Raw genomic sequence first — 71854 nt, 5'->3', positions numbered from 1 at the left:
GTGTCAGCGAGGAGGACGAGCACGTCCGTCGCTACATGGTTGCGTTGGAGGGCAGGTTCTCCAATACCTGGCAGGTTCTTCAGAGATCTCACTGGAGCTATGATCCTGTGATGGTTCCTTCTCTTTGGGTGTCCACCGCCCGCGTCGATACCCGTCATTCGCTAGGGTTTTAGCTGTATTAGTGATGTTATATGTATGATACTATTCGAGATGTATTAGTGATAATATTCGACGATGTACGGACACATGAGATGATTTAGTTTTTCTTATTGAATGCATGCTAATTTGAATACTAAAATTGGAGATAATTGAATGCTCAAATTTGAGATAATTGAACGACATTTCGGGTTGACTTTAAGTCTGTCGGGACTCCACCATACATGAGAGAAGAAGAATGTCTACTGTTGTCGTGGGGGTCGTTCCTCCTCTTCTTTCTCATGATAGACCTTTTGGTAATGCACGGGAAGGAAGGGAGGAATGACAATCACCGACGGTCACAAATTTCAGAGAGGAATCAGTGAGGGAGAGTCTCCACCATATATGAGAGGACGAAGGATCCTGACTGTTGTCGTGGGGGTCGCTTCTCCTTCGTTCCCCTGTGCTAGACATTTTAGCGTAATGCACTTGGGGACGGAAGGAGGAGCGACCATCACCAACGGTCGAATGTATACACCACGTGAGCTAAGAGTTTTCAAGAAAAGATTCGACAAACCGATAGTCAACCCGTGATGAATAATAATGATCTAATTTAGTTTTTGTAGTACATATATTTAATTGTAGAAGTTTAATCTTTGAATTATGAACATAGGAAATGTCGTCATCGGACGACGAAAGTCTCCCGGGGGAGTGCGACTGGTGCAATGACAACCGAGGTCTGTGCGACAGGCCTCACCTGGACGAAGGTCGGCGCTTCAGCATTAAGCTCTAGGAGACCTTGGATGTTGAAACGGTATGCAACGACGACAAGTGTTTTTTTCGTAATTAAGCAAGACTTCTACTACTTCAACTTGTAATTTTCATCTTTTACAATTCGACTAGCTTATCCCATGCCATGCAAGACGATATGTCTTGGGGAGGATGGATTTTGAACATCATGAGAGTATGGAAACAAAGAAAATTCACCTAAGGACCCATCATGGTATGGATTTTGATGTAAATCTACACAATTCTGAGAGCGTATCCCGTTTTGGTTGCCCGAATTGGGAAGAACTTTGCAAGATGTATGATTTTCATGAGGGTATGCATGTTACCATGGATCTTGGTGATCTTGACATCACCCAAGACAATATGGACATTTGGGTCGTTGTTGATACGCTTCCAATTCTACCGCTATGTGAGTTTCTCAAACACAGTTATTAAGTAATTTATATTGTTTATTTCAAAATAGTTGACAACTTATTTCCATTGATAGCTTATTTTCATTCTTCAAAAAATGTGCGGAAGACGGCAGACAGAACCTACTACACTGAGGCTCAGAATTAACTTATCAGGAGAAAAATCATCTGATCTCATTTATTACTGATCTTGAGAATTACAATATCTATTATCAAACTCCTCCACATTATGGTCAATACGTGCCACTAGCGCACGTGTTGAATTACGGTAACATCCATGGAGATGTCATGGTAAGATTTTTTACCATTACGACATCAGTGCATCTTTTGCATAAATTCTTCTGAAACTCAACTACATTGCTAACTACGAAGTTATTACTATGTTTTTCAAGGAAAATCCCGAAGGATTGTGTGCCTCATCTGATGTTTTCGAAAGGTCGCCTTGATGTTTTGAACTTACGGCCATGTCATCCTACGAATCACTCCTGTTCATACCGGATTTCTAAAACCGATGAAGACATGACAATCAAAGATTGAAAAAATGTATGGTCAACCGTAGGGAGCTACTTGGATGCAACATTGTGCGAAGCGCAAGAATTGGAGACAAGATAATCTCCATTCTCCATAATGGAGAATCAGGGCCTATCTTGTTTTATGTTATTTTACCTAAGAGAGGGTAGTAGGTCTTATGAGAGAAAAGTAGGTCCTAGGTACAACATGTTATTATGTGCTACAATGTACGTGTTAGAGTTGATGATGATGAGGAGGAGTTGTGATTATGACTAGTGACCAACTTGCTATATGATGTCTCATTGATGAAAATGATGATCATGAGGAGGTGTTATATGACAATGATGTATTATGATGATAAGTTGTTAATGATATGATGATGATGATGATATTTATTATATCATTGGGTGAAAGAACCACAGATTAGTTTCATGTGGATGTCCATCCACTTGAAACTAGTCCACGGTTCTTTCACCCAGTGATGTAATAACTCATTATGATGTAAAAACAATCTTTAAATTGCTATTGTATGAAAACTTGTATAAAGGTGTATGAATACGACATGAAATAAAAAAGAAATAGAATACGGAATAATAGTAGTAGCGCGGGCAATGAGACACGCTACTAGTAATTACCAGTAGCGCCTTCTTCAGGAAGCGCTGCTACTAAGTGGATATAGCAGTAGCGCGGGTAAACCAGCGCTACTGCTAACCTTTAGCTATAGCACCGTATCAGTAGCGCGGTCTCCCGCGCTACTGATAACCTTTAGCTATAGCTCCGTATCAGTAGTGCGGTCTCCCGCACTACTAGTAGGCCAAAAACCCACGCTACTGCTAGGCTTTTCCCTAGTAGTGACTGGGCACTGGATCAATATGTTAGTCCAAGAAATCATACAAATTGTTGCCAAAATTATGTGAAAGTTGTATAATATTGACATGGAACAATCAAAAGTTATAGATACGACGGAGACGTATCATGGTGGGTGGTGATTTAATCTGATTAGAAATAGCTCTAAAAACAAACCCTCTGGCTGTGACCATTGGAGTTTTGTGTTTAATGCCATTATAAAACATGCTGGGCTGAGAGAGCATCCGTTGAATGTGAGGAATTTACTTGGGCTAACAGTTTAGCCGACCCAACCTATGAGAAACTTGATAGAATTTTAATTTGTCCTATTTGGGAAGAAAAGTATCCACTTGCTATGGTGCAAGCTTTGGTGACAGAAATGGCTGACAACACTCCTCTTATTTTGAAGACTAGGTCACATAGTGTGACTAAACCCATCTTTAGATTTGAAAATTATTGGATGTTAAGAGATGGCTTTAAAGAATTTGTTACTAATACTTGGATCACCGAGAGCCCCAATATAGAAAGATGGCAGAAGAAAATGAGAATTATGAGACAGAAAATTAAAGGATGGAACTTAAATGCCTATGCTTTATATATATAACATAAAAAAGAGATTGTGGATAAACTAGATGCCATTGATAAAAATGCCGAGGTTAATGGTTTATCTGCTTATGATAGAAATGAGCATATTACACTCAGAGAACAAGTGAATAAATTGCTAAAACGGGATGAGTTAAAATGGCTGCACATATATAAAGATAAAGAAATCGGGGAGGGTGATTGTAATAAAAGGAATTACCATGCTAAAGCAAATGGGAGAAGGAGTAAAAACAGAATCTTATCTTTGGAACAAGATGAAGGAGTAATTGAGGGAGGAGAAATTTGATGCGGTACATTACTGACTTCTATAAAAAAACTATTTGGACATGCTGATGTTTCCTCTATTGCTTTGAACATTCAGGAAGTAGTGGAAATTGATCAACAAAAGGTTGTAGGGTTGGTGGAACCTTTTTCCATGGAAGAGATACACTCTATTGTTTTTTCCATGAAAAAAATAAAATCCATGGTCCTGGTGGTGTTCCTACTTAATTTTCTTAGCATTTTTGGTATGCGATCAAAAGGGTTCTCAGGGGATTGCTTGATTATTTCCATGGGGGTAGGTTGTATATCTCCAGACTTAATTATGAGATTATTACTTTGGTGGTGCCCGGGACAAAAGATGCAAACCAGATACATAAATTTAGACTTATTTGTTTGCTTAATGTCAGCTTCAAAATTATAACAAAAAATTCTGATGAACATACTAATTAGGCTGATGGATCCTGTTATCTCTCATATTCAAACTGCCTTCATAAAAGGTAGGTACATTATGGAGGGTGTTGTGGTTTTACATGAAGCCCTGAATGCCATACATCACAAAAGACAAAGTGCCATGCTTTTCAAAATTGGTTTTGAGAAAGCATATGACAAAATTAAGTTGCCTTTTGTGTATAAAATGTTGAAGCTTAAAAAAATTCTTGATCAGTGGTGTGACTGGGTCATGCACACTATGATAGGATGGCATGTGGGAATAAATGAGAATGATGCCATTTGACCTTTTTTCAAAACACACAAAGGTTTAACACATGGAGATGCCTTATCTCCTTTGTTGTTCGATCTACATGTGGATTCTTTGGCCATTGTTTTAGAAAAGGCTAAGCAGTGGGGGATTTGCTAAAGGGGTTTTAACTAAAAATCTTAATAATGGTATTAATATGTTGCAATATGCAGAAGACATGACTTTCTTGCTTCAGGATGATGAGGAGAGTGCTAGAAATCTTAAGTTCATTCTTAGTGTTTTTGAGCAAAAGTCTGGACTCACCATTAACTTTCATAAGAGTGAGATTTTTTTTATTTGGTGTGGTTGTTAAGAGAGCTGCATTATACCAAGAAATCTTTACTTCGTGTTGAGTTATGTCCCTCCGAAGAACTCACGTCGCCCTGATGCTGACAAGAATACATTTTGGAAGGTGGTAACAGAGAAAATTGAAAAGAAGTGTGCTTGTTGGCAAGGGAGATTATTAAATGAGCATAGCTGGAAGAATTACTCTTGTGCAATCCTCCTTACTAGCATCCCCCTCTTTATGGTATCTTTCTACCACATTCCTGTTGGAATTACGAAGAAGACTGACTTTTTTAGAGCTGGGTTGGTTTGGCAGGCTGATGAAGATAAGAAAAAACAATATCATTTAGTAAATTAGAAAACCTACTGTATGCCAAAGCAACATGGGGTTTGTGGATTTTAAATCTACAACTGCTTAACAAAGCTTTACTTGCTAAATGGTACTGGAAACTAGAAACCGAGTCTGGGTTGTGGTAAGAGGTTCTTTTGAGTAAATATGTGAACGGTAAGTGTATCTCTGGCATTAAACCAAAAGTGGGGGATTCACATTTTTTATCAAAATGTGGAAAAGAAGATTGGGGATGGCAAGAATACTAAGTTTTGGGAAGATTGGCGGGTTGGAAGTTAGCTACTCAAAGAAGCCTATCTAAGCATGTATTTTACTTGCTTTGATCGTAATATTTCAGTCACTGGGGCAATTAAAAAGGATGGCACAATTTCTCTTTTAGGAAAACTAGTATGTAATAGGATCACTGATTGGAATTACAAAGAAGACTGACTTTTTTAGAGCTGGGTTGGTGTGGCAGGCTGATGAAGATAAGAAAAAACAATATCATTTAGTAAATTAGAAAACCTACTGTATGCCAAAGCAACAGGGGGTTTGTGGATTTTAAATCTACAACTGCTTAACAAAGCTTTACTTGCTAAATGGTACTGGAAACTAGAAACCGAGTCTGGGTTGTGGTAAGAGGTTCTTTTGAGTAAATATGTGAACGGTAAGTGTATCTCTGGCATTAAACCAAAAGTGGGGATTCACATTTTTTATCAAAATGTGAAAAAGAAGATTGGGGATGGCAAGAATACTAAGTTTTGGGAAGATTGGCGGGTTGGAAGTTAGCTACTCAAAGAAGCCTATCTAAACCTGTATTTTACTTGCTTTGATCGTAATATTTCAATCACTGGGGCAATTAAAAAGGATGGCACAATTTCTCTTTTAGGAAAACTAGTATGTAATAGGATCACTGATTGGAATTACAAAGAAGACTGACTTTTTTAGACCTGGGTTGGTGTGGCAGGCTGATGAAGATAAGAAAAAACAATATCATTTAGTAAATTAGAAAACCTACTGTATGCCAAAGCAACAGGGGGTTTGTGGATTTTAAATCTACAACTGCTTAACAAAGCTTTACTTGCTAAATGGTACTGGAAACTAGAAACCGAGTCTGGGTTGTGGTAAGAGGTTCTTTTGAGTAAATATGTGAATGATAAGTGTATCTCTGGCATTAAACCAAAAGTGGGGGATTCACATTTTTTATCAAAATGTGAAAAAGAAGATTGGGGATGGCAAGAATACTAAGTTTTGGGAAGATTGGCGGGTTGGAAGTTAGCTACTCAAAGAAGCCTATCTAAACCTGTATTTTACTTGCTTTGATCGTAATATTTCAGTCACTGGGGCAATTAAAAAGGATGGCACAATTTCTCTTTTAGGAAAACTAGTATGTAATAGGATCATTGATTGGTCCATTCTGCGGATAAAGGACCGAGAGGCAACAATGTTGACACCGGGAGCAAAACTTCTCGAGCAGCTTGCAAATGAGGTGTTTCGTGCTTCACAAGTATGGAGGCCTGGAGTTCTTTAACTCGGTGGCTGATTTCAGGGTCGGAGGCGGGAGGGGAACTTTTGGTCTATGGGTGTACATACACCATATATGAAAAAAAAATAGTAATTAAATAAAAAGTCAACAAATTCTGAAAATATTTTTGAAATAAACTTGACCTTTCATTGTACTGGTAAAAAAAATCCATAAAAGAAAAAATCTCGTTGACTTCATTTTAAAAAGACAAAAAATCCGATCAAAATAGTGTGAATAGTGACCTATAATAGCAAATAATTTTTTTGCCCTGATGTCAACGATGGTTTTCTATTCGTGAAAATTTATATACTAGTGCAAAAGAAAGTCAAGTTTTTTGTCAAAAAAAACAAAACTTTTTGAGTTTTTTTAATAGTCATTATTATTTTCTATATGGAGTGTATACCCAGAAACCAAAGGGTATTTCCCTTCGACATTGCTAGTCCTGGAAGTTAGGTTATTACCCCGCAAAAAAGGAAGTTAGGTTATTGGGTTTAGCTCCCAGGTGGTTCTATTCCGTTGATTTGTTGATCCTTTTGCGTTGTGCTGGTTGGTGAAACTGTTATTCAGGTTGCTGTCCAGCAGTCGTTTTTGTCGCTCTGTTTTGGCCCCTGCAGTGTTGTGTCTATAATAGCACCATGTCTCTGAACCAGCCTGTGGTTGGATGGTTAGAGGGACTGTGGTATCCCCAGCCCACCAGGGCTCAAATCCTGGTGCTCGTATTTATTTCAGGATTTTCGGCGATGCGCATTCAGTGGGAGAAAACGTTCCCGTTGATGACGAGGTGCCTACGGTGAATTCGTAAATCTCAAGATGATATGCCGGCTCAGTCTTTCGAAGGTGCTCATAGAGGTAGGGTGTGCGTGTGTGCGTTCATATGGGTAAGTGTATGCGCATGTATATGAGTTCTTGTGTTGTACTGATGTTAAAAAAAATAGCACCTTGTCTAGCTGGGAGTTTCGTTGCTTGGGTTGGAGTGTGTAGCGTTTGTAGTTCGCTTAAGACAAATGGTTTCCTAATATGAAATCGGAGGGAAAGCCTCTCTTTTGCTCGAGAAACAAAAACAAAAGCTTGATGCAGACTGTATCGATTGGGTTGCACCAAATCGCATCAGACATTCTTGCTGGTTGTTCTTGACAAATGGTACCAGCAATACCAAAATATTTCGGCCATTGTTTGCCTCGGGGTCGGCTTTACTTTCGTCGAGCCAACTCGTCGAGGACGACCATGAGAAATCACGCCGAGACGCAGGCTCACATCAAGCTGACAGATCTTGCCTGATCGATTTCCTCCACAATAAGCTGACGGTGTAGATGCGTAAGCTAGCTAGAGATACACGTACACGAGGTTACATTCTTTTTGACAGTGTCGTACTCGTACACGGGGTCATGGGAGGCGATGAGAGCAAATCTAGCAGACCCCGCAAAACGCCCCGACCCGCAAAATAACCGCCAAATTGCGGATCGGGGCCGAAAAATCTGCACGAGCAGACCCCGCAAAACGCCCCGGCCCGCAAAAAGTTTTGCGGGGCCCGGCAAATCTTCTCTCCCAACCTCTATCTTCACGGGCTGGGAGGCCGACCCGAGCTCAACCCCCATCCGGCGCGAGATTTGGCGGGAGGGACATTTTCGCGCCCCCTTTTCCGCTTCCCGCACCCTCCGTCACCATTGCCCCCTCTCCGAAAGCTCCGGCTGCTCCTCCCCGGCCGTCCCTCGCCACCATGGACGACCCCATGCTGCCCCCCGTCGCCGTCGAGGTCGCGCACGCCCCTTCCCCTCGGGCGGATCTTGTCGCCGGCCATCTAGGCCCCGCCGGCGTCGCCCAAGCACACGCCACGCCTGCCCGCAAGCGGCAGGGCAACGTGCTTGTGCAGGGCGGGAATCCGGCTGCCCCCGCCGCGATGGCCCGCGCTCCGGGCGGCAATGCTGCCGTGCGATCCCGGCCGGCGGCGGAGAAGGCCGGCAAGGCCGCGGGCGCAAAGCGGAGGAAGGTTCCGACTTTAAGGAACAAATCTTCTTCAACCTCTCACTCCATCCCCCCGCAAGGAGGTGCTCCGGCGATGCCGTCCAACGGTGCTGCTCCCCCCGCGAGCGAGGTGTTCGACGAAATGGCCGGAAGGTATATCTCTTCGGACTTTGGTGATTCTCTTTCATTTTCGCCATTGTTTTTCGATAGCTCATGACTTGTTATCGTTCGGTATAGCGGTGATTCGAACAATGCAACAACCGAGTTCGTGAACTTGTTGGACACAAACGCGATTGACATTGATCAAGCCCCCTTCGAACCTTTCGTTTACAATGAAACAGAGTGCGGCGTGGACGATCATGGTTGTGCGGACGACTTGGCGGAGATCGAAGCGGAAGCGTTTGAGAATTCACAAGCAAAAGCTGGGAAAAGCCAAAGATCGAAGAACTACACCATCTTGGAAGATCAAGCTGTCATTGTTGCTCTGAAAACAAATCGCTGTCATTGTTGCTCGCCGAAGAGAACAAGATCATGTCAATGAGCCACAATGACATGGACGACGTTACCAAAACATGGCATGATATGGCAAGGAGAGAGATCTTGAAGAGGAGAATGGTCGCCTCGGCCGGTCCGTCTGCCAGTTCCGGTGATGTTTTCTCTGCTCCATACGGTGGCAATGTGGATGATTTCGGTGCGGGAGTTGGAACAAGCGACGGAGGTGGCTACGGTGGCGCCGATGAACTTCAAGATGGACTCCATGACGCCGAGTGAAGATCGACCCCCAAGATGATGCCGGACATGGGTGCATACCTTTGCATGCCCTCTTTTGCGTAATGAACTTCGTTTTTATTCGCGCGCAAACTGTTTATGTCATTTGAATTTGAACTTGTTTGTGAAACCCTATGACAAATTTCAGATTTGCAGTTTTTTTGTTTGCGGGTCGTTGCGCTGTTGCCCGAGCAAAACCCGCATATTCGACCCGTAAAAAAGCATATTCCGCAAATATACTTTTATATGGGTCCGTTTGGGGTCTGCATCTGTGCTAGTCCTCGCCAGCCCGAAAAACGATTTTGCGCGAACTGCAAACGCGTTTTGTGGGTCAACATTTTGCTGGATCTCCTAGAGTTGCTTTGACCAAAGGCCCTTGGAGCCACACCCAGTACATAGCACCCCCTTCTGACCTCAGGACCTGCCCTGCACTGCACTAGGTTCCTTCTAGATATCAATCTAGCTAGCACACAGGAACCCCTCAAAATAAAAAATAAAAAAGCTAGCACACAGGAGGGCGTGATGTGATTCCCTTCTTCTCCTCTTTACAAGCAAACAAAAGTGGTAGTAGCTACCGCGTCGGCATCTCAGACCTTTTCTATTGGCATTTGCACAACAGCTCAATTAGCTATTGCAATCTACTCCAGCTAGCAGTTTTGTTGGTCGATCTCGTCTCCTTCCTCAACGTGGCGAACGCCACGAGCACATGACTCCGGACAGGACAAACGTGCCGGCCGCCTTTCACCTGCAACTGCAAGATAAATCGATCACTGACGAGGTGAGCAGCGAGCAAGCACAATAGTCTATCTACCTGATCCGATGGAGGAGACCAAGCCGCGGAACCTCGGCGGCTCGCTGCCCGTGCCCAACGTGCAGGACCTCGCCGGCCGGCCCGACGAGCTCGCGGTCACGCCCACCCTCCTCCGCCGCTATGTGCGGCCTCAGCCCAACACGGCCGACCTGCGCCCCGACGCCCCTGCCGGCGAAGAACAGGAGCACGTCCCCATCATCGACCTCGGCCGGCTCCTCAATCCGGATGGCCTCGCCGGCGGGCGGGACGAGGAGGCCGCCAGGCTGCGCTCGGCCTGCGAGGACTGGGGGTTCTTTCAGGTGGTGAACCACGGGATACCCGAGGAGACCGTGGAGGAGATGAAGAAGAACGTCATGGGATTCTTCGCGCTCCCGCTGGCCGAGAAGACGGCCTTTGCGCAGCAGCCCGGAGAGATCGAGGGGTACGGCCAGGCATTCGTCGTCTCGGAGGAGCAGACGCTCGACTGGGCGGACATGTTCTTCCTCCTCACGCAGCCGCCCACCTACCGCGATCTCCGCCTCTGGCCGTCCAACCCTTCCACATTCAAGTAAGTGGATAATCAACTGACAGAAGAAAATCATATCATCGTCAAGCTCCCGTTGATTTGTTTGCTGTGGCAGGACTTGCTTGGAGAACTACTCTACGGAGGTGCAAAGGGTGGCAGGTGAGCTGCTGGGAGCCATGGCGGAGAACCTGGGCGTGAGAGACCACTCGGACATGACGAGGCTCGCCGCGTCGCAGTCAGTGAGGATGAACTACTACCCGCCTTGCCCGGAGGCGCATGTGGACAGCGTGTTGGGCCTGTCGCCGCACTCGGACGCCGTCGGGCTGACGCTGCTGCTGCAGGTCAGCAAGGTCCCCGGGCTGCAGATCAGGAGGAAAGGCGGCTGGGTCCCGGTCACGCCGCTCCCCGGCGCCCTCGTCGTCAACGTCGGCGACGTGATTGAGGTGTTCACCAACGGGAAGTACAGGAGCGTCGAGCACAGGGCGGTGGTTAACGCACGCCATGAGCGGATGTCCATCGCGACGTTCCACAGTGGGAGGTTCGGCACCATGTACGGGCCGCTGGAGGAGGTCGTCGGAGACGGGGAGCCGCGGTACAGGAGTGTCAGCGTCCAGGAATATGTGAAGCTCGTGGTCTCCAGCAAGCTCGACGGCAAGAACATCATGGACGCCATGAAGATCGATTGATACTTTGATAGCAATACATGGTCATCGTTGTGGTGTGACTGGTGTCCACTAAAGTCTGTTAATGTCTTAAGAGCATCTCCACCAGCCGCAAAACGCTAAAAATCAGAATACAGCGCCGGGTGAGTCAGGTTTTGCGCGCGGCAGTGCGCTAGCTCCAGCGGCCGCCGCAAAATAAAGCGTGCCCGAGCCGCTTCAGCAGGCGCGCTATATTTCATTTTTTTTTCCTTAAGATTCGATACATATTTCGTTCTGATAGTACAAATATGGAGATAGTTCGGCACATAGCCTGCTTCTACAATACAAAATGCGTAGATAGTTCATAGTCTTCTCCTACAATAGATAATTCATAGTTCGTCACATAGCCTGCTTCTACGATACAAAATAAAACGAAAAACTACTACTACTCGTCATTCTCTGACTCGGACTCTGCCTCGGTGATGTCCTCTTCCGACGTCTGAGCGTAGGCGTTAAGGAACCGCTCGTCGCGGGAGTCCCAGGACGACGCATCTCCTAGCGCGATGTTGTATTTAGCAACCGCCTTCCGCGTTTGCTTGTCCTCACGATAGGCGGCTCGCTCCTTCCTCCTCTCCTCCCTCTCCGCCCTCCTCTCGGCGAAGAACTGTTCCTCGTTCATGATGTCTTGCGGGAAGCGTTGCCTCCACAGCGCCATGGCTTCCTCGTCCATCTCGGCCAGGCTGAGACGGCGCTCCCGCCTCCAGTTTTTGCGACGATCCTCGTCGGTGATAAGCCGCGGGAAAGGTGCCAACTCCTATGCACGCTCCCGCGTCGCCACATCGGTGAAGTTCATGTCCTAACGGGACAGCCGGAGGCGCCACGCCGCAGTGTCGTACGCGCGGGCGCCATCCTGGGCGGTGTCGAAGGTTCCGAGGCCGAGGCGCACGCCGCCGCCCGACCGAATCGAGGCGGAGTAGGTGCCGGACGGACGCACGCAGACGCCGCGGTAGCCGAACCTCCCCGGCGGCGAGGCGGCATGGTGACACGGTGGTGTCGTGTCGGCGGCGAGGAGAGAAAGCGGTAGAGGGAGGAGAGAGAGAGCGGCAGAGGGCACTGCAATTTATAGGTGTGCCGGACGCGGTGCGCCAAATCTAGCGCGCGAGCTGCCGCCTTTTTCCCCGCGCGTGCAATCGTTTTCCGCGCGCGCTAGTTTCCCGCCACCGTTGGAGCGCGCGAAAATGTCCCGTGCGCGCTAAAAAGCCAGTTTACCGTGCGCGTGCGTTTTTTAGCGCGGCTGTTGGAGATGCTCTAATGATGATTGATTTGAGGCTTGATTGACAGTATAGCCTTGTTCAATGCGTGCAGTATTGTGGTTTTGGCTACAGCCGCAAAAGACTATTCCGGAACAACTCCTAAGAGATAAAATGAGGGACGCCGTTATGTAAAGGGATGGCAAGGGCATCTCCAACGATGACCCGCAAATTTACTTTCGTATTCATCTATAGACGGAGGACCAGTTGATAGACACGGATGCGGAGACCGTCATTCAATGTTGTCCGCATATATTTCAACAACTTTATGAATCAACCGGACGAAATTCATGCAAACTTAGTGTACTTCATATAAACACGGCAGATCTTCATTACATCTCAAACATTTAGCAAAAAAAAAAGCTACGACGGCCACCGGCGTCCAAGCCCTTATTGTTTCCTTCCTGGGACCACCTCCTCCATCCTCGTCTCCATGAGCATCATTGGTAAGACCGATGAAGTGAAGTTGCGGTCTCCGGCGAGGAAGAGTAGAACATGGAAGACAAACCGACCACATGGGACACAAGGCCCTGCCACCACCCGTGCTCTATTCATCCTCAGATGAGTCCATTGCCGATGGACGTGACGTCCATGATGGAAATGGTGGCGCCCGTGCTGTCGTCATCCCACCGGGCCGCCTGATAGTTCGTCGGCGGCACGCAGGAGGCGCAGCTAGGCGTTGTTCTCCTTCGCGATCACCTGCCACTGCGCCTCTGCGGCGGCTGCTTCATGGCGAGCGATGGCTTGAGCGCAAACGACCTCGTAGATCGCACGCTGCTTCGCGACGAAGTTGGGGTTCGCTGCGGCCATGGCCGCCATGGCCTCCTCGCTCGCGCGCTCGCCGTAGATCTAGCCCTCCGCCGACCAGAGCTACTCCCGGAGGAACTGGTTGTACCATTGTTCCTCTTGCGCCTGCTGAAACGCTGACATAGGCACCGGTGCAGGCTACACCTCCGCCATGGCGGCGTTGTAGTGCGCTTGCGCCTGCCCTATGGTGAAGCCGGCGTGTACATGCGTGAGCCCCGGTACGGTATCGTCGGCCTTGATCCGCCTGGCAAGGCGACTCTGCCAGGCGGCCGCAAGGGCAGCCACCTCTACGTTCACCTATGTGGAAAGGCTCTCTCACAGAGCTTCGTCGCCTGCAGCCATGGTGGATGTGATGCAAGGGAGGAGGATGTGGAGTGGTTTGTGTTGTGGCGTGGAGTTAGCCGGGTGTGGCCGCCTTTAAATACGAGATTCCAGTGAGCCAGGCGTCCGGGTTCATCAATGCACGGCGCCGGAGTGGGTTTCTCGGCCGGCGAGTCTGCTTAATTGCGGCATACGGACGGACGTGGCATTGGGCGGGCGTGGTAGATATCTGTCCCGTCCTCCAGTAACCCGTCTCTGGCATTGAACAGGCGTGGACACCAAGGACGTGTCGCGGGCGGCGCCCTCAGTCGGCACGCCGCTTCAATGGCGGAGGCATTGAGAGGTCGCGTCCGCTCTGGAGCCAGCTTAAATGTGAAGCGGCTGCTCTACATTCGCATGAATGCGGACAGGTGGCGCCAGGAGGGAACACACGCGGGCGAGGAAGCATGGTTTAGGGTGGTCCATGGTGGTCAGAAGCGGGCGTGGTTGATGCCCGCAACCCCCCCCCCCCCCCTGTTTGTCTCCGGTTTGCGGGAGAAAGTGCGTCCGAACCGTCTTGCGGACCGATGCAGGACCGCACTGGATGATGCACACGTCCAAACCACGCGGTCCGAATGTGTAAAGACGGTTTAAGAGTCATTGTTGGAGATGCCCTAAGTACACATCATTTGTAACGATGATTTTCTGGCTGAAGAAGTTGAACATTGTATTGTATGTAAGCTTCCTCTTCTAGTTACAGAAAGAATTCAGACCTAAAGGTGCCTTCAGGGCGCATATGACAACTTCCAGGCCTAAACTCGTAAATGCATGTTTGAAGTTTCCTTGGCTATACCCCGCAAAAAGGAAGAAGTTTCCTTGGCTATAGCTTACATGTCAAATTTATATGACTGGCAATGAACTGATAGACTGATACATGTATAATTGTTTCACTGCACTTGTCGGCCACCATATATCTAGAGTTCTTGAAGCATCTCAAACCAATCCCTTAAGAGACGTGGGAGGAGTAGAAATTCGGTTTTATTCCTTCAAACTGTACCTAAGCGATCTCTTATATGCATTAGAGTAAAATAATTACCCTGTGGCTGCCAGACTCTTAAATATACTCGTCTGCCCACCTCTGGAGCAAAAAAATTTGCTTCTACCAGCGCAGGCATTGTCCCCATCGCATGCTGCATCGTCGCCGGCGTTGCTTCCGGCCACCTTTTGCCTTCCTCGACACCCCACTGCCTCCTCCGCCAGCCTGCCGCACTCAGAGACAATCATTGATTGTTATCGCCACCGAAATCAAGCTCTATCGCCGCTGTCGTGTCGATCTCGTCGCCGAAAGCACAACTCCCCCCCCCCCCCCTCCCCCCCCCTCCTGAGCCCATCCATCGACTGCCGGCCATCTTAAAGAATTGAAAGTACGTTTATTTCCCTTATCTTTAACCGGCACCATATTTTCATAGCTTGTTGTTTTACCAGATGGATCTATTCTCTTATGATCGCAATTAGAGTAGAAAGTTTATCACTTTGATAGCGGCGATAATAAGCTTAAGTTGTCACATCTTACATCGGTTAAGCAAAAGCAACCCCTAGTGATGTTCAACATGTATTTGCATATATTTTAAAAAAATCAACCTGTGTTTGTAGCATCTTCAAGGTATACTGGAAAATGATTAACGTGTATTCCAAAAAGGTTTAATGTGAATATTATTTTTTATTCAATGTGCATTTAAGAAAAATATTCAGCATGTATTTGAAAAAATTTCAATGCGTGTTTGAAATTGTTTAATTTGAATATGAAAAAGGTTCAATGTGTACTAAAAACTGTTGAACATGCATATAACAATTGTTTAAAAATATTCTCGCTCATTTTAAAAAATGGTCGACCTATATTTGAAAAAATGTTCAGCATCTATTTGAAAAATGATCAATATTTAACTAAAAAATAGTTATCATCTACACAAAAAGTTCAACATGAATTTGCAAAATGTGAAGAATGGTATATAAAAAACAAAATGAAAACAAAAAATAAAAATGAAGAAAACTAGAAAAAAGAAAAAAAAGGAAAAAACCCAACGAAACCTTCCCAAAACTGCCTGGAAGGTTTATAAAATCACTGTCACCTAATTAAGCACAAGCGCACAAATAACATAGGTGTAAGCTCGGCTCGGCTGCTTATTCACGTGAGGTGTGGTGAGGCGGACAGCGGAACTATGCCCAGGAACCACTTCTCTTATCAAGTTCTATGACATGTGAAAAAAATTCTCTTATAAAGAGGTTCAACTTTTCGTCCACTAATGAGGTGATGCTAGTTTTTCCATCACATCCCTTATCATGAAACCTACATGGGCCCTTGAGATTTTTCTAAAATTGTCGATTGGGCCTAAAGCCTGCCTCATATTTCAACATTAATTTCTCAACAATGATTCCAAAATCTGATCACACACACACAAAACCTGATCAAACAGATTGATTTGCTGGTTAACTCGATATTAACTCCGTCAGTTTTTAGTGAGCAGTAATATGAGGTATGTGTTGTAGTAAGGTTCGTCCGGGAAGAAGGATCGGGCGCCGCCCGAGCGAGGGTGACACGGGGCTCGTTGTGATTCTGCTTCGCAGCCTCAATCCCCTCTAATTTCTCAGCTTAGTAAATACTGTGGCTTTCTTCTAATAAGATCAGTTCAGGCCATCCCTCAAAAAAGAAAAAAGATCAGTTCAGGCCAAGCTTTGGCTAGCCGCAGGGACGTAGCCCCGTCACACACACACAAAAGAAGAAGAAAAATTCCTGACGGGCACATTGCACAAGCAAGGCTCACATGTTCTCCAGAGAACTCATTTGTTAATGTCCTTCGGCAAACACAAGTACAGACACACAGGGCTTCCACAGCACCCTGGGTTCCACTTCAGTTTCGCTGATACAACACGATACAAAGTCCGCCATACCCGGGATCTCATGACCCTGCCATGATCCACACAGGCAGTGACCTCAGTAGGCATGGTTAGACAGGATGGCTCTCCCGGCCCCGGCGCGGTGCCGGTGGTGGGCGCACGCGCAGTGCACGGCGGTGAGGCTCAGGCAGCCGCTGATGATGAGGGAGTGCCTCTCCGGGCACGTGTGGAGCGCCGGGAAGGAGTCGCACACCGCCTGCACGGCCGGGGGCGTCAGCGCGGTGCACTGGCTGATGTTCAGGCTGGCGAGGCCGTCCTTGTCGTCGCGGCCGCGGCTGCTCTTAGCCGCGTCCCAGCTCATGCCCTTGCTCCTGATGCGGCTGTTCTCCGCCAGCGAGTACATGGCCCGGTCGGTGATGTTCTGGCAGTAGTACAGCCCCAGGGAACGCAGGTGAGGGCAGCCGTTTGCAAGAGCAACCACACTCTCATCTGCAGAAGGAGAAACGGACAGGAGTCAGATTTCAGGCAATGAGCATGGCTCTGCATGCGACTGACAAGCAACTACAGCACTGTAAACGATGCTGAACTTAGATAACAATGCCGTATATGGTGAAGATCATTACCAACCGAAATAAACTTGGGTGAGCACACTTGATCTTGGAGAAGTATGAAGGTTGCACCTCAGAGAACAGTGTATAAGGGTAAAAAGGATGCAGAAGCAACTTAACAAAATTTTGGATGCACTAAGTAATTGGATGCATGTAATGTAATGTTAGAGATGTTGCATTCCAATAAATAATGCAAGTTGCAAATGCCTTTGTCCTAAATACAATATGATTGCAAAGCATAGACCTGGCAGAAAGCCAGGACTAGTTCTGATATCATCGTTTGTGTCAGTCAGCGTCTTCGATATTGACTAAACTGTTAAACTACCTAGCAGAGAAACAAAGTGCTAGTATCCTTGTATGTTTTGTTTTAGCAATCAACCAACTACCAGGTTGTACAGACTGAGGGAACATAAGATCAATTAAACAAATTACCTGTTATAAGAACACAGCCACACAAGTCGACGGCCCTAAGTTCAGGACATCCTGATGCCAGGCTAGTGACTCCCCCGTCAGTGACAGTATCGCACCAACCAAGGTTCAAAGATTGCAGCTGACTACAGTTGCAGGCTATGGCCTGCATCAAGATAATAGAGATTAAATAAAGGTTCACGCAAAGTATGTTGTCGCAGCTTTAGTACCTGCAACGCTCTGTCGGATGCTGCCCGCACACACCCGCACAGATTCAAGCATTTCAGGTTCTTGCACTGACTAGTGAGGTAGATCAAAGCAGCATCACTGAAATTGGAACATCCACTGATGTTCAGCCTTGTAAGGTGAGGGCACCCATGTGCCAGAGCATACAAGGACCGATCGCTAAGCCTGAAGCTTCTGCTCAGATCCAACTCGCGCAAATCATGACAAGAATTTGCTACAGCCTCCACTGCAGTGTCTTCAAGCTGAGGCTTGATTTGCCTTAGAGAAAGGACTTGAAGCTTTGTAAATTTGTGGGCCAGTGATATCACCAACTCATTCATGTGGTCCTGGCACCTGAAAATGACACTTTGATCAATCAATAACCTTTCATCTGCGATGCACATCAAACATTGCTAATAAGACAAGATTTTGTAGTTGTCACATAAGGCCCTGAACAAACCATTTATTTATTTCGAACTAAGAAATTAAAGTTTCTTGGGGAAAATATATCATCTGATTGAGCAGTTTTAATGGTTGTATAACTACAACATTTTACTTACGTTATTGGACAGCTGAAGAACCAAATTGATTGACCAAGAAAATTTCACATTTGCAGTGGACTTCCAACATAAATCATACGATTGAATAATATAATATATAACATGATCTAAACTACAAACCCAGTGATAAGCTGTGCTTACAGCCTACAAGTGGCATTTCATAATTATAACCAAAATTCTGAACCATCTTGTAAACTGAAGAATCAAATATTGGTCATCTTCGCATACAAGAGAAATGCAGAATTGAAGACCACTCACCACGAGAAGGAGAGACTTGTGGCTCCCCATCCTAGTGCATCACGCCACCCGGTGCAAACACCGGAGGCTACAATGGCCATCCTGTCATCTCCAGCGACTGATATGATCCTCAGCAGAAGCTCCATGGGAAGGTCCTTCCAACCTGACAAGGTGGTGTCTGTGCCACCATTCTGTGGCTGTCCACTCTCACCGCCACCAGAAACCATGAGTGCATTGAACGAATTGTCCAAGTACCCACTCAACATCTGTGCATTGACCATTTTCACAGCGAAACCTGCATTCAGTAGTGCAGCTATTAGCAAACTTATATAAACAGAGTCAATAGGTTAGATTAGTAATAAGTATCCGCAACGAAAACGTAAATGCATCCAAGTAACCTCCCAGGAATGCGCTAAACCATACTGGAATGTCGCTGTCAGAGGCCCTCACCGAGATCTAGCAATTACTTGATCATGGTAGGGTTCTTACTACTTTTACTTAAGCACGTCACATCTAGTGAACTGAAGATAAATACCCGCAAGATTAGGTAGGGAACACAAACAGAGGAATGGAGCAATAATACAATCGAGAACCTAGACGCTATTGCCTAGATAAGTAGTGCTGTCCTTGTCTCTTTGCTTTGTTTCGTTTCTTGCCCTGTACTTATATTCTCTTTTCTGCTTTTGCTTTGTTTTGGTTTTCTTGCCCTGCGCTTTAATATTTTTGGTTGGCTTATGCTAATGAGCCGTTGTTAACCATGGAGTTCTCTTCCGAGGTAGAGTGTCTTCTGATGCAGAATGTCACGCATTTAGATGCGTGTTCGAGAAAAGAATTCTTCAAGAAGCAAAGACTACTGCACTGATCTGTCAAGTCAATCAGAGCGTTCAGAAGGAACCAAAAGTCAGATAGAAGTGGCGTAAGAAAAACTGCTATGGATGGCCTTAGGATCAGTACCTCCGTATTAACAATCCAATCTCTCCTTACGAGAGCACCTAAAAGAAATATATCTGCGGCAACTAGCAACTTCCAGACGAGGAACTTGCACGCAAATTCGCCCGAGGCTGAACTTTGCATGACCCGGACCCCATCAAAAGGGGGTCAGCAACCGTGGAACGCACTAAGCCAAATTAAATGGAAACGGCAAGCAAGCGCGGGGCACGGCCCCTTCCTCTGGAAGGTGTCAGAGCTTCCGGCCCCTTCTACTTGGATCTTCTCTACTTCTATAAACCGCCAGAGGCGTGCTCAGCGACGCAAACATTTAATAAAAAGAAAACCAAAACTTAAGCATAAGATGCTCCGCCGCTACCAGAAGCGAATCGGCTAATCCAGAAAAAATCTCCATTAATCAGCTAATCCAGAGAATTCAATGGAGAGATTAGCTCGAATCTTCGGGGACTAAATGCTAACCGGGCCAGCCTCCACTGCGGATAAGCGTCCGCCGGAGACAGGGACCCGGTGCAAATATCAGGATCCGAGGAATATTATCCAAGAAAACAACCACGAGCTTTGCCCAGGATCGAAGTAGCTTTCGCGCACAGGCAGCCACAGAAAAAACCTACGGAAACGGCTTCCGATTCGAAGCAGAACCACGGAAAGATCCAGTTTCCGCAGGCGATCCCGCTCCCCGGCACCGAACAGGACTAGAACAAATCCTAAAAAGGAACAGTAAGGATAGATTACACGGGAGAAGAGGACGCGAGCTCTACTCACCCAGCCAAGAGAGCCGAGAAGCGAAGCGGCGGCGGCGCCGCTACCCAGAGGCGATCGATCTATTCGGGGAAAAAGAATCAAGTTTTAGCTGCCGCAGTTGAGCACTGGCGGCTGCCCGTGGAGGCAGCGAGGCCGGGTTCTAATAGGCAGCAGGGGAGGAAGGAGGGGATGAGGACGGGGGGCTCACGAGGGCGGCGCGTGGCGGGCGGGGGGCTGCGCACGTGAGCAGGGCGTGGGGATGGCGACGGCCTGGGGACTGCGTTTCCTTCTCTTTTTTTCTCTCCGTTGTATACGGCGGCGGACTCTTTTTTCTCAGCCTCCCGTTTTGTTTTTGCGTTTTCCCAGACGCGGTGACGGGAAAACGGGAGGGGTGTCTGTGGGCTGTTGCTGTCTGTCTGTCAACACGCCTAGGCGCCACCGCGAAACTTCTGGAAACGCCCCGGCCCGGGGACGCGCAGGAACGGCCGTTGGCGTGGGGCACAGTGGCTTTTCTGTGTGGGGTAGATTTTGTGCTGGGGGCAGAACTGTCAGATCCCGTGCTGGATTGATATGTTTGGAAACAAAACTAATTCGGTGGGGAAGTGGGGGACCTTTTGTGGTGGGGCAAAACTACGGGAAAAACAAATTCAGCAATAAACAAAAAAAAAGTGAGTTGTTCATTGCTGAATTTGTTTTTACATACATACTGTACCTTGTAAATGAAGGCATGTTTCAATTCTTTTAGAATTCTTGGAAACTTTCAATTGTTGCTTTCACTGTATAAGTTTGTTTCCACCGGATAATCCCTTGTGTAGGGCTATGAGGTTTTTCAATAGCTCATTTTTAAATTAAAATAAAATATGTTCGCCATATAAACATTGTGTTTGTGTGTGGCCATCGAGAGGTCTCCATGAGAGGTTCTCTCTAGATCCGATGGTTCACTTCGACGGTGAGATACAAACTATGAACGATGATTTGACACTGAGGAATGGTGGCGCGGCGACGGCGGATACATCGCATGTAACTACTGAGATCGCGGAAAATAGGTGGCGACAACACATAAGTGACTTCGATGACAATGCTACTCGAGCATCCGGCCTCGAGCTCCAGGGTGAAATCCTAGATCAGACCAGAGTTGGTACCTGGCAATGATGATGTTTTGACATCATTACCTTGTTGAAGGCATTCGGATATGTTCAGAGTGGTTTTTTCAGGGTAAAAACCTATACTCTAGCCTTACATGGTTGGATCCGGTGACTGTGACACTTAAGCGTCGCTCCCATCTTAAAGGTGTTGTTGTTTGAAGAACCGCGTCGTCCATGTATGTCATGAGTTGGTTAGTGCGAATATAGTCATTGTTGAAGTTTGCCGATCGCAAATCTGATTGCTTTGGGTTTTTTCCTCGCCTACGCATAACTTTGGTCTTATATGACTTTGGTATTGCCGACGTGTTTTTTGTGTGTGCATTGGTGTTGGTTGTGTGCATCCTAACAATGCAAAGGTCGGGTGTGTGCTCGTTGTGTTTGTATTTTCTTGATGCTTCATTTTGAGTCAATAAAATTCATCATTTGTCGGAAAAAAACACCCCCTCCAAGGTGCAAACATGTTCTACTCCTGTGTGAAACATTACAAAAACATGAAGGACCTTAGAATTTACGCTTCCGAATTCTTTCAGAGTATCTGTTAGCATGCATTTTACAAATTTGATGTTAACCTTGGAAATATGTGCTCTCGATCAGACAGAGCATCTGAAAAAATTGGAAGAACAACATTGTTGAATGTTTTGCCAACACGCAAATTTTTGTGGTGAAAAAACATTCGTGGAGCCTTGGGCAAAAAAGAAACACTGATCCAAAAAAGGGCAAAATTTTAAAGCACTTTGGAACATTGATTTTTTTCAAACTCTGGCAAATGTTTTCCAGTCATGTAACTTTGCATGTTAGTAAAACATTTAACAATGTTTATAAAAAAAATAGTTTTTTCACTATTTTTTAAAATTGTATTCTTCATCCTGGGTGCATATATATGCACCCCGGAGTAGAAAACAACACTTCCACTCTCGACCCCCCCCCCCCCCCCCCCCCCCCCTCCTTAGGGATCATCGGTCTTAGATCATTTTAGAATATTATGCATCCGGTTTCTGTACTCTTAGGATTGTTTAAAACAACAAGTTACTTCTTTGTTATGTATAATATTGTATGTTCTGTGGGTGAAATATTTTATACGTCATTTGTCTATTCATCTATAATGCAAAGTCCAATTTATAGTTTTTTACTCCTTAAACTGGTTATGATATAGATTTCCATGTGCATATGTGTATCTTACCCCATGTACACTTAGAACATATTCCACACACACCTCCAATGTCTCTCTAACATTTATTTCTACATAAAACATATTGTTCAGATTGTCAATTCACACAAATACAGAAATTTGCAAGAAATAAATTGAGAAATGTAGGTTTTGTTGTTATGTTGTCCAAGCTCAATGAACTATAAATTTATGTCATGCTAAAAAAACAATAAGAAAGATCATGTTTTTTCACCTTTATTCCTGGAAGAGTGAAGTTATCGACAAATAGTACTCAATGAAAGGATCATAATAATTCCTCCGGCTCCTCCTCCCGCTCCTCCTCTTCCGACTTGGGGCTCGACAAGGACAGCGGCGCGGGCGCAGCCATGGCCAACTCAGCCCTCTGTTGCCACAAGAGCATTGCCGGGACAGTGGCCTTGCTTCAGACCATGGCGGGTGCCAACAACGAGAGCTCAATTTGGGGTCAGGAAGCGGCGGCAGGAGGCCAATTTTGGCCGAGCTTGGTCCCGATACATCCTTAATAATCCAGGTAACCCTGCAAGATGGAATGTGCCGAGGTTGAACGACTCAATCCTCAATTCGGTGGCAGTCGGTTGTGGTGTCCTTTGGAGGCATCACCTACTGTTGCACTATTACTTTATTTATTTCTCACGTACATTATGATCCCAAGCACATGTACGTAGTTGCATGTCAAACCTCCTCTGGACTATTTAATTTTATTAGTTTGTTACGGCTTCCACTTCTTATTGTATCTATGTGCCAAGCTAACATTGCATTATAGTAGTTCGGAAATAGAGAATATTTACGAGAGTAGGTACTTTAGGGGGTGTTTGTTTCTAGGGACTTTTTTGTGTAGGGACTAGAAAAAGTCCCTCTTAGAGACTTTTTTACCAAACGGAAGGGACTTTTTAGGGACTAAACTAGGCATTTGGGACTAAATGAAGAAGACTCTCAAGGAGAGTCTTTTTGGGACTTTTTGGGACTTTTCCAATAATGCCCCTCCATGCACCCATTGGCCCGCCACCCCATGGTATTGTTTGATTGTTATTTTTCTATATACTAGGGGCAACATGGCCATTTAATAACCTCTAGAAAGGGACTAGGGACTTTTTAGTCTCTGGAAACAAACAGGGAGGAACTTTTTAGGGACTAGGGACTTTTTAGTTGGGACTAGAAAAAGTCCTAGGACTAGAGACCCAAACACCACCTTAGACGTTCCCTTCACCAAGCACCATACTTTCATTGGTTTGATAAACGGTGTCTCTAGGGAAGAACACCTACTACTACATTCTAAACCGGATCGAGGTAATCAAACCTCTTCACCAACTAAGAGCCTCTCCACCCCTTCTACAAAATTTGAACTCCCGAAGCCATGTGCCCAATCATGAATTTGCACAACTACCCATTTAAAACACAAATTAGAACATGACTAAGATAACATAGTGCCTGATTATACATAACATTGCCCAACTGAACTAAAAATTGCCGAAAAAAACTAAACTACAATAAATAACCTAAACTACCATGTTACTCCTTGTCTGAGGAGATCTCAATCGGCTCCTTGCCCTTGTTGGAGCCTAATACCTTGGGGTCGTGGGTGCCCCTTGTCCGGGGGGGGGGGGGGGGGGGGGTGGGAGGGTGGGTGGGGAGCCAAGCTTGTCGAGGTAGGCAAACAGCTCCACTAACACCTTCTCTTTCACAACATAAGTGGCGTGGTTGCTGGTGTCATCGTGCGAGGCATCAACGAACGCCTCGATGGCGAAGTGCTCCTCGACCGCCAACGTGCGTATGCGGATGGCGGCGAGCGCGGCTTGGTCGACACATTTTGTGGCGAGTTGGTTCTTCACGAGGTGGTGCTCCTCATCCTCCACCTCCTCCTTCATCTCGAGCTCACGCTCAACCAACTCCAACGGCATAATCTCTGGCTCCTCCTCCCGCTCCTCCATCTCCTCCCGCTCCGATTTGGGGCTCGATGAAGACAACGGCGTGGGCGCGACCATGGCCATCTCAGCCCTCCGCTGCCACAAGAGCATCGCCGAGATGGTGGCCTTGATTTGGACCATGGCAAGTGGGCAATGAGAGCTCTATTCAGGGGCGGGGAGCGGGCGGCAGGAGGTCAATTTCTACAACGGTGGACTAGGTTTTGGAAAGGGATCGGTGTGGAGGGAGCCAACGACAAGTTTTCATAGGAGGAGGGCAGTGCGGCGGCCGAGGTTAGCGAGTTGGTTCCGGCGGTTGCAGTGGCGGACCCAGGAAAAAAATGGAGGGTGTGCACAATTAGGGAAAGCCTTCCTCCCCTTGATCTTCACCGGCGAGTCCGTGGATTCACCTTCTCTCCACCAGCTGCTCCGGCGGCCGGTGGCGGGGAGGGGATTTCTGGTGTGTCGAATCCGGCTAGTAGATAGGTAGGATTTTAGTCCTCGCAGGGACGGCATTTGGATGGATGGCGGCGCTTCTTCTTCGAGCAGTCTTTTGGGCTTCGATCCTCCTCAAGTTCGTTCGTTGGGACGGATTAGATAGAGCTCCGGCGTAGATTCCTGCCAGCTCCTCGGGGCGGCGAGGTTAGGGTTTCTCGTCGTGCGCACGCAACGGCGATATTTGATGTCAAGTTCTTCAGATCTATTCAAAGGATTCAACGGCACGACTGCGGCTCCGGGGTGCTGGTCCTTACGAGAGACTTCCCGGCACGTGCACGAAGACTTCCCGGCTGTAATCGACAAGGTCAGGCCGGCTCCGATAGGGGAGCGATGACGGCGGCGCGTCGGCGGCTCGTTCTGGCGGTGGCAATGGTCACTCGATGGTCCATGGACCTCAATGTAATTTTTATTATGCTTGAGATGTTTTGTACTTCTGGGAATCTTTATAATTGATTTGATTCTTTTCGCAAAAAATAAGTTAAAAATATCACGTGGTAGGTCGAAGTTGTCTCAAAAATTAACGTGGTAGACTGAAGAGTCCTATTTTTTTTTCATTTTTTCTGTTTGCAATCTACACGAGTCGCCGCTAGAGTTTCCGTCGAGTTGATCGATGGAATTGATCGAGCTAGCTTCTACTGGGCTCGTGTATGTACACAGGAGTCTTTGGCTGGACATACATGTAGTGTTGCTAGTAGAAAAAACAGTCGAGCTGCTTCTATAGTTTGCTAGGTTTGCATGTACATGTACAGCTTCAGGTGAATTAGTTCTAGTACTGTAAAACCAATAAAATCAGAAAATGACAACATATAGTGAAAAAAATCTGCAAAATGCTGGGTGTGCACCCGGCACACCCTCTAGGTCCGCCAATGGGCGGTTGGGGCATGAATGCTATTGGCGCTATTTTTCAGTCGAACAGGAAAGGCTTAGGAAGAAGAAGTTTGCTCAAATTTGAGTAGGTGGGGTTAAGTTTGAGTGGTAAACCCTCGGAATTTTTAGGAGTTGGAATATTGAGAGGAATGACTTGACGTCTTTAATTTTTAAAAAGTATATTTTGAGAGTTAAAGAAATTTAACCAAAAGACTAGATTTTTCTTTGCAAGAAGTGAACCACTAGAGATACAGAATTTACATGGTTAGTGTTCATCAACATCATTGTTTTCGTGTTCTTTTCAAACACGCACCTCTATAATGGCACACCTTCATCACCAGAAACTAAAAGGAGAGAACGAGAAAGAGCCGTCCAAGTTCAATGAACTATAAACCTACGTGAGCAATCATGCCTCGATCCATCGATTGATTGATCGCAAAAATCCAAATGGGAGACACTTTCCATTGGTATATCCTGCTGCTCCCCAGTGGTAGTGGGCTGTGTCACTCGCCATTCAGTCACTGCTCACCGCCTACTGCCTACGGCTATTCGGCTAAGATGTACTACTACAGTCTGTTTTACAACATCCAGGTAGTACGTGGTCGGGCAAGCCTACACCTTAAATTCAAACTCTTAAATTCATGCAAGTTCATTCACGTCCACCATACATGTTAATGTCACATGTATATTATATTTGTTGGTAGCGAAAATACATTGAACATAAAATTTATTTTAAGTGCACAAGTCAAATATTAGCTCTTTGGTTTTCATTGTGGGTCTACATATGCTTCACAAGATCACCGAGTAGCTGTGCATGCAACTGATGATCTTAAAGATTCTGATGCATCTGTAGTACGTTAATTTACATCTTGATCTTCCGGGATATGGACTTGTTCTACAGACGCTTCAAAATTATTGATTCGGGCTACCCCCATCATCCTCCTCTTTGACAATCATACTGTGCAAAATGACACAACATGTCATCAGCTACCACAAAGTCTCCGATTCTCACATGGTTGCAGCTCCACAAACAATTCCCACATGAATGCTCACTGCACATCCTTCCTTGCTGTTTCCGGCATTGTTGTCTTTGTTTGTTATCTTGGAGATCAGATATGGTCTTTACAAACGCCGCCAATTTCAGAGAAATCATTCAAATCCATAAAGTAATGGATGCCAAATCCATAGGAGACAACCGACGCAGAAGAGGGAGAAGAGACGAGAGAAACAAATGGAGCCGGGTAGGTCGGAGGGAAGGGATTTGATGCAATTTGTGATAGGGTCGGACTGTCTGATCCGACATGACGGACGCATGCACCCGGGTCTTTCCATATGCGCCCCAGATTTAGACTGAATACAAAGGGTGCCGGTCGGCCGGACATTCATGACCGATATGAGGGGTCCATCTAAATCGGTATATTTAACCGATCGATGCTCCGAGCCGTCCTTGCTATTCTTCGTCCAACTCAAAAAATAAATAAATAACTCCAACTCGAAAAACGGAAAAACTCTCTTTCGTGTCGTTCGCAGCCGCAATGAACCTAGCCACGAATGCAGCTCACGTTGGCCCTCACCCGTAGCTCGATCTTTTCTCAGCAGGGAGACAAAAAGGCAGTGTGATGATAAGATCACCAGCGTCGCATTGCTGAAAGTTAACAATGATTATACATGCAGATTAGTACGTGGAGTAGCAATTGACAAAAGAGATTGCGTGGCATCCATATGAATGCGCTGGAGGCAGACATTGGACGGTCCGTTAAGCAAAGAAAGTCGTAGACCGCGAAGTCCTGTACTACCACCACCACAAGAATTTAGTTAGTGTAGTTATCTAGTCATACACTGCACGAGAAAACATGGACATGCAAGTTTCCTTGTAAAATACAGTCCTACGTAGTATAAAATATTGTGCTGGTGTGATTTTAATAACGAACGCTGCTAGAACTAACTTAATCTTCAGGAACAAAAACAGTTGGATTACCCTGGCCTATGTCTCCCCCCTCTCTCTCAATATTGCACTATCCGGTGCTTCCTACGTCTGAAATTAGTTATCGCTTAAACGGCTTTATCTAGCTTAAAATATGTTTAGACACTACATCCGTATGAGCGACAAGCGAGGGATGAAGTATATAATGACCCAAACATGATACAAATTTGTTTCTCCCTCCGTCAAATAAGTTGATAATGTAGTAATTTATAGACTGTAGCTGATGTGCACACGAGCTCCTTAGAGCATCTCTACCCCCCCCCCCCCCCCAATAGGCCCCCCAGGGCGTCTTTTTTTAGCGCCGGCGCCCAAAAAACGGCCCAGCCGCGCCCCCAGATCCTCGTTTTTCGCCGGTTTGGATCGAAATTATAACCGGCGGACCCAAACCGAACCCAACGCACCGGGGGTCGCCCGGGGGCACCGACTGAAGCGAAAAGGCGCGTGGGCCCGCGCTGTCGGTGACACCGGCCATTTTCCCCTTTCCCTCCATTTTCCCATTGCCAACCCCCTTCTCCCCCGCCGCTCCCGCCATTCTCCCCCGGATCCGCCCGCCATGCCGCCGAAGAAGTATGCGCCCCCTCGCCTAGCCACCGATGCCGTCCAGCCAAAGCAGAGGAAGCCGAGGGCGCTGATGCCAAGGCCCCCGGGCTTGACGAACGCCGAGTGGAAGGCCGACGTTGATCGCCGGGCGACGGTCACCACCGATCGGCGGAACAGGCTCAACATGAAGAAGGCCAGGGACGCGGCGGCGGAGCAGGTGGAGGCATCTCGTGCGGGGATGGCGAACCATCCGCCCCAACAGGCCGACCAGTGCCTGCAAGGCGCGTGGGGAAGTCAGCAGAGCGTCGCATCACCGGCCAACCTCTCGCCGTCACTGTGGGGGTACGCGCCCTCGCCTGGCTACGTCGACGGAGAAGCGCATGGCGGCTTCAACCCCAACATCACCTTCCCGCATTGCGCAGCACCGCGCGCGTCCCACCTGTTGGGGAACGTAGCAGAAATTCAAAAATTTCTACGCATCACCAAGATCAATCTATGGAGTAATCTAGCAACGAGGGGAAGGGGAGTGCATCTACATACCCTTGTAGATCGCGAGCGGAAGCGTTCAAGAAAACGGGGTTGATGGAGTCGTACTCGTCGTGATCCAAATCACCGATGATCCTAGCGCCGAACGGACGGCACCTCCGCGTTCAACACACGTACGGAGCAGCGACGTCTCCTCCTTCTTGATCCAGCAAGGGGGGAGGAGAGGTTGATGGAGATCCAGCAGCACGACGGCGTGGTGGTGGAAGTAGCGGGGATCCCGGTAGGGCTTCGCCAAGCACTAACGGGAGGGAGAGGGAGGCGCCAGGGGCTAGGATATTGCTGCCCTCCCTCCCCCACTATATATAGGGCCAAGGGAGAGGGGGGGCGCAGCCTTGGCCCTTCCTCCAAGGAAGGGTGCGGCCAGGGAGGAGTCCTTCCTCCCCAAGGCACCTCGGAGGTGCCTTCCCCCTTTAGGACTCTCCCTTTTTCTTATCTCTTGGCGCATGGGCCTCTTGGGGCTGGTGCCCTTGGCCCATATAGGCCAAGGCGCACCCCCTACAGCCCATGTGCCCCCCCGGGGCTGGTGGACCCCCGGACCCCTTTCGGCACTCCCGGTACAATACCGATAAAGTGCGAAACTTTTCCGGCGACCAAAATAAGACTTTCCATATATAAATCTTTACCTCCGGACCATTCCGGAACTCCTCGTGACGTCCGGGATCTCATCCGGGACTCCGAACAACTTTCGGGTTACCGCATACTAATATCTCTATAACCCTAGCGTCACCGAACCTTAAGTGTGTAGACCCTACGGGTTCGGGAGACAGGCAGACATGACCGAGACGACTCTCCGGTCAATAACCAACAGCGGGATCTGGATACCCATGTTGGCTCCCACATGCTCCTCGATGATCTCATCGGATGAACCACGATGTCGAGGATTCAATCAATCCCGTATACAATTCCCTTTGTCTACCGGTATGTTACTTGCCCGAGATTCGATCGTCGGTATCCCTATACCTTGTTCAATCTCGTTACCGGCAAGTCTCTTTACTCGTTCCGTAACTCACATCATCCCGTGATCAACTCCTTGGTCACATTGTGCACATTATGATGATGTCCTACCGAGTGGGCCCAGAGATACCTCTATGTTTACACGGAGTGACAAATCCCAGTCTCGATCCGTGCCAACCCAACAGACACTTTCGGAGATACCCGTAGTGCACCTTTATAGTCACCCAGTTACGTTGTGACGTTTGGCACACCCAAAGCACTCCTACGGTATCCGGGAGTTGCACGATCTCATGGTCTAAGGAAAAGATACTTGACATTGGAAAAGCTCTAGCAAACGAAACTACACGATCTTTTATGCTATGCTTAGGATTGGGTCTTGTCCATCACATCATTCTCCTAATGATGTGATCCCGTTATCAATGACATCCAATGTCCATCGTCAGGAAACCGTGACTATCTGTTGATCAACGAGCTAGTCAACTAGAGGCTTACTAGGGACAGGTTGTAGTCTATGTATTCACACATGTATCACGATTTCCGGACAATACAATTATAGCATGAATAATAGACAATTACCATGAACAAAGAAATATAATAATAACCATTTATTATTGCCTCTAGGGCATATTTCCAACAACTACCAACTTTCAACTAAATTTTCTCTAGGAACATATCTTAAACAGTAGAACTAAAGCGTATGACATAATTTGTAAAGACCTTCTGACTATGTTCATGATAATTAAGTTCATCTGATTATTGAACTCCCACTCAGATAGACATCCCTCTAGTCATCTAAGTGATGCATGATCCGAGTCAAACTAGGCCGTGTCCGATCATCACGTGAGACGGACTAGTCATCATCGGTGAACATCTCCATGTTGATCGTATCTACTATACGACTCATGTTCGACCTTTCGGTCTCTTGTGTTCCGAGGCCATGTCTGTACATGCTAGGCTCGTCAAGTCAACCTAAGTGTTTCGCATGTGTTCCGAGGCCATGTCTGTACATGCTAGGCTCGTCAACACCCGTTGTATTCGAACGTTAGAATCTATCACACCCGATCATCACGTGGTGCTTCGAAACAACGAACCTTCGCAACGGTGCACAGTTAGGGGGAACACGTCTCTTGAAATTTTAGTGAGGGATCATCTTATTTACTACCGTCGTTTTAAGCAAATAAGATGCATAACATGATAAACATCACATGCAATCAAATAGTGACATGATATGGCCAATATCATTTTGCTCCTTTGATCTCCATCTTCGGGGCACCATGATCATCTTTGTCACCGGCATGACACCATGATCTCCATCATCATGATCTCCATCATTGTGTCTTCATGAAGTTGTCACGCCAACGATTACTTCTACTTCTATGGCTAACGCGCTTAGCAATAAAGTAAAGTAATTTACATGGCGTTATTCAATGACACGCAGGTCATACAAAAAATAAAGACAACTCTTATGGCTCCTGCCGGTTGTCATACTCATCGACATGCAAGTCGTGATTCCTATTACAAGAATATGATCAATCTCATACATCACATATATCATTCATCACATCTTCTGGCCATATCACATCACATAGCACATGCTGCAAAAACAAGTTAGACGTCCTCTAATAGTTGTTGCAAGTTTTCACGTGGCTTGTATAGGTTTCTAGCAAGAACGTTTCTTACCTACGTAAAACCACAACGTGATATGCCAATTTCTATTTACCCTTCATAAGGACCCTTTTCATCGAATCCGTTCCGACTAAAGTGGGAGAGACAGACACCCGCTAGCCACCTTATGCAACTAGTGCATGTCAGTCGGTGGAACCTGTCTCACGTAAGCGTACGTGTAAGGTCGGTCCGGGCCGCTTCATCCCACAATACCGCCGAAACAAGATAAGACTAGTAGCGGCAAGAAGAACTGGCAACATCGACGCCCACAACTACTTTGTGTTCTACTCGTGCATAGAAACTACGCATAGACCTAGCTCATGATGCCACTGTTGGGGAACGTAGCAGAAATTCAAAATTTTCTACGCATCACCAAGATCAATCTATGGAGTAATCTAGCAACGAGGGGAAGGGGAGTGCATCTACATACCCTTGTAGATCGCGAGCGGAAGCGTTCAAGAGAACGGGGTTGATGGAGTCGTACTCGTCGTGATCCAAATCACCGATGATCCTAGCGCCGAACGGACGGCACCTCCGCGTTCAACACACGTACGGAGCAGCAAAGTCTCCTCCTTCTTGATCCAGCAAGGGGGGAGGAGAGGTTGATGGAGATCCAGCAGCACGACGGCGTGGTGGTGGAAGTAGCGGGGATCCTGGTAGGGCTTCGCCAAGCACTAACGGGAGGGAGAGGTGTCACGGGAGGGAGAGGGAGGCGCCAGGGGCTAGGATATTGCTGCCCTCCCTCCCCCCCCCACTATATATAGGGCCAAGGGAGAGGGGGGGCGCAGCCTTGGCCCTTCCTCCAAGGAAGGGTGCGGCCAGGGAGGAGTCCTTCCTCCCCAAGGCACCTCGGAGGTGCCTTCCCCCTTTAGGACTCTCCCTTTTTCTTATCTCTTGGCGCATGGGCCTCTTGGGGCTGGTGCCCTTGGCCCATATAGGCCAAGGCGCACCCCCTACAGCCCATGTGCCGCCCCGGGGCTGGTGGACCCCCTTGGTGGACCCCCGGACCCCTTTCGGCACTTCTGGTACAATACCGATAAAGTGCGAAACTTTTCCGGCGACCAAAATAAGACTTCCCATATATAAATCTTTACCTCCGGACCATTCCGGAACTCCTCGTGACGTCCGGGATCTCATCCGGGACTCCGAACAACTTTCGGGTTACCGCATACTAATATCTCTATAACCCTAGCGTCACCGAACCTTAAGTGTGTAGACCCTACGGGTTCGGGAGACAGGCAGACATGACCGAGACGACTCTCCGGTCAATAACCAACAGCGGGATCTGGATACCCATGTTGGCTCCCACATGCTCCTCGATGATCTCATCGGATGAACCACGATGTCGAGGATTCAATCAATCCCGTATACAATTCCCTTTGTCTACCGGTGTGTTACTTGCCCGAGATTCGATCGTCGGTATCCCTATACCTTGTTCAATCTCGTTACCGGCAAGTCTCTTTACTCGTTCCGTAACTCACATCATCCCGTGATCAACTCCTTGGTCACATTGTGCACATTATGATGATTTCCTACTGAGTGGGCCCAGAGATACCTCTCCGTTTACACGGAGTGACAAATCCCAGTCTCGATTCGTGCCAACCCAACAGACACTTTCGGAGATACCCGTAGTGCACCTTTACAGCCACCCAGTTACGTTGTGACGTTTGGCACACCCAAAGCATTCCTACGGTATCCGGGAGTTGCACAATCTCATGGTCTAAGGAAATGATAGTTGACATTAGAAAAGCTCTGAGCAAACGAACTACACGATCTTGTGCTAGGCTTAGGATTGGGTCTTGTCCATCACATCATTCTCCTAATGATGTGATCCCGTTATCAACGACATCCAATGTCCATGGTCAGGAAACCGTAACCATCTATTGATCAACGAGCTAGTCAACTAGAGGCTTACTAGGGACATGGTGTTGTCTATGTATCCACACATGTATCTGAGTTTCCTATCAATACAATTCTAGCATGGATAATAAACGATTATCATGAACAAGGAAATATAATAATAACCTATTTATTATTGCCTCTAGGGCATATTTCCAACACCACCTCCCTCCCCCTCCCCCCCTGTCTTCAATCCCGACCAGCGCACTCCCTCCCCCGCGTTCACCGTCGGCTTCAACACCCAGTACAACTACTCTTCGCCGACGTACTCAGGCTCGCCTGCGTCGACTCTGCGTCGTGGGGCCCTACCCTTTGCGCAAGGCTCGGCACCACAGTTCACCGACGCCGGCATGCATGGACGAGATCATCACGAGCGACTCGGTCGCCGCCGCGTCTTGCCCCGGGTTTCGCACGCAGGACGAAACGCTGGACCCCACCGTCGACATGGAGGATGAGCTTGATGGCGCCGAGGAAGAGGTGGAGGAGGAAGAACCGGCGGAGCCAGCGCCCAAAGGGAGAAAGAAGAAGCGGGCGGCCAACACCAGGCAGGGCGAGCCTCGCATCAAGTGGACAGCCAAGGAAGACGAGTGCCTCGCCGAAGCATGGAAGCCTGCCAGCGTCGACCCAATCACCGGCGCGAATTAGAACGCCGACACGTACTGGAGAAGGATCAAGACGGCGTTCGACGAGCGCAAGTTGGTCAACCCCGACTTCGCCAACATCCACATGGATCGCAGCGAAAAGGCCATGGCGAACCATTGGGCGACCATCCAGCAGGCCCGCAACAACATCGAGCGTCAGGTATGGCCATCGCTCGCCGGCCCAGTTCTTCGTCGTGTACTTCGCCGACACTTGTTCTTCGACTGTCCAGATGGTTCGGATATGTTCGACATGTTTCGCCAGGACAACAACGACCAAGAGTTCAAGTTCCTTCATGTGTTCACCAGGATCGGGTCGTGCGAGAAAGGGACAGAGTGTCGGCTCGCTCTCACCAAGTCCAAGGACGGTGTCTACAACCCGGACACGCCTGCCTCAGCGGCGGCAGAAGGGCGCCCTGATGGCAACAAAAGAGCCAAGGCGGGGAGGGACGCGGCACCCGCTGCCGAACGGCTGCAATCGTCGATCGAACAGTGCATCGCTGACGCCAATAGCAACGCCACCAAGAGGGAGGAGAAATCTGAGGCGAGGTGGTCGGCGTTGATGACGAAGCAGGACGTCAAGCTCGACCTTCTTAGGACCAACGTCGCCGCGAAGAAGTGTATCACCGACCTGGCGTTCCTGATGGGGGCAGACATGTCGACGATGGACGAGCAGGTGAAGGCGTGGTACCTGGTGGAGCGCGGCCTCATCTTGAACCAGATGTCGGGACCGGCGGCGACCATTGTCCCTACGCCCACGCCCACGCCTACGCCCACGACTATGCCTACGCCTACGCCAACGCCGACGTCGAGCACTGAAACTGTACCCACAACGCCGACGGCAACGCCGACCTCGACCAGCCCTACGGCAGAGGAGCCTGCCGTTTAAGTTCCATGTCTACGGTTCCCACTCTTTTGATCGCCGGACTTTGGCTATGTTCGATCGCCGACATATGGCATGATGATCACCGAACTTATGTCCTTTTTTGGTAGCGGAAAAGTGAATTTTCAATTTTGTTGTGTTTGGGGGATGAAACCTGAGGGCGCGGCTGGAAACTCGATACCCCCAGATCGAAAAAACCGCCGGCGCAAACGCCCAATACCCTTCACCGGTTGCGCCTGGGGGCCAAATGGATGGAGATGCTCTTATCCGAGTGCATTGTTTCTACGGCCATCGACGGGGGTTGCCCAGGAGACGGAACTGCGGTGTTGTCCGCCGCACCTCACAGCACCTTCATTGACCCGCCTTATTAATTAATTCGCTTTGCGTAAAGGTATTTTGTTTCTACGCGCGTCACGGCGAAGGGACGTGATCCATACGTGCGAAGCCGAAAGATTGGAAGGAGCCCTCGTGAAGCTACTATCCATGTCATCATACCAAAGCCTCCATTATCTGGAAAGAGATATCATCGGATGGTAACGCGTACGTATGGAAATTTTGCTCCTCAGATTCCTCGGCTAACAATAAAAAATGCTACCACGTATTTAGCCGTTTAATTAAGGTCAACTTCAGCTTCACACCGAATCATTATCTGAGAAAAGCTTCACGCATCCTGCTACTCCAGCCCCGCCAGTATCTTGGGGATTGCTTTTTCAGTAGTGGAAACGGCAAAAAAAAAAGTGCATACACCTTCACTTTTGCAAGATTTCCCAGTAGCGAAGACAGTAGGCAGGTGAAAAATACACAGGAGCTCCTGGGTGCTCCAAACCCTATACGGATATTAAATGTAAAAAATACCAAAAAGTTCAAAAAAAATCTGAAGTTTGGGATATCAAACCTTGGTTCTCAATCTACTCCCGTGTAAAATTTTGTGAAAAAAAATACCAAGAAACATATCCGTGGTGATGTCCGAACAAAAATCCATCAAAACAGTTTTTTTCTATACACAGATTTTTTTGTCTTTTTTGCCACGAATACATTTCCTGGTATTTTTTCACGAAATTTCACACGGGAGTAGATCGGGAACCCATGTTTGATATCCCAAAATCTCAGATTTTTTTTCAAATTTCTCGGTATTTTTTTGAATTTAATGTTCGTATAGGGCTGTGGAGCACCAGGGTGCTACAAATCCGCTTCCGTAGGCAGGTACCTTTTTCTCTTGTACATGCACCCCACGTCCACGTATAAGCTTTGCGGGTTCTCAGGTAAAGGCGATATGCTTTCCTTCATTTTCTGAAACTGGCTCCTGAGAACAGGCGTACAGTGAGTCGAGCCGGAGCGCATCCTATTCGGCCCAAACCCAAGTCATGGGCACAGAAAGTTCAAGAAAGATTATGGGAACAGCTTGGCCGCCTAAATTTTCAGATTTCCCTCTCAACAGAATGATGGCTCCCCTTGCTTGCCAACTTGCAGGCCCCGGAAAGGGACGGCGGATAGCAACCCACATTGTCCATTCGTTGCTTTTGAGCATGATTTATCCATTCATTTTTAATTCATCATCAGAATTTCAGCAGTGCCCCATCAAGCAGCACAATTCCGGCAGAAACTCGGATCTAAACAGCGTGCAGTAGCATTCATTCAACGGCTCATCATATCCAGACGAATTTTCTGCTCGTCTGTCCACATCTTTTCCGGGTAGCATCCATCCTTTCGCCTGAAAAGGCAATTCGATGGCGAAAGTAAACGAAAACAGGCGCCTAAGCTGCACATGGCAGTTTCAATTCGTTGGGGTCAGTAGATGCTGGAACAGATTTTTTTTTTCTCCTTCTTTCTGTGACCCAGGCTGAGAAAGCGCTTCAACGGAAGAAAGTTCGCGGCGCGAGGGCTCGTCCTGCATCCTGCATATCAAGACTCTTCAACAGCGACAAACACGCAGCAGAACAGACGAACAGTAGCAAAGATGAGGGCCAGGGAACAAAAACTCAGAAATGTAACCCGGGTAGAACGGCATTTCATTTACAAAGATATAAGGCAGAAAAAAAGAGAGGGAACTACTCGTTCCCTATGTACACACCATTTTATGCGTGGAAGAACAAAACAGAAGGGGAGGAGAAAGGAGAAAACAGGGGAGCAGACAGTAACATATTTGTTGCGATTTCACCGGGAGAACTGGAGATATCCCTCTGCGAGCATCATAGAAACTTCAGCGATGAAATCAGGATACAGGGCATCCTAATACCGTTCCTTCACTTCGTACAATGTGAGTGGCAAGGTCGTCGCATCCTAGCTGACCCGAGTTCGATTCTGGACGAACTTCAGGTATCTCACCCAGCTGGGCTCTACATTAATGTATCGTCCACGGGGCTGCGCCTCCGTAGGGTCTCATTTTTCTTTTACTTTGTAAAATGTGGGATGAATTGTCGGGACAAATCCCTGATATGTTCATTCTCCGTCTCGATAAGACGGACAACCTCCCCCATAGAAGGCCGCTGCTCCGGGTTTGTCCTGACACAGAGATATGCTGCTCTGGCTAGATGATACAGCCCATACGTGTCGTATGTATCTGCAATGCGCTCGTCGATTAGATCGTGCAGTGCAAGGCTCTCGACCAAAGGCTCTGCCTGAAAATTTACAGAGATACGCGAAAATGAATGCTGCAAGTATACTGTAAGCAAGTTGGGGAAAAAAATCCACAAAAGGGAATACCCATTGCAATATGTGTGTGCACTGCCCTTCATGTTCCTCGAGCACCTTGCGACCCGATATCAGCTGGAACAGAACGATCCCAAAGGCATACACATCTGTTCTGACAGAAACTATGCCATATTCAGCATACTCAGGCGCCAAGTACCTGATGGACATGACAAGAAAATCCTGGCATTGTCAGAAATACAGAAGCAAAAGGGTAGCATAGAATGGAACAGAGTTGAGATTATCGGAAGGATTAGAGAGTTTTGTGCTGACCCTGATTGCCCCAGAACCCTTGTATGAATAGAAGCATTGACAGCCTTCCATTTAGCAAGACCAAAGTCCCCAAGCTGTGGAAGATGGGACGTAATCACAACAGAACTCATGAGGATTTGCATCTTCAAATGTACCAGTAAGAAGTGAGGTCTAGCTTACCATAGGAACAAAGTCATGTGTCAACAGCACATTGCTTGGGCGCAAATCCCGATGAATTATTGGACCGGCGCGGCACTCTTCATGCAGAAAGCGCAGCCCCTTTGCTATACCAAGGGCAATAGCATGCCTCTTGTGCCACTCCAGTAAGCCCGCTGCCTTGTCTATTTCACCAAGTGGCAAAAGAAAAGAGCAAGGTAAGGTTATGTTTGTCACCATCTTCATATTACGAATTAACTTTATGCTATACAAGCACGTACCAAATAAATGCCACTCAAGAGAGTTGTTGCATATATACTCATACACCAAGATGTTGTAGCTTTCTTTGCAACAATACCCAAGCAACATGACAATGTTCCGATGGCGGGCAAAGCTGAGCACTTGCACTTCAGAGAAGAACTCGGTATACCCCTGCGAGCTAGCTTCTTTACGCAGCTTAGCTGCAATGACCTGGCCATCCTTGAGCTTCCCTTTGTACACATGCCCAAATCCGCCCTCGCCCACCAAATTCTCACTTGAGAAGTCAGATGTTGCAGATTGAATCTCTGAGAAAGGATATTTCATGGATTCCTTGATGTAAAGAACTGATCTTAGCCCACAACCAGCACATAGAACAGGTCTGTCTGATGAATCGTAGTGGCCGATCATGTTATCTTCAATAGATTTTGCTGTAAAGATCAGGGGAACATGCGTAGTGTGAGTAAATATGAAATTGTAGATGTTCTGTGTAACATTAACTTTTGGAAGGTAAAACTACAGTTACTTGGTCAACATTGAACAAATATTTAAGTAAGCTCTTGAATTCTGCATGAATGAGCTACTAGAATTAATTAGAAAGACCTTTTCTATCTTTTAAGCACTACTACTAGGTCAGAACTAACATGAGGGGGGAGAATGCGGGTAAGGAACTACATGTTTCTTCATTTGTGACATCAACCATCAAACCTAAGTGTGTTACCACCATTAGTACAACATGAACTTTCCCTTCTAGGGCAGATAGTGTTCTTATCTTTATGCAGTGTCACATTTTAACATTTCAGCAAAGAACATAAGCTAGTTGCAACTTTATCATTGTGCTTTAGTGAAGAAATATGTCATACCATTGAATTCAGTCTCATCGATCACCGGGATGGACGTGACGCTCATTGACGGTGTGAAGTCTTGCATGCTGCTACCAACCACACTGGGGGTGTAGTACATCTCATGATTGGTTAGAGAGGCAAAGTAACTTACAGGCGATGACCTGATCGACACACGGACCTTGTCAGTATCTAGTGTCTTGGAACTCAGATCAAGTGACACTGCTAGGTTTTGTAGGTCCTTCGTCTCCCCCATACTTTTGCTTGATAGATTTGTTCTAATTGACTTCAAGGTCTGCACTGACAGGTTATCTTGAAATGCTGCAACTTTACAGGCTATGTGCTTTTCGAAGTGCTTGAAATCTCGTCTGAAGTGCCTATAAATTCATTATAAACCAATACTAGGTTAACTACTGAACAAACAAATGCTCCATTAGGATAGCACGCCAGGAATGATTAAACAATAAATTATGCAGGTACCTGTCTAGTACAACCCAAGCAGCTTTACTTGAATTGATTTCATGGATAATGACAACCTTTGCAGGTGATCCAGGGCATACTTTGAGGGTCACACTGATCTGAAATAGAACAAAATGAGCATTGGAATGTAACCAATGTTTTCAAGAATGTTGCAAGTCCAACTTGTAAAGCAGCTACTTATCCTCACAGAAAAATGAGTGTAGGAAAATGTTACCCACCCCCACTTGGCGGAGCTCCTCCACATCCTGGAGGAGCTTGTCTTTGTAGTATTCAGCTTTCTTTGCAACCTGATCACCTAGGTACCGCAAGCTCGTCCCGGCAAAAGAATCACTAGATGCTTTGGTTTGGTATCCCACTAATAACGCAAAAGAAGTAGAACAGATATAAGTTTGTCAGTAAATGAATATATTAATTTGAAGTAGGAGCCAAAATCTATACTTTACAAAGTGGACAGTGACCCCAAATTCCCAAACAACAGCAATAATCAGGAGCATGAGATAGCACCACTCACTACAATTCAATGCCAGATTGAGAAAAAAAAGGACAGAGCACTGCATTACTAGAATTTCTCAGCTTGGATTATACGCTTGAAACAAGAATGAACACTCTATCTTATCCAACAAGAATGGAAAGTCTAATTGCACCCATACAAACATGTTTATGCAACCTTGACTTTAGTAATTTGTTACACAGAATGTGTTTCATTCTGCTGTCTTAAAGTTCAATAGTGGCACTCTTCTCTACAATGTTGGTGATTCTAAACGCCATGATGCTCCTTCAAGGGACATCTATGAACAAAATTACCAACAGGACCAAAAGCCAGTCGGCACATATATGGAAGCATATGTCAGATATGCATGAATACACCTAACACGTACTCTAACAAGAAGAGGACAGCATGTAAAATTATCTACCTGACCACTATATATAATGATAGTTTAATTAGCACATGGATCACACAAACTAAGAATCAACTTCAATGTGACATATTGACATTCCAAATCTATCAGTCTATCACCTACTGTATGTATATAAGCATGAACACAATACTCAACTACAGAGGTCGATCGCAACTAGGAAGCATTTTTGGGAACTTCAATTCAGCTCATGAATGATGAATGTAGAGTCGAGAAGAGCAATTTAAACAAGAGTGGGTGGTTAGGCCGAGCAGAATGGCTAAGAGACCGCAACCCGACGGGAAATAGAGACCTAAAGGGGGAGCTCGGCCCTCACTCGGATTGGTGACGGAGTGGAGAACGCCGAGCACGAGGAGGGAGTCCCCGCCGCGAAGTATGTCCCCCCGCGCGACGAGCGCCCTGAGCGACATCCTGACCTCCACCTCGCGGTGGTCGCGGGTGGCGTCGAGCGCCACCACCACCATCTGCGGCGGCGGGAGGAGCGGCGACAGGGAGATGGGCATCGCGGCCGACCCGGCGCCCGGAGCGTTCTCTGCCATTGCGAGCTTGGCCGCCGCGGCGGTGGCGACGGCGTGGGTGTCCACCGGGCTGAGCGCGGAGTACATGGACGCGGGCGTGCTGATGGGGGTGCTGGTGCCGCTGCTCCGGCTCCGGTCGTCCCGGCGGCGGCGGCGGCGATGCGAGTCCCTGCTGCCATCGGGGCCGCCCGGGAGCGAGGCTATTAGTACCTGGAGACGGCTGCGCGCCGCGGAGTATATTCGCGAGAGCACGGAGTACATTCGGTGGGGCGGCTGGCGCGGGGGGCATCTCGAAGGCGCCCGGGGCGAATATATGGCGGGCGCCCATTGCCAGTGAGGAGGTGGCCGGAGGATCAACCGAGGCGACGCGGCGGCTGGTCGCAACACCTTGCTGTTGTCGCGTCGCGGGCGGAGATTCTCGCCGGCGGAGGCGGCGAGGGAGCGAGGGAGGGAGGGAGCAGGAATGGGCGGGCGCTCGCCTGTATAACGAACTCGTTTTATATAAGTTTTTTCTTCGGAGGAACTCGTTATATAAGTCGCTGGTCCCTTTCGCTCCATATTTTAAGTTTTTAACTCCAGGATGAGTTCCGCAACCGTGTGCTTTCCTCCGTCTTGAGGTAAATTATGGTCACGAATCACTCTTTCTCTTCTTTGAATACTTCATTTTATTTTGGGAAAAAATGTCGTCCTAGTCATCGAGCTTGTTATGTTGCCATTGCGAAATAATTGTTTAAGGTTCCCGAATGACCTAGGAGCTGACATGAGTTTGCAATTTTGGTTACATCGCAACCCTTAGAAGGACCCCAAAGAAAACTAAATTTAATATAAGTGCTTCGACTTTTGCACGCAGGACCTCTGATGAAACTCTTAGAGCAACTCTAGCAGATTCGCTAAAATCACATCCCGCAAATTTGATATAAGGGCCGCATGTAAAAGAAAAAAACAAATGTGGTACCGTGAGGCCTCCAGTGGAACAAATCATGTAAACTTGTCCCGCAAAATTTTTGCGGCAGGATATGATCTGTGCCGGAAGCCTCGCGGTACCACAAATTTTCAGGAACTTTGCAAATTCATGATTTTCAACAAATATAAACTTAATAGAATCACAATGTAAATCAAACTTATAAATGGTCCTAAAGGCAAATCACAATACAACAACCGTCTTCATTACAACAAATGTTTAAATTTGAATAATTAATACAACAACAAATGGTGGGAAGGCAAATAATTATTTAAATCACACAGAAATACATATGAAATTTATTAGAATAAAATGTGACTCTATCTCCCATAGAGTTGCCACTGATATTCAACAACATCATCATGGAGCTGGTAGTACGAAGCACTGTTCTCAATCTTTCGGTAGGTCTCAAGAAATGCATTGATCACATCTGCGTCCCTGACAGGCTTCACAGGGTTACCAACATTATCATAGTGAAATTCTAGTTTAAATCCCTCTCATCCTCGATGATCATCTTGTGTAGAATTACACATATAGTCATGATATTTCTGAAGGATTTCTTATCCCGGAAGCGAGCAACACCTCGAAAAATGGCAAACCGAGGTTGCAACACGCCAAATGCCCTTTCAATGTCCTTTCGGCATGCTTCTTGTGCTTGGGCAAAAAAATGCGCTTCTTGGTTTTTGGGTCACTTATGATCTTCACAAATGTTGACCATGGAGGATAAATACCTGCGGCAAGATAGTACCCTATGGTATAGTCATGTCCATTGACAGTATAGTTGCAAGCTAGAGCTTTTCCACTAGCTAGCTGAGCAAAAAGAGAAGATTGCCGCAACACATTGATATCATTGAGTGATCCCGACAATCCAAAGTAGCAATGCCAAATCCACAAGTCGTGTGAAGCCACAGCTTCGACACAATAGTTAGTTTATGTTTGTGACCGGTGTATTGCCCCGCCAAGCCACCAGGTAGTTCTTCCATCTCCAGTGCATGCAATCCACACTTCCAAGCATGCCCAGCCATCATCTTTCTTCATTAATCACCATCAACTTATTTATGTCCTCCTCATTTGGAGCTCAAAAATACCCCGGACCAAAAATCCAGATCAATGTCTTCGCAAACATCCGAACGCATTTGAGTGTGGTATCTTCTCCAATGCAAAGATATTCATCGGGGTAGTCAGCCGGAACGCCATATGCGATCACTCTCATTGCCGTCGATATTGTTTTGGTATGAACTAAGCTCAAGCTTCAACTATGCGAACAAAAAGAGACCCACGCATTCGATATCGCCTACAAAAAAGATGAGCCAGATATGTCGGTACCTCGGCGAAGTAGTCCTTAATGAGTATGTTGTGGCCGAGATCTCGGTTGCGTGAAATGCAAAGTCGGCCAACCGTTGATCCGCGGAGCTTTCCCTTTGGGTCGGCTTTAAATTTGTCGATGAGATGCAGCAAAATTAGGTGGACGACATCGTCGTCCAAAATCATCTCCTCTATGTCTGAATCATCCAACGAAGATGACGACGAAGAACTCCAAGCGTCCATCTAAGAAATAAATCCACACCTAAGTTTTTTGGAAAATATCACCGCCCCTAAGATTAAAACAACAAATGGGGTTCAAATTACCTTCCACGAAAGTAATTCCATCGGCTGGAATGAAGTCAGCTGCTCCTTTCTTCTTCGCCGCCGACCGAAGCAATTTGCCGGACCTCTTGTTCACCATGGCTCCAAATCCCCGGCACCGGCAAGCGTGGTTGCACCTCTGTCAGTTCCGTGGCTCACTAGCGTCTGGGGCAAACGAATCCGCCTGCTACGAGGCCGCGCGGCGAGCTCCGGGGCGGATCCATGGCGTCGGCGCCAGCCGCTCGCCCATGGGGGAAAATGGGCACTCCCCGCCTCCAAAATTGGTGGAGAACGTTTGGCGGGGCGCGGGGGCAGCGGTGCTACTTGACGGCGCGGGGCGGCTGGGGGTAGTAATTTACGGCAGGGAGATGCGGCGGCGGCAATGACTGTGGCCTCTCGGGTGCGAGCTGAAATTTCCTTCGCGCCAAGGAGTGGATGGGATAGAGAAACCGGCAAAAAGGCGGGGCCTAGATATGACGGACGCGGTACAAAAATTACGGGATCCCGCAAAAGAAATAAAATAGCGGACGGCCGAATACAGTGTCTTGCGCGTGGGCTGTACGAAGCATTTTTCTCACTTTGGGCTGATGGAGCCACGTTGTGGGTTTGATAGCTGGTTGCTTTTGGTCCAGCCGTGAGGGCTCTTTGCACATTCGTACTATATCTATATCTATAACTACTATTGTGCAGTCTTACATCAATGAACTCAAAGCTATTCAATCCATGACCTCGACGCAGATCAGCAACCCTGTGCCACGTCCAACGGGTTGGATCGCCCCACCGGCAGGGCCGACAAAGGTTAATGTTAATGCTGCAGTGGGGAGAGGAAGGAGACATGGAGCTGTTGCGGCTATATCCAGAGACTCTGCTGGCCAGTTTTTGGGAGCCTCGGCCCTGGTCTTCAGAGGTATATCAAAACCAGCTAACCTCGAATGCATGGCGATCAGGGAAGCGCTAGCTCTTGCTGATGATCTGAGCGTGGCAAACATTCAAGTGGCGTCGGACTCGAAGGTGGTAGCCGAGGACATCCGAGAGAAAAACCCAACAACGTATGGAGCGATCATACATGAAATAATAGAGCATAGAACAAATTTTCAAACTTATAATATTAGCCACGAATTTAGGAGCTCGAATATCGAGGCTCACAAGCTCGCGAAGCATGCTTTATCCCTTCCGGTTGGCCGACATGTTTGGTTAGGACAGCCGGACGGACTTTCTTTCGTCCATGTAAACATTGTGACGTCGTAATAAAAGCTTCGGAGTTTGCCTAAAAAAACCTACTATTAAAGGGAGGTGATATTCTTGGTTTCGTCCCGTTTTGTTTGGTCCCGCTTCAATTAATTTCACATACGCTATTTGATTTTGTTACTTGCCACCCGTTTTGGCCCAACGGAGAAAGCCCACCCGACGACACACTGTGGCCCACGTCCGGAGAGCTGGCAAAAAATAAAATAGCAGATGGCAGGGTTCGATCTCATAACCCGCCAACAGACCACACACAGTTTGTCCAACTGGCCCAACTAGAGATATGAGAGGATTTTTTTTCTCCCATTGCAACGCACGGGCCTTTTTGCTAGTCGGTCTAAATGCAAGGAACCGGGAGGAGCGACCTGTCAAACACTCAGCTTCTCTCTCCCGAAGGAAAAAAAAGACCGCGTTGTGGCAGTGCAACCCTACCATCTTCCCCAGATCCATCTCATCGGCTTCTCAGCACTACCGATTGATTTCTCTCACCCTCTTCATCCTCTCCACCAAATTCCTTTCTATTAATCTCCACACCGCACTATGCCTTCTCCGACTCATGATCTCCTCCATCAACGCATCTTATCAAGATCCAGTCCCATTCTTGCTATCCTTCGATGCATACGATGCCGCCGTCGCTAAGCATGTTCAGTCGTACGCCGTCTAATTGCGAGCTCCCTCAAAGGTTATGGACAGAAAAGCGAATAAACTGCTCGCCCCATGCTCTTCAACGAACGTCTCCAAGTCAAAAGGCCAAAGACCACCATGGTGACACAGTCCATCTGATCTGTACATATGATCTTCGTTCCAAACATAATTTTTGTTTAATTACCCCCTTCACTTCCGTGGCATTGTTGGCGATGACTCTCACTGCCGCTAGTCGCCGAGTACTGTCTCAACAACTTTACTGGCCGATGCTTTTGGCCACGGCAGCGTGCACCCACGAGTACACGAGGCAACGCACACACCTATTGGAACAAGCAGGCAAGCACCTAGCTGGATTGATTCTTGACGTGAAGCTAGCCTAGCTTGATATCTATACGCACGTATAGAAAACCAAACAGCCGCGGTCTTGATCGATCGACACAGCAACTCGCGAGACAACACGCCGATTGATCGCCACGGGAGCGTCCCGTCAATATTTTGTATTGATTTTTCTCGGTTACAAAGTAAAGGGGTACACCAATATATATACTAGCTATCCTACAGATAACAAGCAATCCTACTCGGCAATGATTATCAAGCCAACACGGACTCGGGTACACGTACATGATTAGGACACGGACGTATACGTATTCGTGTTTAACTCCAACAATCACCTCCTAAACACGACATCGTCACGTTACAGCGCCGACGCCGATTCTTCTTCGCAGCCCAAGAACTTCTCTCGATCCAAAGCCTTGGTCTGGATGTCCGCCAGCTGATCATCGGTGCGATTGTAGTTGACCTCCATCTTACCTTCTTCCATGCAGTCCTTTATGTAGTGATACATCGTATCAATGTGCTTGCTCCTTTCACGCCGCACTGGATCCTCGCATAGAAAAGTCGTAGACTTTCCATCAACATTGAGCACCACTTGTTCCGGATCTCGATCCATGAGATCACCGTGCAGCCTCCCTAGCCACACACCTTGACACATCGCAGTGGCAGCTGCAATATACTCTATTGCATCAACTGCGGGTGCTTTACTCTTCTTGCTCAGTTCAAGACGAGGTTTCATTGAAGCTTCAATTAGATTGCAATCTTTCATGCCACAGTTTTCAAGTATCTTCCTTGTGTATGCCTCCTGGCATAGTGTGATCTCCTCTGTCTTTTGATGTACCTCTATCCTGGGGTAGAAGCTCAAAAGACCTAGATCATCACTCTTGAAAATCTCCTTCATTTGTAACTTGAACTTTGCAATCACCTCTTCATCTGCTCCAGTAATCAATAGGTCGTCGACGTAGATGCCAACTAGTAGACGATCCCTTCCTTCACCTCTCTTGTACATTGCATGCTCTAGTGGAGCTTTCTCAAATCCAAGAGAAATCAATGTCCGATCAAGTTTGATGTTCCACTCCCGAGGTCCTTGCCATAGCCCATACAAGATTTTGTGTAACTTCAGTACCTTGTGCTCTTTTCCCTCTTTGATGAAACCCGGCGGTTGATTCACATACACATCTCCTTCTATCTCGCCGTTCAAAAACGCGGAGTTTACATCCATGTGATGTATCTTCCATGATTCCTGAGCCGCGAGAGCGATGAGTAATCTCACCGACTCCATCTTTGTAATGAGAACGAACACTTCTTCGAAGTCCATACTTTCCTCTTGCACATACTCTTTGGCCACAAACCTCACTTTGTGCTTCATGCACCCTTCAACATCTTTCCTGACCTTAAATTGCCACTTGAGCTCTATCGCCTTTTCATTGTTGGAAAGATCCACAAGCTCCCATGTATTATTGTCATGGATCGACCCCAACTCTTCTTTCATAGCATGACGCCAACACTCCTTCGTATTTGCGTCCACAAATTCCGCCGGTTCTGCTAGACACCGTCGCCCACTCCCGTTCACCATTACCGGGTTAATCGTCTGAAGAAATTTCTCCGGATATGAGTGTAACTCCGGATGTAGATGATCGGTTGTAGATGGACGTGTCGTTTTCTCCAGTACTTTCGGAGGCGACATAGGTGCCGAAGTGACGTCATCTTCTGCGTACAATTCTGCTAGCAACTGCGAGCCACCACCGATGCTCGCTTCTAGGCTGACAAATAGAGTACTGGACATACTTGCTGACTGGCCACCACCAAGTGATGCTACTGCACCCCTGCGGATGAGATTGGTGCTGCATCATTTACACGTAGTAAAGTTCCAGGTGCCACCACGTATGAACCATGAGACACTTCCCCAAGTGGGTCTTTTCCTTCCTCTGGATGTTGCCCACGTTCTGGCCCATGCACCATGCCTCCACGTGGTGATGCTTGAGCTGCTAGCTTGCAGTGGCCACCACCGCCCAACTCGCTGGAGTGATCGGCTTCTTCTGGGTACCCGTCCTTTGCTAGGCTGCGCCCTCCGACGCACATGGCTGGGCTTTGCAACAGAACGCGTGTGCCTCGCTCGCCTCGACTCGCTACTTGGCGACCGCCTGCAACGCTCTTTGCCGAGTTGTTTCGTGGACATCTGGCGCCACGTACGCCATTACGTCATTGTATTTTGTGTCGCTTTTGCGGCCGCCTACGGGCCTCTCCTCCAGTTGACCAACACAAAGACTGCTTCTCCATGGTCGAGCACACGCTGCTTTCGCTGTATCCGATCCAGCAAAGTTAGCACTTACGTCTGTAGCATGGACGTAAGTTTCGGAGTCACCTCCTGCATCAGTAGCATCGACACGAGTTTCCGAACCATGATTATGAAGGTGAACTTTTTCTTTCACGAGCACAACAATTTCTTTAGCCGGCTCTTGAAGAACTGGATCCTGCTTGTCCACGAGTTCACACATCAACATCATGTCACTATCATCTCCTTGCTGGGCTATGAGCGCCTTCTGCTTCGGTGCTTTCTCGCAGTCAGCCTTGAAGTGGCCGAGGAGGCCACAGTTATAACACCTCACTTTTCTGATGTCAAACTTTCTCCTCGGTGGTGGTGCAGCCTCATCCTCCGAGTCGTCGTCCGAATCGGCGTCTGAGTCGGCGAAGTTCTTTCTCACCGAACGCTGCTTCCCCTTCTTCTTGCTGCTGCTCCTGGATCCGCCTTGCTTTTCTAGAGCGTCCCACTGCGCCTTCGTGAGCATCACAAGCTCGTCGTTCCTCCCGTCCCCAAGACTGTACCGCATCCGCTCGTCGTGAGCCTTGTACCGTCCGACGAGATCGTCGATGGAGAGAGTCGCGAGATCGACGCACTGCTCGATCGCCGTAACAATTTGCAGGTACCGGGGAGGGGCCGCGCGCAAAAACCGCCGGACAACCGAGGTCTCCGTTAGGTTTTCTCCAAGAGCGCGAATCCGATTGACGAGAGTAGCTACCCGTGAAGCGAACGCATCCACGGACTCATTGTCGCCCATGACCAAAGTCTCATAGTTCCTTAGGAGAGTTTGGAGATTGGCTTGCTTGACGCGGGTGTGTCCCTCGAACATGAGCTTTAAGGTATCCCACGCTTCCTTCGTCGTTTCTTTGGCGATCAGGTGTTGGAGGACATCCATCGGCATCACCGAGTAAATCGCCAACGCCGCCTGCCGATCCTTCCGGTGCTCGGCTCCCTCCTTCTTGAACGCGTTGCCTCCTGGGTCGACCGCGTCCCATAGCTCGTTGGCGCGGAGACCACACTCCATGAGGGCCTTCCAGACCCCGAAGTTCTCGCGATCAAATCGTGGGTACGACGAACTCGCCGGAGCAGCAAATACTTTAGCCGCACCGGAGTATTCTGCCAGTTGCTTGTTCTTATCGTCGTCCGCCATGATCCTCCGTTACTAGAAGACCAACCTTGCTCTGATACCAATTATTGGCGATGACTCTCACTGCCGCTAGTCGCCGAGTACTGTCTCAACAACTTTACTGGCCGATGCTTTTGGCCACGGCAGCGTGCACCCACGAGTACACGAGGCAACGCACACACCTATTGGAACAAGCAGGCAAGCACCTAGCTGGATTGATTCTTGACGTGAAGCTAGCCTAGCTTGATAGCTATACGCACGTATAGAAAACCAAACAGCCGCGGTCTTGATCGATCGACACAGCAACTCGCGAGACAACACGCCGATTGATCGCCACGGGAGCGTCCCGTCAATATTTTGTATTGATTTTTCTCGGTTACAAAGTACAGGGGTACACCAATATATATACTAGCTATCCTACAGATAACAAGCAATCCTACTCGGCAATGATTATCAAGCCAACACGGACTCGGGTACACGTACATGATTAGGACACGGACGTATACGTATTCGTGTTTAACTCCAACAGGCATGACAAGTTACAGGGGATCACACAGTTTGTAAGCTATTTGTTAGCCCAAACTACTAGTGGTGTACTGATTTATAGTACAAACCATATTGGATTGACTGAAGCACTGCAGCTAGTGCAGTCTATAAAACGCACACACACATTTACTCAGAACGGAGTACTACTTGAGGCTGCTTGCCTTGTATTGAAGTTGGAATGGGCATCAGCCCTTTATATAGTTGTACATACCGATTTAGGTAGGTCATGGCTGACGTATTAGATGTTCCCAGCTCACTGCTTACGTACTAGATTTCTTAGCTACTACTAAGCTACAATTGCTCTTGCCAGTAAAATGAATTTTACTGCTGTCGACATGCAGCCATGCATGTGTCCGTAGACAGGGGTGAAGTCCACACTATTCTCCTTGCAATTGCTTCTATGTGGCATTTCTTGGCTAACACACGGAGATTTTTACATCCTCGATTGTTTGCTCAAATGCATCATGATTTATTAGTTTAATTATGGGCTTGTTCTTGGAGGTGTGCGTAAATCATTACCGATGGTGTTGTCACGGAAAATAGAATCCAGCCAGTGTGAAACCCACATATTATCCTCAAAACACAGTTCATGTTGTACTTTTTTATCTCATGTTTTATTCCCCCAACTTGCTTATATTCTTCCTTCTCCATGCAGCAGCTGCATAGCACACATTGCTTCGTGCGAACTACGACCAGATGCACGCGCTAGCAAATATCAACATGTTTATTCAGTTTTATGAGCCCACATGCCTGTTCATTCTTTTTGTCAGTTCTAGTGAGCACTTTGCTATAGTAGTTTTTTACTCTCTTTTTCACGGCTACCATTTGCATTTTCTGATGTTTAATGATGTGATGTTGTTAGCAATAGATCTTCAGGGGTAATGAAGTACTCATTGTGATTTTTAATTCTGTTTTGCATCAGCCATTAGCAACGCGGCAATGAAGATCAAGAAATGTGTCGCACCCTTTGTCATAAAAAATAAACTTTTATAACATAATCTATATATTTTCATTTCCATTTTTACCTTAGTGCATCTACCCTGATTGACAACACACGTCTTCTGCAGGATTCATCCTAATTCTTCAAACAATGATTAGCCGTCTCCTTTTGCCATTTCCATTAGAGAAGCTCGGGAGGAATACAAAGATGTAATTACAACGATCAAGAACACAAAAGAACCAGTGTTCTTTTACTTTAATGTGAGTCCACGCCATAATACACCGCTAACAAATTGCCCGGCGACCATCCATTCTTTGGATACATTGTTGACCACCAAGACACCCGCAAGAAACATCAAATAGATATTGTTAAGAATATCGTTCTTGCTACAAATTGCTATGATTTTACCATACAATATATATTGATACCACAAATAAATTTGAATCAATTATATATGAAATATATCACATTGTTAATTATTTTGACCTTGAAGACTGCAGGGCTTACACCCCACAGCATTTTAGTGAAACTGGGAGAACAAAGTACAAATGGTTCCTCAAGATGAGGAACAAGACAAAAAGAAAAGAAAAAAACAAAGCTACAGAGCTACTAAAAAATAGAACACTATACAAAACTAAAAGAAACAAAGAACTCTACCTAGAGTCTGAAATACAAGGACCTCTTCAAGGAGGCAGGAAGGCAATCCATTTAAGAAGGGCATCTCTGTATCTTCTTTTGATACTGTGAGTGAGGAGGGTAATGTCATGGATAAATCCATTCCTCCATTGCTTGAAAGTTGGTCTGATATGTCTGAAAGCCCTATCATTCCTGACTTTTCAAATATTCCACCATGCAAGAAAAACCACTTCAGTGAAGAAGGGCTTATTGAAGTCCTTTCTGGCATGCAAAGCATTTTGTACCATCTCATTGCTATGCATCCAAACAATCTGAAGATAATTCCATACACGCACATAAAGTTACATTGGAAGAAAAGATGATTCCTGTCCTCAAGAGCCCCAGTCGGAAAAAGGACACATTCAGGCCCATCATTAATTCTCCAGTGCCTACGTTGTATCATGTCTTTAGTATTAACCCTGTCCATTATGACAAGCCAGGCAAACATTTTGATCGACATGGTGCAACAACTCCTCCAGATCCAGCTTAGTATGGGATTTGCCAATACTGGTTGATGCACAAAGTCATAGAATTTCTTGGCAGAGTACTCTGAGCTCTTACCATGCCTCCATGACCAAGTATCCGAATTCCCACTATCTAGTTGATATTTGCCATCATGGAAGTCAACTGATTGAATTCTTGGAAAGCTAATTCAGAGAGAGGTAAAGAGAACATCTGCTGAAAATTCTCACTCTGAAAAACTTCCAGGACAAAGAGGTTTTTATGAAGGCAAAAAGAAAATAGCCTTGGAAATCTGTCTTGAAGACGAGTGCAATTGTTGCCAATCTGCCAATGATCTGACCAAAAGAGCACATTGTCACCTTTACTGACAGTAACAAATGTGACTGCCCTAAATTTGTCCATGAGCTTGCAAATATCTCTCCACCAGAAAGATCCACAAATGGTTGTGTCATGAGGAACTCTCTGAAAATAATATGAGTCCCAAACCAAGTGAACCAATGGCGCATCCACTCTGTTATAAAATTTATTAAGATGTTTTAAGAGCAGAGCTTCATTCTGTAGTCCAAGATTGAGAATTCCAAGAGTTTGGGCCTGCAAACCAAAGGCCAAGCAGCCAAAGAATGACCTTTATCATGACCATTATTTCTCCATAAACACTGTCTCTGAATTCTTTCCAACTGCTTCAAGATACCCTGAGGGATTGACAGGCTACAAAGAAAATAAATAGGCAAAGAAGATATGACTGAATTAACCAGTTGCAGCCTGCTTCCTTGGGGTAGAAACCAAGAACTAGCAGCGAGTCTCCTCTCCATGCAATCCACCAGAGGCAAAAGATCATGGATTCTAGGTCTGGTAGTGCCCATAGGTAGACCCAAATATGTAAAGGGCATTGTACCCAACTGGCATCCAAATTGGGCAGCTAAGCTAGTAGCAACAACACCATTTACATTGATGGGGTACATGGAGGACTTGTGATAATTTATCTGAAGACCAGTTGCTATTGAGAAGAGCTGAGTACTATTTTAAGGGCCTCCAACTGAGAGCTTTCAGCAGTCAAGAACAACAAAGTGTCATCATCATACTGAACCACTGGGTAATCAGGATCATGGGTTGGCAAAGGCAGACTAATCGAACCCTGATGCAGCAGATTGTTAATCATAGTTTGCAAAAGATCTGCAGCTATGACAAAAAGCAAAGGGGAAATAGGGTCTCCTTGTTTTACACCACACTTGCATTTAAAATGGTTTCCAGGCACTCCATTTAACAATACTGAAGAAGTTCCAGAAGACAGGAGTTGTCTAATCCATGTGATCGATCTATTGTCAAATCCCTTTGCTATTAGAATTTTGATAATTGCCTCATGTTGAATTGAATCAAAAGCCTTTTCAAAATCTAGCTTAAGAAAAAGAATGGGTTTCTTTGATTGACTGCACTGATGAATATATTCAAAAGTCCAAGCAAGACAATCCTGAATTGTTCTTGACTTGATGAAACCATATTGGTTCTTATGGACACATTTGGTGATTTCCTCCTGAAACCTATTAGCAGCTACTTTAGTGAGGAACTTCAGACCAACACTGGTGAGAGAGATTGGTCTAAAGTAACCAACAGATTCAGGAGACTGCTTTTTTGGAATAAGAGTAATAAAGGCATCATTGAGATTTTCCAAATGAGCCGTTCCGGCATGAAATTCATGTACCAGTCTGACAAAATCTCCAGAGATGATGTTCCAACATTTCTTTTAAAAAAGGCCATTAAAACCATCTGGCCCAGGCGCCTTATCAATAGTATTTTTTCTATATCTTTCAGTTGCCATTGCCTGAAAAAACTTGGAGTTTTCCTCACCCACTTTGATACACCTAATGGTACACCTCTTTCTCCAATAGAGATACTACAAATGCAAAAGATGTTCATGGTGCACTTTAGCAATCTTTCTGAAGTTGGCCTCAGGTCTGGATAAAGGTCTCAATTCCTCACAATTATCCAACCAAAGAATCACCCAATTGCATTTCTCAATCAACCTCTTGATGTGGGACATCCTTCTGCCATTTCTTCAGAGCAAACCTCAGAGCTTTTAGTTTATCCACAATGATTGCAGAAATATGAGATTTATGAGAGCTCCTAGACCAAACCTCTTGAACACATTCCATGAAACCTAGCTGGCGGACCCAATAACTTTCAAATCTGAACAGATGAGCTTTTGGTATTGATACGTCCATTTTGCATCATGCTTTGATATTGTTATTTATTGCATTATGGGCTGTTATTACACATTATGTCATAATACTTATGCCTTTTCTCTCTTATTTTACAAGTTTTACACGAAGAGGGAGAATGCCGGCAGCTGGAATTCTAGGCTGGAAAAGGAGCAAATATTAGAGACCTATTCTACGCAACTCGAAAAGTCCTGAAACTCCACGGAAGTCATTTTTGGAATTTATAAAAAATACTGAGCGAAGAAAATACCAGAGGGGGCCCACACCCTGGCCACGAGGGTGGGGGGCGCGCCCTACCCCCCTTGGCGCGCCCCCTGCCTCGTGGGCCCCCTGGCAGGCCTCCGGTGTCCATCTTCTGCTATATGAAGTCTTTTACCCTGGAAAAAATCATATGCAAGCTTGCGGGACGAAACTCCGCCGCCACGAGGCGGAACCTTGGCGGAACCAATCTAGGGCTCTGGCGGAGCTGTTCTGCCGGGGAAACATCCCTTCGAGAGGGGGAAATCATCACCATCGTCATCACCAACGATCCTCTCATTGGGAGGGGGTCAATCTCCATCAACATCTTCACCAGCACCATCTCCTCTCAAACCCTAGTTCATCTCTTGTCTCCAATCTTTGTCCAAAAGTCTTAGATTGGTACCTGTAGGTTGCTAGTAGTGTTGATTACTCTTTGTAGTTGATGCTAGTTGGTTTATTCGGTGGAAGATTATATGTTCAGATCCTTAATGCATATTAATACCCCTCTGATTATGAACATGAATATGATTTGTGAGTAGTTACGTTTGTTCCTGAGGACATGGGAGAAGTCTTGCTATTAGTAGTCATGTGAATTTGGTATTCGTTCGATATTTTGATGAGATGTATGTTGTCTTTCCTCTAGTGGTGTCATGTGAACGTCGACTACATGACACTTCACCATTATTTGGGCCTAGAGGAAGGCATTGGGAAGTAATAAGTAGATGATGGGTTGCTAGAGTGACAGAAGCTTAAACCCCAGTTTATGCGTTGCTTCGTAAGGGGCTGATTTGGATCCATATGTTTCATGCTATGGTTAGGTTTACCTTAATACTTCTTTTGTAGTTGCGGATGTTTGCAATAGGAGTTAATCATAAGTGGGATGCTTGTCCAAGTAAGGGCAGCACCCAAGCACCGGTCCACCCACATATCAGATTATCAAAGTAACGAACGCGAATCATATGAGCGTGATGAAAACTAGCTTGACGATAATTCCCATGTGTCCTCGGGAGCGTTTTCCTCTATATAAGAATTTGTCCAGGCTTGTCCTTTGCTAAAAAAGGATTGGGCCATCTTGCTGAACCTTATTTACTTTTGTTACTTGTTGCTCGTTACCAATTACCTTATCACAAAACTATCTGTTACCGATAATTTCAGTGCTTGCAGAGAATACCTTACTGAAAACTGCTTATCATTTCCTTCTGCTCCTCGTTGGGTTCGACACTCTTACTTATCGAAAGGACTACGATAGATCCCCTATACTTGTGGGTCATCAAGACTATTTTCTGGCGCCATTGCCGGGCAGTGAAGCGCCTTTGGTAAGGAAAAATTTATATAGTGTGCTGAAATTTACTGTCACTTGTTACTATGGAAAGTAATCCTTTGAGGGGCTTGTTCGGGGTATCTTCACCCCGTCCAGTAGAGCAAAGAGTTGCTCCTCAACCTACTGAACCTACTGAAAATGTTTACTTTGAAATTCCTCCGGGTATGATAGAGAAACTGCTAGCTAATCCCTTTACAGGAGATGGAACATTGCATCCCGATTTACACCTAATCTATGTGGATGAAGTTTGTGGATTATTTAAGCTTGCAGGTATGCCCGATGATGTTATCAAGAAGAAGGTTGAAAGTGCAACTATCCCTGGGTGGTTTTGGTAATTCCTAACAACATATAGCTCATTGAGCTAACGCTATTTCAAGATTAATATTTCAGGAAAGCTCAATGATTGGCATGGCATGGATGAGAAAAGTGGACCCCTCAAAATGCTAAGGACAAAAGGATTGGCTCAAGCTCAAAGGACAAGACTCTACATTTTTCATTTTAGTGATCCAAGATCACATTGAGTCCATAGGAAAAGCCAATACTATCAAGAAGGGATGAGGTGTTGCTTAATGAGTTTTTTGCTCAAAAGTGCTTAGTGATATGCTCCAAAAACCCTCAACTACTTTCTCACATCCACAAATGTCCCAAACCAAAAATCAAACTCGGCCCCACCGATTTGATCTATCCGGCGCCACCGAGTTCAGTTGACATAGCCACTACCAGAAACCCTAGTCTTTTCGGTCTCACCGATAGGGATCTCGGTCTCACCGAGATGGGATTGTAATCTCTCTGTTTCCCCTTCGTAACGTTTCAGTCAAACCGAGATGAGCGATCGGTCCCACCGAGATTGCAATGCAAACTCTCTGTTTCCCCTTCGTAACGTTTCGGTCCAACCGAGATGAGCGAATCGGTCCCACCGAGTTTGCCTGACCAACTCTCTGTTTGTCAATTTGCAAAATCGATCTCACAGAGTTTGTGTAATCGGTTTCACCGAGATTACGTTATGCCCTAACCCTAATGAAATCGGTCCCACCGAGTTGACGTATCGGTCCCACCGAAAATCCTAACGTTCACATTTTGAACTAAATCGGTCCGACCGAGTTTCACGATTCGGTCCCACCGAGTTTGGTAAATTGTGTGTAACGGTTAGATTTTGTGTGGAGGCTATATATACCCCTCCACCCACTCTTCATTCGTGGAGAGAGCCATCAGAACATGCCTACACTTCCAACACATATTTTCTGAGAGAGAACCACCTACACTTGTGTTGAGGTCAAGATATTCCATTCCAACCACATAAATCTTGATCTCTAGCCTTCCCCAAGTTGCTTTCCACTCAAATCTTCTTTCCACCAAATCCAAATCCTATGAGAGATAGTTGAGTGTTGGGGAGACTATCATTTGAAGCACAAGAGCAAGGAGTTCATCATCAACACACCATTTGTTACTTCTTGGAGAGTGGTGTCTCCTAGATTGGCTAGGTGTCACTTGGGAGCCTCCGTCAAGATTGTGGAGTTGAACCAAGGAGTTTGTAAGGGCAAGGAGATCGCCTATTTCGTGAAGATCTACCCGAGTGAGGCAAGTCCTTCGTGGGTGACGGCCATGGTGGGATAGACAAGGTTGCTTCTTCGTGGACCCTTCGTGGGTGGAGCCCTCCGTGGACTCACGCAACCATTACCCTTCGTGGGTTGAAGTCTCCATCAACGTGGATGTACGATAGCACCACCTATCGGAACCACGGATAAAAAATCTCCGTGTCAACATTGTGTTTGCTCCCTCAAACTCCTCCCTTTACCTTCATATGCAATTGTTTTACATTCCGCTGCTATACTCTTAGAATTGCATGTGTAGGTTGATTGCTTGACTTGTGCTAAGTTGCTAAAATCTGCCAAGAACTAAAATTGGGAAAATGCTAGATTTTTATTTGGTCAAGTAGTCTAATCACCCCCCTCTAGACATACTTTCGATCCTACAAGTGGTATCTGATACGTCCATTTTGCATCATGCTTTTATATTGATATTTATTGCATTATGGGCTGTTATTACACATTATGTCACAATACTTATGCCTATTCTCTCTTATTTTACAAGGTTTACATAAGGAGGGAGAATGTCGGTGAAAGGGAACGCAGCAGAAAACAAAAAAAATTCCGACCTACGCACCAGCCCAGGACCACTATGGAGACTGCATACATGGTTTGATCTTTTTCGTTACCGACTCGTAGCGCAGCGGGAAGTAGAGTCAATGACGATCGGCGGTGCAGATCCCCGCAGCTAGGATTTACAACCTCCCAACCGCGAGGATGTATACCCTCATCTGCTCCTCAGACAACCCTCCGGGAGGCGGTCGAACAGCCCCCCGGACGGTGTCGCGGACAGCCCTTCGGGAGGACCTTCGAAACTCGAACAGTCACTCGGACAGCCCTTCGGGAGGACCTTCGAAACTCGGACGGTCACACGGACAGCCCTTCGGGAGGCACTCACGAACTAAGACCGAAACTACGATCTCTCTACAGAGTTGCACACATACGGTGTCATCTATCCGGCAGGGCTTCGCCGTCCAGAACTAGTTCCTGCCGGAACCCAGACAGCCTTACGGCTCTACGAAACTCTTTTCGTCGGAGGGAGAGAAGAAGCCAGATAATGCATGGCATGTGTATGAGAGCAAGGGATGATCCTTTAGGCAGCCTGTGACGCCCCCGATTTGACCGTACACTAATCATGCACGCAAATGTGTACGATCAAGATCAGGGACTCACGGGAAGATATCACAACACAACTCTACAACATAAATAAGTCATACAAGCATCATAATACAAGCCAGGGGCCTCGAGGGCTCGAATGCAAGTGCTCGATCATAGACGAGTCAGCGGAAGCAACAATATCTGAGTACAGACATAAGTTAAACAAGTTTGCCTTAAGAAGGCTAGCACAAAAGTAGCAACGATCGAAAAGGCAAGGCCTCCTGCCTGGGACCTCCTAACTACTCCTCGAAGCCGAACTCCATGTAGAATCATCCTCGGGATCTCTAGCTCCTGGACTCCAGCATCTGGTTGCGACAACCAGGTACAGAAAGGGGAAAAGAGGGAGAAAAGCAACCGTGAGTACTCATCCAAAGTACTCGCAAGCAAGGAGCTACACTACATATGCATGGGTATATGTGTAAAGGGCCATATCAGTGGACTGAACTGCAGAATGCCAGAATAAGAGGGGGATAGCTAATCCTGTCGAAGACTACGCTTCTGGCCACCTCCATCTTGCAGCATGTAGAAGAGAGTAGATTGAAGTCCTCCAAGTAGCATCGCACAGCATAATCCTACCCGGCGATCCCCTCCTCGTCGCCCTGTTAGAGAGCGATCACCGGGTTGTAACTGGGACTTGGAAGGGTGTATTTTATTCAGTATCCGGTTCTAGTTGTCATAAGGTCAAGGTACAACTCCGGGTCGTCCTTTTACCGAGGGACACGGCTATTCGAATAGATAAACTTCCCTGCAGGGGTGCACCACATAACCCAACACGCTTGATCCCATTTGGCCGGACACACTTTTCTGAGTCATGCCCGGCCTCGGAAGATCAACACGTCGCAGCCCCACCTAAGCACAACAGAGAGGTCAGCACGCCGGTCTAAATCCTATGCGCGTAGGGGTCTGGGCCCATCGCCCATTGCACACCTGCACGTTGCAAACGCGGCCGGAAGCAGACCTAGCCTAGTGGCGTTCCAGTCCAATCCGGCGCGCGCCACTCAGTCGCTGACGTCACGAAGGCTTCGGCTGATACCACGACGCCGGGATACCCATAACTACTCCCGCGTAGATGGTTAGTGCGTATAGACCAAATGGCCAGACTCAGATCAAATACCAAGAACTCGTTAAGCGTGTTATGTCGAAGTAACCGCGGACGCCGTCCAGGGCCAGGCCCACCTCTCGCCCAGGTGGTCTCAACCTGCCCTATCGCTCCGCCACAAAGATCCACTTGCGGGTACTCCTACGAGCCGACCCGGCTTTAGTCACCACAGGTGTCATGTATAGAGTATTTAAGTATATACCCGTGATCACCGCCCAGGTGATCACGGCCCGATAGTATAGCACAGCAGACGGACAAGAATGTAGGGCCACTGATGGGAAACTAGCACCCTATACTAAGCAGGTAGGATTGCAGGTAAAGGTAACAACAGTAGAAGCAAGGGCAGGCTATGCATCAATATAGGATTAACGGAAAGCAGTAACATGCTACACTACTCTAATGCAAGCAGTATAGAGAAGAATAGGCGATATCTGGTGATCAAGGGGGGGGGGCTTGCCTGGTTGCTCTGGCAAGTAGGAGGGGTCGTCAACTCCGTAGTCGAACTGGGCAGCAGCAGCGTCGGTATCGAAGTCTAGCGAGAGAAGAGGGGGAAGCAACAATAAATATAATGCAAACATATGCATGACGATGCATGACAAGACAATGAGTGGTGCTAGGTGTGTCCTAACGTGACAGTAGGTGGTACCGGCGAAGGGGGGAACATCCGGGAAGTATTCCCGATGTTTCGCGTTTTCGGACAGACGGACCGGAGGGGGAAAGTTGCGAGTTCGATAGGTTAGGGATGTGTGGTGGACGAACGGGCAGCGTATCCGGATTCGTCTCATCGTTCTGAGCAACTTTCATGTACAAAGTATTTTCATCTGAGCAACGGTTTATTTTATATTGATTTTAAAAGAATTTATTAATTTCTGGAATTTATTTAATTATTTAATATATACATTATCCGAAACAGTGCCTGCTGACGTCAGCATGACGTCAGCAGTCAACAGGGCGTTGACTGGGTCAAACTGACGTGCGGGACCCACCTGTCATTGACTGATTAATTAATTAACTAATAGTTTAATTAGTTTAGTTATTAGATTAGTTTAATTAATCAAAAATTAATTAGGTTAATTAATTCTTTAATTAATTAATTGTTTTTAATATATTATTATTATTATTATTATTATTTTATTCCCCTTTTTTATCTTTTTATTTTACGTTCTGGGGGTGGGGTCCCCGTGTCGGTGGCTCAGGGGGGTGCAGCGGGCGCACTGGTGCGGGTGCTCGCACCCGACGCCATGAGAGGCGAGGGCGAGCGCGCCTGGGGCCTCGGTGGCCGGCGACAACGGGAGGAGCACCGGGCGTGGGGGAGTTGCGGGGCACGCGCGCCGGCGAGACGAGCCGTGGCGGCCTTCGGCAGGCGCGGGGGAGCGCGGTAGGCGCCGGCGGCTACAGGCTGCAGGGGCGGCGGAAGGCGCAGCCCCGGCGCGGCAGCACGGGCAAGCAGGGCCCGAGGCCACCGCGAGCGGGCGGCAAGGCGGAGCGGGGTCGCGCGGGCAAGGTGCCGTGAGCGCGGGCGCCGGACGCGCACGGGCATGGAGGACACGGTCGAGGCCAGATCGTGTGCGAGTGCGAGGGGGCGAGGCGGTACGGTGCGGTGGCCGTGGTGGCGTTCGGCGATCCAGACGGCGCAACGGAACGGGCGACGGTGATGGGGATAGAAGAGGAGGCGCTCACAACCGGTGTAGGGGAATGGCAGCGTGCTCGGAGTGGTCGACGGGGATGCGGTCGACGACGAAGAGGAAGGCGAGGCGGCTCCGGCGAGCGGCTTGAGGAGGAGACGAGGAGGCGAGATCCGGCGGGGAAGGCCCGGCGACGGCGGGGTCCAGTGGCATCGGAGGCGTCTTGGCGATGGCGGAGCGGTGGTGGCGACGGGCACCAGGGGCGACGGGGTCTGGCAAGCAACGGGGGCGCCGTTGCGTCCCGATCCAGAACGGGGAGGAGGTCGAGGACGGGTGATGGGGCGCGGCCGTCAGGGCGGCGCCCGGGGCAGCGGTCGCGTGCGCTGGGGGGTTTCATCCCCTCCAGATCGGATTGGGTGAGGGGGAGTGACCGAGGGAGAGAGGGGATCGTGGGAGAGGAGTGGAGAGAGTGGGGGGTTAGGGTTTCGGTCAGTGGCCCGGGGGGTTTAAGTGGTGGTGGGATGAGCCGGCCTGTTCGGGCGGCTAAGGCCATTTGGGCCACGAGGCCTAGCGGGGGGGGGGGGGGGGAGGTCTGTTGCTTTTTTTTCTATTTATTCTTTCCTCTTTTATTTTAGTTGCATTTTATTTTAGTAAAATATACACTTAGTATCTAAATTAGTAGTTCAACTTAGTCCAGAGTCACAAAAAGTCTAGACCCCAAATAACTTAGTTTGACATTTTATTTGTTAAAATAGGCATTTAATTAATGGTTTTGCTACTGTTTAAATCCTTATAGTTCATTTAAGCATTTTATAAAAGCTTGGTTTCTCCACCATAATTGCTTACGATTTATTTGAAACAACCTGAACATTTTAGTTTTAATTTTTGAAAACTTTTGTTGTTTGCCATATTTTGAATTTGAATTTTGATCCGGTTTTGAACTAACGCGAGATTATCAACACTAACAGAGGTGACGTGGCATCATTAGCGTAGGTTTACTGTAGCATAATTATCCGGGCGTCACAATTCTCCTCTACTACAAGAAATCTCGTCCCGAGATTTAAGAGGGGAGTAAGGGGGGAAGGTTTGGTAACGAATCTAGCGGGTCTTCTCATCCTGGCTTGCTCTTCTCGAAGAGGCTGGTCCAATACATTGATGTCTTCATTTCTCTGCTTCGATCATCATGATGAAGTCGGCGTCCTTTCTTCAGGAACCCCATCGTACTTACGAAAGAATAAAGGGTGGGCATTCTGGAAGAACGGGCCTCGACAAGGTTGACTATCGGGTCGACAACATCGAGGAAGGTGGCGGAAAGTAACCCTCGAATCAAAACTTAAGAAAATATCGAGAGCAAAGTAAGGAGGTAACCTGGGAAGTTTCGAGCGGGCAGGCAATCGTTCGATGCCTGTTATAGGGCGTGAAAGGGTCAAAGCAACGGGAATAAGTATTGTGTCCGATATCAGACCTGAAGGTGGATCGTGAATTACATACGAGGCCATGCGCGAGGAACAACCATTAGAAACAGGGTTGTATAGAAGAGTCAGGTTTCGATCCTGTGGAACTGTGGGTTATGGGCCCACCATGTGGGTTTTTTTAGGAGCAGTGACATCTTGCACGGTCATGATAGCAAGGCATGTCAGAGAATACCCTGTCAGTTATGTCGGCAACACGTTGGTACCAAGGGCGAGGGACGAAGAGAACCATTCTCCTGCTCGTTGAAACGAGGCGGACCAATAGGCAAAGTTCTCGTCCATCGGTGGTTACCGGAATGTCACCAACAATAGTAACAGGGTCTTACTGACAGAGTTGTACAACGAGGTGCTCAACTAAGCAGGAAATTATCTCTGCTCAGCTAAGTCAGATTACAAGAAAGGGTAAACAAAACAATGGGAAGGAAAATATGATTATCAGAGTAAACAGAACAATGGAAAGGAAAATGTGTTTAAACACATATTTCAAGGGTATATCCTTCCCAAGGGTAAGCAGAGCATGATATCCATGATTGGATAGAAGTAAAAAAAACTCTTTAGGTAAGGGGAGAGAAATTTCATGACATTACCCATACAACGGTGTTTGGATAATTGAGCTTTCAAATGTTCTTGTTGAAAATCGAAGTACCATAGACATGCTTCGACATAGCATTGACATGATCATTAGGTAAGATCAGGCTATGGATACACAAAGGATCCATCAGGAACAACTTTATAGAGTAAGTCTTACAATTTCCTCATGGAAGAATAGGTCCTCCAGCCAGGTGTGCGAGCCATGACATCATCTTACCGGGTCATAAATAGACCAATGTTATAACTCTTGGAAATATGTTCCAACCATCATATCTGACCGAGATTCAGATCTGATTGGTGTTAGGATAACTCAGACTTAGGATGTCTGAGAAGAAAGGTGCAACACAAATTGATGGGATGACATTGTAAGATTCTCGGGAAATGAACTATGGAAGCAAGTTCCGAACAAGGGTTCATCATTAAATCAAGGAGAGGTGAGGAGGTGACTGATTGACTCAGCGACAATCCATTGAGATTTCCAAAAGATGGATTTCCACAACTATGTGAACAAGGAGATAACATTAGTCAGAGCAAATGACATAATGGTGTGTGCTCGAGGAAACATACATAATTAAACACTGGTTGAAAGGTGCACCCGAAATGTGGGATTAGATAGCATGATCAATGTTAGAATGGTGATACGTTATCCAATAGTCTAAGGATGAACTGTCGACCATTAACTCCAAAGCAATAGGGTTGCTAAGGAGTACAGAATCCAAGCAGCACCGTTCACTTGTTGGCATTCCGGTTAGAATCAACATTGGGGCCAAGAAAGAATGGTGATGGTGAGAAGTATCACTATACCAAGAAATTTTAAGAGGCGGAGCAATTCTCACGACCTTCTTGACATAAAAGATGGTAATACTCCAAGGTGAAGAAGAACATATGCTGGGTAGCAAGGAAATCAAGATACAACGCAAAATATGAACAAGTTTGTGTTGGGGGGGAGGCAAGAATGTTGTCGATGATAACATAATTCATCGAGGGGCAAGGATGGTATTTCCCATCCTGAATTTCGACACACAACTTGGAAGAAGTCAAATTGTCGACAATGATCACGACACATTTGTCGAGAGATTTGATGAAGATGTAATCAATCAGCGGCGACATCAAGTCAAAGGAATGATGAAGCAGACGGTTATTGGAACCATGGGTAGGACACAAACTCAAAATCAAGCTTGTTGTCCAAGGCGGAATGATATGACGAGGAAAATCGACGTAAGCTTAGCTCATCGTCGAAAGTGGTGCTCCGGGAATAAGGACCAGGTAGCACAGTTAAAATCAGCACAATAATGATGTAGCCGAGTAGGCTAGGAATGACGTGATCGAGTTCAAACTCGTAAGTAATGAAGGTTACCAAGAGTTGTTGAATCGCAGTGCGGACTCGATTCAGTTGTCGGTGTCCTTGAGGGGTCCTAACAACTCAGAACCCGTTGGAAAAATGGAATCGGCAAGAGTATTAGTTGATGAAGAACTCATAAGAAGTTATGCAGTTCCGTGACAATCTCGAGATACCAGGGGGTAATACTCGACGACAAACCAAAGTAGAGGTTGGACGGGGGTATTGCTCTGCAGAGGACAAGTGCTTAAACTTGCACGAGAAATGGTATGTAAAGGAGAACATGGTCAGAACCACGATTGAAAAAGGCCAGATCCTAGATATAAGATGAACTTATACCCAGGGGATAATTAATTTAAGAGAAGCTTTAATGATAAGATCTACATCGTGTCCATGGGCATGAACACAAAGTTCAAGGTCGACTCCCACTTCTCCAATGCATAACCTTTCCTTCACTTCTCGCATTCGATGAAGTTGTATGGTAGAAAATCATCTAGTAAAATACCAGAAGGGTATGGCTTGTGAAAACCTTCGGGTTCATACGGTTTTTAGGGAAGGTATAGGTTCAATCCATCGGGGCATCTTAGAAACATATACCTCAAACTTCAAGAGTAAAATCACCAGCTCAAAAGTAGAGTATGGTTATCAAGCAGAGGATACTGTCGGATAAAATCCAACAAAGGAACCGATGGTACACAAGGGATCTGATGTGAGCATCGGTACTCAACCAGAGGAAGAAGAATGCAAGGAGATCTGATTATAGAAACAACTGACTAACTCAAAGTTCAAATGCAAAAGAATTACGATTTCCAAATCAGGGGGTCAGAAGCAACGCTCTGATCAAGGATGGATAAGTTGAGTAGGCTTAGGGGTACAATCGATGGCAATTTGATAGGTCGAGATCCAGCTCACGTTTAAAATGACGTCTGAGCCGGAAGAATGAATTCTAGGATATGATTGAGGATTGCGAGCATTCGCAACAAATTGAATCAACGGACTCAAAACGATAATGACAAGAGATGCCAATAAGATTACGAGACTTATGGGATTAACCATAATGGAAGCAAACAAGAATTTCAAGAGCAATAGGCTCCTGAGGATTTTTGGAAGATCGAATAGTATTTTGAAGACTATTGTGGAATACTTGAATCAACTGGGATGAGCGGATACTCGGTAAGTGCGAGAATTATCGGTAGGAGTATTCAGGTGACAAAGAACAGCAAGGCAGTAAGCTCAAAGGATTCTCGGAACAACAGAGAGAATTTCGGGGTATCTTGTAATAACAAGATCAACTGGGAAACATTGTATGAGTGGCGAGTATACGTGGTTATCCATAGGAGTTTATCGATGAAAGGGAATTGCAAAAGCGATGAACACAAGTTCTCGGGTTATCAGCGGAGAGTATCTTCAGGGTCTTCAAGGGCAGCAGACGATCATCAGTAATAAGGGGCTCTCCGGGTGAAAGTGATAACGAGATCCTAATGTTAGATTTAGCAAAATTCACTTAACCCGAATAGAAGAGAGATCAGAGTCCCAGAGTATAGACAAGGAGTAAAAGATCCTAATACCACCCAATGGCGACGTGGGCCCGTAAGACACACAGCCATGTTAGTAAAAGTTTTGTAATGTCTAGACTCGACTTCGGCCAAGGAGTGTGGAAAGAGGGATTCCTACAGGCAGTCGGCTCTGATACCAACTTGTGACGCCCCCGATTTGACCGTACACTAATCATGCACGCAAATGTGTACGATCAAGATCAGGGACTCATGGGAAGATATCACAACACAACTCTACAACATAAATAAGTCATACAAGCATCATAATACAAGCCAGGGGCCTCGAGGGCTCGAATGCAAGTGCTCGATCATAGACGAGTTAGCGGAAGCAACAATATCTGAGTACAGACATAAGTTAAACAAGTTTGCCTTAAGAAGGCTAGCACAAAAGTAGCAACGATCGAAAAGGCAAGGCCTCCTGCCTGGGACCTCCTAACTACTCCTCGAAGCCGAACTCCATGTAGAATCATCCTCGGGATCTCTAGCTCCTGGACTCCAGCATCTGGTTGCGACAACCAGGTACAGAAAGGGGAAAAGAGGGAGAAAAGCAACCGTGAGTACTCATCCAAAGTACTCGGAAGCAAGGAGCTACACTACATATGCATGGGTATATGTGTAAAGGGCCATATCAGTGGACTGAACTGCAGAATGCCAGAATAAGAGGGGGATAGCTAATCCTGTTGAAGACTACGCTTCTGGCCACCTCCATCCTGCAGCATGTAGAAGAGAGTAGATTCAAGTCCTCCAAGTAGCCACGCATAGCATAATCCTACCCGGCGATCCCCTCCTCGTCGCCCTGTTAGAGAGCGATCACTGGGTTGTAACTGGCACTTGGAAGGGTGTATTTTATTCAGTATCCGGTTCTAGTTGTCATAAGGTCAAGGTACAACTCCGGGTCATCCTTTTACCGAGGGACACGGCTATTCGAATAGATAAACTTCCCTGCAGGGGTGCACCACATAACCCAACACGCTCGATCCCATTTGGCCGGACACACTTTTCTGGGTCATGCCTGGCCTCGGAAGATCAACACGTCGCAGCCCCACCTAAGCACAACAGAGAGGTCAGCACGCTGGTCTAAATCCTATGCGCGCAGGGGTCTGGGCCCATCGCCCATTGCACACCTGCACGTTGCGAACGCGGCCGGAAGCAGACATAGCCTAGTGGTGTTCCAGTCCAATCCGGCGCGCGCCACTCAGTCGCTGACGTCACGAAGGCTTCGGCTGATACCACGATGCCGGGATACCCATAACTACTCCCGCGTAGATGGTTAGTGCGTATAGACCAAATGGCCAGAATCAGATCAAATACCAAGAACTCGTTAAGCGTGTTATGTCGAAGTAACCGCGGACGCCGTCCAGGGCCAGGCTCACCTCTCGCCCAGGTGGTCTCAACCTGCCCTGTCGCTCCGCCACAAAGATCCACTTGCGGGTACTCCTACGAGCCGACCCGACTTTAGTCACCACATGTGTCATGTATAGAGTATTTAAGTATATACCCGTGATCACCGCCCAGGTGATCACGGCCCGATAGTATAGCACAGCAGACGGACAAGAATGTAGGGCCACTGATGGGAAACTAGCACCCTATACTAAGCAGGTAGGATTGCAGGTAAAGGTAACAACAGTAGAAGCAAGGGCAGGTTATGCATCAGTATAGGATTAACGGAAAGCAGTAACATGCTACACTACTCTAATGCAAGCAGTATAGAGAGGAATAGGCGATATCTGGTGATCAAGGGGGGCTTGCCTGGTTGCTCTGGCAAGTAGGAGGGGTCGTCAACTCCGTAGTCGAACTGGGCAGCAGCAGCGTCGGTATCGAAGTCTAGCGAGAGAAGAGGGGGAAGAAACAATAAATATAATGCAAACATATGCATGACGATGCATGACAAGACAATGAGTGGTGCTAGGTGTGTCCTAACACGACAGTAGGTGGTACCGGCGAAGGGGGGGAACATCCGGGAAGTATTCCCGATGTTTCGCGTTTTCGGACAGACGGACCGGAGGGGGAAAGTTGCGAGTTCGATAGGTTAGGGATGTGTGGTGGACGAACGGGCTGCGTATCCGGATTCGTCTCGTCGTTCTGAGCAACTTTCATGTACAAAGTATTTTCATCTGAGCAACGGTTTATTTTATATTGATTTTAAAAGAATTTATTAATTTCTGGAATTTATTTAATTATTTAATATATACATTATCCGAAACAGTGCCTGCTGACGTTATCATGACGTCAGCATGACGTCAGCAGTCAACAGGGCATTGACTGGGTCAAACTGGCGTGCGGGACCCACCTGTCATTGACTGATTAATTAATTAACTAATAGTTTAATTAGTTTAGTTATTAGATTAGTTTAATTAATCAAAAATTAATTAGGTTAATTAATTCTTTAATTAATTACTTGTTTTTAATATATTATCATTATTATTATTTTGTTCCCTTTTTTTATCTTTTTATTTTACGTTCTGGGGGTGGGGTCCCCGTGTTAGTGGCTCAGGGGGTGCAGCGGGCGCACTGGTGCGGGTGCTCGCACCCGACGCCATGAGAGGCGAGGGCGAGCGCGCCTGGGGCCTCGGTGGCCGGCGACAACGGGAGCAGCACCGGGCGTGGGGAGTTGCGGGGCACGCGCGCCGGCGAGACGAGCCGTGGCGGCCTTCGGCAGGCGTGGGGGAGCGCGATAGGCGCCGGCGGCTACAGGCTGCAGGGGCGGCGGAAGGCGCAGCCCCGGCGCGGCAGCACGGGCAAGCAGGGCCCGAGGCCACCGCGAGCGGGCGGCAAGGCGGAGCGGGGTCGCGCGGTGTCGTGGAATTGTCACGGAAGATGTCCTTAGCGTGAGGACTAGTCGTGAGGCCAGCGCATCTATGTAGTAGCTTGAGAGGGGATGATTGGGATGAGAGACGCAGGGCGGATCAACACACAAGACAAGGGTTTAGATAGCTTCGGGCCCCGGGAAACATCATCCGGTAACAACCCTACGTGTTGTTTGAGGCTAAGTCTCATTATGATCACGGGAGAGTCGCCGGCTCCGGCTCAAGGTGTTTAGCCCTAGAGATTATTTCTTGTTGCCTGTCCCTCTTTGGGGTGCCCTGCCCCTCCTTATATAAGTTAGAGGGGCGGGTTACATGTGGAGTCCTAGTAGGACTAGTCTATCTTCTCTTACAAGTTAATTACAAGTCCGGGTCTTGCTTCCTCGTAAAGGAAATATTCATCATCCCTTTCTTCTTAAGCCGGCCCATCATAAACGTGAGCCGGCCTTCTGGGCCTCGGGCCTAGCCTTCTATCTGACCCGCTGTCGGGGTCATCCGTGAGTCGTCAGGCTCGTGAGTCGTCTGGCTGTGAGCCGCCAGACCCATGAGTCGCCAGTCCTCCGGCGGGTCACGGTGAAGCGCTAAGCCCGGCCGGGTCATACTTTCGGCCGGGTCATTCCACGGGGTATATCCCCGACATTAGCCCCCAGTTTAATTTTGGATTTATCCATGTTAAACTGATCCTGTAAAACAAACACAAGAATAAATTTGACAGGTTATGCTCCGGGTTAAATATTCTTGTAAGCCGGCACTTGATCATCCTTAAGTCCTTGTCATCTTCCTTATTGATATGTATCCATAATCTCATAGCAAATCTCTTTAGCAGATATGTTCAAATTTTGCCAATGCAAAAAATCCAGATACTTCCTTTGAAAAATCCGGGTCAACAGGCCAGCTTCAGAGTCAATTTGCTGACATTGGTCTCTTGTTGAGAAATATTGTAAGAGATAATCCACTTGAGTCAGCTTCAATGCTCTAACTTGACAAAAATATTGGTCTTCAAATATTCAACTTATATTCATCCGGCTTAAAGATATAAAACTTGCCGGTTTATAAGTATCAAAATTGCCGGGTTATAAATAGATGATGCCAAGTCATAATTGTCGCCGACGCCGGTTTATGATTTTTGCAGACACCAGGTCAATCTGATTTACTCAAAACTGAGAATTTGAAGATATTTCTCCCTTATATCCATATTACCTGTAGCCCCCAAGGGCCGGTTTAATCAGCATGAATAAGCCGGGACTTATCACCATGGCTTTAAATAAAATCCAGTTGTGTAGCCCCCATGAGTCGGCTATAGTCATAGTAGTGTAGCCGGGTCATCATAGAATTGTCTTGAATTGTTGCCAGGAGCAATTGGTAGCCCCCAAGGGCCGGCTCATTATGATGTGATGAGTCGGGTCTTCAATGAAGTGAGCAAAAAATGACTTTGCATTAGCCCCCAAGTGCCATGGTACATGCTGGCAGTGACATGGGACTTGCATATTTGATGTAATCTCAACTTGAATAATGTAGCCCCCAAGTGCCGGGTCGTAAGCCTGCAGCGACTCGGGACTATTTCCTCCATTGTAAAATAAATCATGCCCATTGATAAAAATAATAGCCGTTGCGCTAAAGCGACTTTGAAAACCTCAATCATAACACTGGTTATTGATAATCACAATAGAAATCCAGCCATGTTGGCTATTCAAGATTTGAATAATATAATCCGGTATGAAAACCTCAATCATTCAATATCATCATGAAAATTCAGCCAGTTTTGGCTATTAAAGATTTGAATACCTCATCGGTTGACAAGTAAACCCGGAGTTTAAATACCTGGCGGCTCTTGGCCAATGTCGACTTAATGCGCCTTCATTGTAAGCCGGAATTGTTGTAACCCGGTGGCCTATAGCCCTTGAGAAAACCAATAATTGATAACCCTTTTGAGACACCAATTTCAGTGATGAGCTTGGACTGAAGCATTTATATAAGTCATAGTTCTGCAAATCCTGCACAGAGTTTAAACAACATATGCCCTGGCGACTTAACGTCAAAAGCCAGGGCGGGTAACCACCCAAATGTAGTCTTACCCTGCACACAAGTAGATCACAAGAAACCTCGGCGGTTTACCGTAGGGCGGGTCATAATATCTTACATATGACCACGGATGTGTAAAAAAGGAGTCACAGATAAGCCTGTTATGAATCATAACTTTGAAACATAACAATAATATCATACTTGTGATATTGAATTTGCATTTGTCGGTTTATATGACCTGTGATATTGAACTGTACCGCCGGCTTATGATACCTGTGCAGTAAGTGTGATAACCCAATCCTTAGAAGCCAATGCTTCCACATAGATGATGATTGTCATAAGCCGGCGACTTATCATCGAAAATCAAGCCGGGTTTAAATAGAAACCACTCATATACACTTTAGATGTGTTCAAAGAGCTTCAAATAAAATCCCAAAAATTATTTGCAAAAAGAAACTTAAAAAAATCTTGAGGCTTCTGATTCGAATACGATCAGAAAACCGTCCCAAAGGGGTTAAGCTAAGATTCGAATACGATCATATAGCCCCCAGTGGCTATGGCGTTGCCGATCAAGAGGGTACCGACAGCTATGTTCTCTTTGGTTCGAATACGACCTATGTTTGAACAGGAAGCCCCCAAATGACCTTGAGAGTTGTTTAACAACGCTGATTCGAATACGATCCACGTCGGTTCCCAAAGGGGGTTGAGCTATGGTTCAAATATGACCAAGAAACTCCCCAATGAGCTCGGCAGTGTGCCGATCAAAAGGGTATCGACAGCTATGTTCTCTTTGGTTCGAATACGACCTATGTTTGAACAGGAAGCCCCCTAGTGATCATGAGAATATTTAACGACTCTGATTCGAATACGATCAGGGTCACACCAAAAGGGTTAAGCTAAATTCAAATACGATCAGCTCCCAATGGTCATTAAAGCAGGGTACTTATATTTGAGTTGTGCTTTGTAACAGACTCTCTTTGGTCCCTTTAATTT

At 46.9% G+C, this 71854-nt stretch overlaps 3 protein-coding genes across 3 annotated transcripts; 1 reads left to right on the top strand and 2 right to left on the bottom strand.

The window, feature by feature from the left end:
- Nucleotides 1–9747: 9747 nt before the first annotated feature.
- LOC109741360 (S-norcoclaurine synthase 1) lies at nucleotides 9748–11465 on the top strand. Its single transcript, XM_020300438.4, has 2 exons — nucleotides 9748–10516; nucleotides 10590–11465. Exons 1-2 carry the CDS (start codon nucleotides 9978–9980, stop codon nucleotides 11158–11160), a joined length of 1110 nt encoding a protein of 369 aa, XP_020156027.1. The 5' UTR covers nucleotides 9748–9977; the 3' UTR covers nucleotides 11161–11465.
- Nucleotides 11466–16357: 4892 nt separating this feature from the next.
- On the bottom strand, nucleotides 16358–20435 carry LOC109741353 (F-box protein SKP2A). Its single transcript, XM_020300430.4, has 5 exons — nucleotides 20176–20435; nucleotides 18487–18760; nucleotides 17674–18022; nucleotides 17468–17609; nucleotides 16358–16916 (listed from the first exon to the last, which is right to left on the bottom strand). The coding sequence occupies exons 2-5, from the start codon at nucleotides 18744–18746 to the stop codon at nucleotides 16525–16527; spliced, it is 1143 nt and encodes a 380-aa protein (XP_020156019.1). The 5' UTR covers nucleotides 18747–18760; nucleotides 20176–20435; the 3' UTR covers nucleotides 16358–16524.
- A 16383-nt stretch (nucleotides 20436–36818) lies between these two features.
- On the bottom strand, nucleotides 36819–41450 carry LOC109741364 (uncharacterized). The gene is made up of 9 exons (XM_045234452.1): nucleotides 40770–41450; nucleotides 39755–39891; nucleotides 39537–39634; nucleotides 39078–39433; nucleotides 38238–38645; nucleotides 37981–38141; nucleotides 37822–37895; nucleotides 37564–37708; nucleotides 36819–37478 (listed from the first exon to the last, which is right to left on the bottom strand). The coding sequence occupies exons 1-9, from the start codon at nucleotides 41230–41232 to the stop codon at nucleotides 37251–37253; spliced, it is 2070 nt and encodes a 689-aa protein (XP_045090387.1). The 5' UTR covers nucleotides 41233–41450; the 3' UTR covers nucleotides 36819–37250.
- Between the last annotated feature and the right edge of the window lie 30404 nt (nucleotides 41451–71854).

Source organism: Aegilops tauschii, chromosome 3 (assembly GCF_002575655.3).
Source record: "Aegilops tauschii subsp. strangulata cultivar AL8/78 chromosome 3, Aet v6.0, whole genome shotgun sequence".
In the NCBI taxonomy this organism is placed as follows: Eukaryota; Viridiplantae; Streptophyta; class Magnoliopsida; order Poales; family Poaceae; genus Aegilops; species Aegilops tauschii.
Note: the sequence above shows the minus strand (reverse complement) of the source record. Positions and strands in the feature narration are given on the sequence as shown.

Excerpts from the sequence above, each read along its gene's own strand:
- LOC109741360 (XM_020300438.4), top strand. The coding sequence starts at position 9,978 with ATGGAGGAGACCAAGCCGCGGAACCTCGGCGGCTCGCTGCCCGTGCCC. Across the intron at positions 10,517-10,589 it reads TCCAACCCTTCCACATTCAA|GACTTGCTTGGAGAACTACT; the intron begins GTAAGTGGATAA and ends TTGCTGTGGCAG.
- LOC109741353 (XM_020300430.4), bottom strand. The coding sequence starts at position 18,746 with ATGGTCAATGCACAGATGTTGAGTGGGTACTTGGACAATTCGTTCAAT. Across the intron at positions 18,023-18,486 it reads ACAAGTCTCTCCTTCTCGTG|GTGCCAGGACCACATGAATG; the intron begins GTGAGTGGTCTT and ends TGTCATTTTCAG. Across the intron at positions 17,610-17,673 it reads CATCCGACAGAGCGTTGCAG|GCCATAGCCTGCAACTGTAG; the intron begins GTACTAAAGCTG and ends ATCTTGATGCAG.
- LOC109741364 (XM_045234452.1), bottom strand. The coding sequence starts at position 41,232 with ATGTACTCCGTGCTCTCGCGAATATACTCCGCGGCGCGCAGCCGTCTC. Across the intron at positions 39,892-40,769 it reads CCACTCCGTCACCAATCCGA|TGGGATACCAAACCAAAGCA; the intron begins GTGAGGGCCGAG and ends TTGCGTTATTAG. Across the intron at positions 37,479-37,563 it reads GCACACACATATTGCAATGG|GCAGAGCCTTTGGTCGAGAG; the intron begins GTATTCCCTTTT and ends GTAAATTTTCAG.